The 72,089-nt window shown below is 36.4% G+C and overlaps 4 protein-coding genes across 7 annotated transcripts in view; 2 read left to right on the top strand and 2 right to left on the bottom strand.

Moving 5' to 3' along the window:
* LOC139148402 (zinc finger protein ZFPM2-like) overlaps positions 1-17,064 on the bottom strand; it is a 64,796-nt gene extending 47,732 nt beyond the window's left edge. The window contains exon 1 of the mRNA XM_070719840.1: positions 16,953-17,064. Coding sequence (XP_070575941.1) covers positions 16,953-16,992 — 40 coding nt within the window. The 5' untranslated portion in view covers positions 16,993-17,064. The remainder of the gene's footprint in view (positions 1-16,952) is intronic.
* A 17,642-nt stretch (positions 17,065-34,706) lies between these two features.
* Positions 34,707-42,925, top strand: LOC139148398 (zinc finger protein 425-like). Its single transcript, XM_070719834.1, has 3 exons — positions 34,707-34,842; positions 37,437-37,509; positions 38,006-42,925. Exons 2-3 carry the CDS (start codon positions 37,467-37,469, stop codon positions 40,741-40,743), a joined length of 2,781 nt encoding a protein of 926 aa, XP_070575935.1. The 5' UTR covers positions 34,707-34,842; positions 37,437-37,466; the 3' UTR covers positions 40,744-42,925.
* Positions 42,926-44,578: 1,653 nt separating this feature from the next.
* Positions 44,579-54,324, bottom strand: LOC139148400 (protein BANP-like). 4 transcript variants are annotated; one of them, XM_070719836.1, is made up of 10 exons: positions 54,185-54,324; positions 52,705-52,798; positions 52,220-52,308; positions 51,236-51,429; positions 50,398-50,498; positions 49,848-49,949; positions 49,448-49,523; positions 48,784-48,947; positions 48,160-48,359; positions 44,579-47,618 (listed from the first exon to the last, which is right to left on the bottom strand). In XM_070719836.1, exons 2-10 carry the CDS (start codon positions 52,775-52,777, stop codon positions 47,295-47,297), a joined length of 1,323 nt encoding a protein of 440 aa, XP_070575937.1. In that variant the 5' UTR covers positions 52,778-52,798; positions 54,185-54,324; the 3' UTR covers positions 44,579-47,294. The 4 variants fall into 4 exon arrangements, with proteins under 4 accessions (XP_070575937.1, XP_070575940.1, XP_070575938.1 ...); XM_070719839.1 differs by having other exon boundaries at positions 44,579-47,612; XM_070719837.1 differs by having other exon boundaries at positions 52,705-52,795; positions 54,185-54,306.
* A 32-nt stretch (positions 54,325-54,356) lies between these two features.
* Positions 54,357-71,412, top strand: LOC139148399 (protein O-glucosyltransferase 2-like). Its single transcript, XM_070719835.1, has 10 exons — positions 54,357-55,116; positions 56,502-56,704; positions 60,559-60,764; positions 61,828-61,905; positions 62,658-62,830; positions 62,986-63,223; positions 63,619-63,828; positions 66,103-66,192; positions 66,838-66,942; positions 68,558-71,412. Exons 1-10 carry the CDS (start codon positions 54,920-54,922, stop codon positions 68,573-68,575), a joined length of 1,518 nt encoding a protein of 505 aa, XP_070575936.1. The 5' UTR covers positions 54,357-54,919; the 3' UTR covers positions 68,576-71,412.
* The last annotated feature ends 677 nt before the right edge of the window (positions 71,413-72,089 follow it).

Below are 72,089 nucleotides of genomic sequence, written 5' to 3'. Positions count from 1 at the left end.
TATACTTATCACATCTTTCAAATCAAAACTGATATTTTCGTATACTAAAAAACCTCATTAAATCTGTTTTCAAAACGAAAGAAAAATTTTAGACGCCATAAATTTTACCAGTTTGATAAAACTTTCCAAATGTTTGAGCTCAAGTTAGTACTAATACATGCACCAGACACTCAATGCTTGTCAGATGCGTGTGTCAAACTTTATTTGAAGATGGCAAAATCACAAAACTTTTTTACTAGTTGATGCAATGTTAGGCTACAAGTAGTCCCATCCTTGTCACCATAACCAATGACCGTTTTCTTTTTTCTTTTTTTTCCCAGAATTACAACTTCAATGGGTTGTTTCTGCTGGAGAAGTAATAAAGTAATATTCCTTGTGGAAATGGCACCACTTTGATCCTTGGCAACTCTGTTATTCCCTCACATCATTAGAGATCACTCAGTTCACCTGGGGCTAATTTGCAGAGACTTCAAGGGAAGCTCCTGCCCTCTAAACTGTTTATTGGCACCAGCTCTACCCTTGCAGATTCCCCAGTACCCTCTGTCTTGGGACTGGCTTATCTTTTGGTTCAGAGTGCGCTTTGAATAACACAGACATGACAGACCTCTGGGAATGGAATTTTAGGATCGGGAACCGACATCTACTCCCACTACCACACTTCTGAAGTGGAGTGCCAGCCAAGCAAGGGAGTTTATCTGTCATTCTATGTGCATTCACTTGAAACAATATTGACTTTTGTCACAACCTCATCCTGAATGGTTCCAGGTCTAATGGCACCACTGCTAAGACTACCTTGCAAGCCAGTTGCCGATCATATCATTTCGATCCAGTCTTTCCCTTGTGGAACATCTATCTCTGCCAGGCTCTTGCTGAAATGCCTATCAGTTGCACTGGGACGTGAAATTTATCTTTTTGACTTGACTGCACAGTTGAGTCACCTTTACATTGAGTAGAGGCGTAGGTCAGTCTACCTGAGGGGACTGATGATATGCTATGATTTATATTGTAGCATTGATTACATCTTTATTGCAGTATTGCTATTTTATTCAAAAGTCTATGAGATAGCAGGGACCACACTGGGATCACCAGATAACATTATAATTTACTGGCAGATGCTGCCCTTTAGAGATAGTACGAATGAGAAGGGTCACTTGAAAGTGATTTGCTGCATTTTGTGATACTGCTCTATGCTTGACTCACTTTATTACTATATTAATTACAGAACATCTTAAGTACCCCTAGCTGATGTCATAGAAAGGATGGGAAGATAATTAAGTATTCACTAGTACAGTGACATTTTCTTTTCAACCTTCCATGTGCATAAGTAACCGCAACTGATAAATTAAATGTAATATCATTATTTAAATAAACAAATAATTTTGCAGCCTCGGTACAGATATTGCTCCTTTGTTCTGAATAAAAATTGGGTGATGCCTGGTAAGTATTCCTGGCAATTTGTATGACATGAGTGTATAACATTCACAATGATATATTTTCATTTCATTGTGCCTGGTGGCTTACAGTGATCTTCTTCAGCAGTCATACGCCAAGGCAAGGCATAAAACATAAAAGATTGCCTGCTCATGAACAACACTTTGTGTCTCCTGTAAGTGAATTAAATTACAATTGGTGAATCACACATAGGAATTTCATCATTTAATTTGATGAAATATCTGCCTGACACCAAGCTGGCACAGAAGTGTGCAAGTATACATTTTACACACAGCATCTTGTTTAGGGATTAGCTCAGTTCAGTATTTTTGTTTAACATTCTCAGGTAACATCAGACCAGAAAAAAAAGTATGTGTGTTTCTGTGAACATGCCTTTAGGAAATAGGGTAGGTTAGGGTTTTTTTAATTTTTAATTTTTAATTGGGTACAACCCATTAAAAACGGGCAAAATAAGACGTGTCAATTTTAAATGCAAAAAATTTTATGGGTCCAAAAATAGGGTAGCAAACATATTGTCTTATTTAGCTAAACATATCATGAAAAGAAATTTTTTAGTCATTTGTTCCGACTCTATCAACTGAAACATTGGAGACAATCCAGCACTGCATCTTCATCTCTATATCCAAAGCCTTGTAAAGTAATTACCAATACTCTGTCTTCACAGCTCCAATGATGAAAAGGTGGTACCATGGAGTTACGAAGATGAAGGAATTTATCAAACATCTGAATATTCATGTGATATGTTCAAAAGATGGGATCTATCTACAAGTAATATATAATTATTGCATACTGATGGTGAAGGATTTCTTCAAAAATATTGTTAAAAATGTATTAAACAGAGCAGCATTCATTTATCGATTTAAACAATTAAATTTAAACAATATGAAGTCAATAATATTGAGACTACTAATGTAACAATAGCTGTCCATTAACAAAATCACTTCATTGTCAGGGCCGCATGACTGAAAGTATTTGTAAAAAAGGTGATTTTCTTTGACTTGTCTGTGTTATAATGACAATGAATAAAGGGCTCTGTGACGACAGTAAATTTTTACTCATAGGCTTTACCTGAGAAAAGCCATATAAAACTGCCAGGCCCATTAATTTTTTGTTTTCCTTTCGCCCTTGCACGTAAATGAATGTTCATGATCTGCAAGTCACCTTTCACTCCTTCAATATTAGACACACACAAATCAGTCTGAGTGTTCTTGTAGCATACTGCTTTCTTTGGAAATTGATTGATAATATCGTACTGATAATTTTTGTGTACTAAATTTATTATCATGTAGTCAGCCTTATGAGCTTCAATTCAGAATGACTTTGATATGTCAGTGCTGTTCTTTGAATTGTGTGAAGATACCAAAACTACCTGCAAACGAACTGACACATAAACTGCTCTTCATGGGGTTTGCTGGGGCAGCAGTGGTCTTTCTCGGAATCATATTCCATTCCATTTTACATAGTTGTGGTTGATATAGTACTTGGTTTGATACACTTTATCTGAGTATCAAGTCACCTGACTCTGTCATTGAAAGCTCTGTGAATTTACAAGGTTGACCTTTCTTGGAGAAAGAAAATCTGTTTTCACTTTGAAGAAATGTGATATTGTCAACCAACAGGACTTTATCATAATGTGAGATTGATTCCATATCTGTTATATTATCTGCCACAGAAAAATAAAGAACTGGTGTAATTTGGTAACTGGGAAAGTGTTGATATCCTCATTTTACCTTTTGAACTGTCTGGGACTGCCTCATCTTGTTAAATACAGAGCCTGTAGTTGCAAATGAAGTTAAAATGAAACTGATCCTTCAGATAGCACAAACATTTGAATGGTGATTACACTGCAGATCACTGACTATACTGTTTGAACTGAAGTACAGCAGACAAGTTGGCCGTAAATTGCACTGTCTGTGTACTTGGATTAAAAGTCTTGGCTGATGGGAATCAAGCCAAGCTACATCTTTGAAAGTACCACATCAAGTTTAATGACTAACTTCAAACTTATCATTCTCTGACACACGTACTACTTCTCAATGGATATGATTTCTTCAATTCAAAGATGTAGTCAATGAATGCAACATTGCACAGTATTATTTGAAAAAAAAAGGCACATCAACCATCGAATTAGCTATTGGAAAGAAATGGAACTGCCTGATTGGAAACAGAGTAAAAAATGTCTTTACTTTATCAAACAGTAACAGCAAAATGATGTGCTTCTAGGCTATGCACTTTGAATTGAAAGATTTCAGTGTAGTGTTAATCAAATAGAAGAGTCAACCGACATAGATGATTGATAGTATAATTCAGAAATTATGTTTATATTGATATGGTATAGAGATAACAAAATTTTGACTCCAGATCAAATTAAATTTAGTTAATAGTCCATAAAGATAAATCATATTATATGTCAAACCTTAAAAATCAGTTAAATATTATCAAATTAGAAATGGTTCAATAAATATCACCTAAATTACCCTATATATTTGGGATAAGATGAATTTTCTACAAAAACTGCAATAAAAATTTTTGTAGAGATCAAGTGATCAAATTGAAGCACATGTACATGTAACATCGTCAAAATGTTCAAATCAAGTCACTAAATAATGGCTTTCTTCCGAGAATACACTAATGTTATTTGAGTCCAAACTAATGTTGAATGCATGTGCTATAATGTTGACTGACTTGACAAAATACAACCTCATCCACCCGCCTACCTCCTTCAAGTGACAAAGGTACTTGAACATGTGTACTCACATAACAGAGTGAAAACACTCTACTCTTTTCTATCTGAGTCAAACTCAGGCTGAGAAGTGACACAAGCTGACCAACAGTCTCTAATTTACTTTCATTATGAGTGACACATTGACAAAAATTCTACTCTAGTTTTGTGCATCTGTTCATGATCAAGATTAAGAAGTGTTTTTTTCCTCATACCATTGTGTGTGTGTGAAATGGTATGTTATGGAAAATTCTGGAAAACATCAAAATACATATCATAGTGTTACTTTCAACACTTTTAGCCAACCATATGTTCAAATAATGGTGATTTTCATACCATGCCATCAGGTCTATTCCAGCGCCAACTTCATCATGTGTGCTCTCACATTTGAATGTACTTGTCCCCTCCAAATTACAAGAATTATTTATTGGACAACTTATTTATAATGACATCTTATAATTATTAATTAGCAAAAACAGTGTGGGATCAATTGATTACCACCAAAAAAACTAATAAGTCACATAAGTGAATAGATACATGTATATGAAGCAATAGCATTAAAGTATATTTGCTCAAAGTAGGTACAACCTAATAATATCTGTACTTCAAATGCCAAGGCTGGGGGAAAGAAATAGCAGAAACTAATGAATGGAGTATCAGCAATTTACATATAAATGAAGGACAAAGAGAATTAAATAACAGGTGTACAGTCTATGATATTCCTATTTTCTTGCAATGTGAATGATGTGTTGGAGTGAAATGTGACAGAAATGGTTAGAGACCCTGGTAACCATGATAATTTATGGTTTCCACTATCAAAAAATCACACTGAAATTTCATGTATGATATTCACATCTCGTAGTGTAGTAATACGTTGTGACAGATATAAATTAGAATCATATCTACTTACACAGCACTCTATCGTACCCAAGTGAAGGCACCACTGGTAGATCTAATTAATTTATTTATCATTTACAGTCTCTCCATTTTATCATCACAAACTGGCTGACTGCTATGATAATTTATAGTATTCATTTTATTTTATTGACTGGAGTTACAAACATCTGTTAAAATGTCAGAAGAAATCACATGTACCTTGGCTTAATTTTACAAAATGACCTCATCCTGGGTTATAAAATATTTATTAAAAGTTGCACTGTTTGACTAAGACTGCAAATTTAAATAACAGTAGCTGATTTCATATTAATCCATTAAAAGGAAACCAAATTTCTTGTCCAATGAATTCTTCACCTGATCAATTAGACCCGTACCACTAAAATCTCAGAATAAGATATCATATATTTATCCCTGAATGTGTCAGACATTTCCAGATGTACAGACGAGATAGTGGTACTGAATTTATGCTATGCTGAAAGGATAACATTTTACCTTGAGATGTTGGCAGTTGACCATGACTGTTTGATAATCCCTTCCATGGAATGGATAAAAATATTTTACAGCACCATAGATGATACAATCATAGTATAAGAAGACTTCAAGTGTCCAAAAGCAACTTTGAGACTGAGAATACCAATGGAAGAATATCAGAATATTTCTTAATATCGAAATATTTCTTTGAAATAACCAACTTACTCTACATTTGACTGAATCATGAAATCTGCTTTATTCATTGAAATATGAAGCGTGAGATCACTTACTGTACAGGTATTTGTATTAAGGCTATGAAAATACTATCAAAATGTTAAAGATAACTGCCCTAAAAATATGGTTTCCAAAACCGCTTTTCTCAACGGGAATTCACAGCGGTGAATAGTAATTAGTGGTGAAAGCCAGTACACATATCAGTTTTCCTGACGGGTGTTGGTACTTGAAAACCGTGTCTCTGTTCTCAGAGATGCTAATTTTGGAACAGTTGGGTTTTCTTTGAACATCTTTACTCTTTCCCTTTGTTTGTAGCATGCGAGTAGAATGCTAAATTGATCACTATACTTTTACTGATTTCTTGAGCAAAGGTGGAGGCCTTTTGAAAGTTTGCTCAATGTACAGCCATTTCAACAAGAAAATCTTAAACACAACTTTCATCAGTTGATAGATATACAGGTTACCTATATTCGTTTCATACGCATAGAAAAGCCAGTGGTTTTGCTAAAGGTTTAGCAACATACTGGTAAATGGTTTGCTATTGACATTTCTGCATGCTCTCTCTCTCTCTCTCTCTCTCTCTCTCTCTCTCTCTCTCTCTTTCTCTCTCTGAAATGGCATTGAAATAACGCAGGGGGTGCTCTTGAAAAGAACTGAGAAAGCCCTAGTACAAGCAGTTACATGCCATCCATTAAAGAGGCACTCCCACTTGGAAACATTTTTAAAACACATTTTTTTAATGCCAGCGGTCGATATTTGACTTGGCGACTGCCCGCGGATCGCGAGATATCAATTAAAACATGTCATTTCCTGAGCGTATTTTTCACATCCCGAAGTTTTACGATCGTTTCTGATTATGACCCGAAATCCCCCCAAAGGTTTGTTGTTGTACTGATTGACGATATTCTACGGAGTCCATAGTAAGTTCGAACGACGCAATTTTACCTCCCACTGTGAAGACTTTATATACAGCATTATGCCTTCACTTCAGGTAAGTTTTTTTTAAAACTTCTCCGTAGTTTTTGTCGTTTTCATTATTCTCAGTCAGTTCTATTATATTTTTTACCAATACCACATAGATATCAGTTTTTAAGTGTAAAATATTAGCAGCCTCTGATGACTACATTTTGTTGTCTGCCACACAGTTTTGCGTGGTTCGATACATAGCGGCGGCCGCTATGTATCAACCGCACATATCAGTGCTAGTCACCTATGCGAATTCTGGTGCAATCAGCAAACTTTGTTTTCCGTTTTTTCTCCAAGTCAGTAAGACTCGGCTTTCCCCCACGGGACATGACCAATTACCGACGCGAGTGGTTCTGTGGCGTACAGCAGCGTTAGCGTAGACTCGTACTCCATAGCTTAGTTGACAATGGCCCCAGTGCCGAACGTTTGATGTTCAGAAGTTGAATTTAGGTGGGCCACCAGAATTCAAACTTTTACCTTTTTGAGGATATGTTGTTATCGGTATCTCGTGATCCGCGCGCAGTTGCCACGTAACATATCAACCGTTGGCATTAAAAAAATGTGTTTTGAGAATGTTACCAAGTGGGAATGCCACTTTAACAAACACACACTAAAATCACACAGTTTTAACTAGATGCTCAACAGCAGATACATTTCCATCTGGAATCTTTTTTTCTAGATTTAAGTAAATAAGATTATTTTGAAAATTCACATACAGATTTTGCCGGAGCAGGCTAGCATGTGTAAATTATGGGTGCCTCTGTGAGAAAATGCTGTGGCAATCTTTAAATCAGCTGGGTAAAATTGGAGAGTCTGTTCACCTACGTCAGGATTGCTGCTTAATAGCTTGCAGAAAATACACTCAAGATATACATCAGCCTTGGTCATTTTGCAGCATAAATATTTACAGTTACCTACAGAAATCACAGGCATATTTTGCTTTGCATTGTGCTCCAGCCTGAGACCTTGGCTACGTAAACAGATTAGATGGGGAGAGAGTGAAAGTTAGATAGTCGCTTCTAGGATATGAGCACTTATGAGTCTCCTTGATGCTTATCTTCAGAGCGCAAAAATGCTGAGATAATCTAAATCTCACATTCCACTTTAAATGCCATGGCTTACACAAACTTTTACAACTTCTGCAGATCAAAGTTATCGGGAGGCAAGTTGTCTGATTTCAACTTTAAAGTGACTACTCTGTCATTGACGGAGTGCCGGTATACAGCACAGGATTTTTCCTGGAATAAAACTATCTCAGACGGTATTACAAATAAGATTTTCCTAATGTGTTGAGACAACAGAAGAAGATTGTAGTAAGAAACTGCTTGCTACCTTGAGTATTGAAAGAATGGTATTGCAAGGGTACAGAAAGCTAAAAGTGCTAAGATTAGTTCTTGATGAGTGTTTTCATCTATGAAATGCTCTTTCCCTTGTATCTATGGCTACAGCAATATCATTGGACAAGAGGCTGTGGTTTTGCAATTTTTTCCAGTATACTGACATCAATAGCGTTTAGAATTACATTAAAGTAGTGTTGCAAGAAACGCACATTCTCCAAAGCAATATTCTTGTCAAAAATGATATGACAGATGAAATGAAAACCCAAACAAAATGCCTATTTCACTGCACAGTATTACAAGAATGAAACGATACAATTTCATGCAATGTAACTTAGCCAGAGTGGTCATATTCTTTTGAATGTGAAATACTAGCAAAAAACAAAACTTACAATTGCTTGTCATGCTCAACAATAAACCCTATTTCAAGAATTGCTGAAAATTCGGTAAGTTTGTGCAAAAAAGTGATATTGGACAAAAACACATATAACATGCAGCTTGCCCTTAATTTATACTGTATCTAGGAAATATTCTATTATTCTATGGAATAAATATTGTCATAAAAAAAACACTTCAAAGCAACAGTATTTGGTTACAGACATTTACTTACTGAGTAAACAGTTCATTCATAAAATAATCTTTCACAACACATATTTTTCTTACCACTTTTCGACATCTCCATTTTCTAGTGTTAACCATTCTCTGAGGCCTACATAGGCTTTAAAAATATCCAATGCTATTGATTTGTGCAAAAAAGTAGCATTTAAAGTTGTCAAAAAAGTTTTCTCATGAACATCATTGCACAACATGAAAATCACATTAGAACTGACATCTTTGCAATGCAAATCTTAGGTGTATATTCTTTTCAAATACTGCTAAAATGTTGATATCATGATTTTGAAAACTTCTGTAATCATAAACTTACATCAATGTGGGTGTTCAGTGCTTTGTGTAGGTGTGAATCATACTCTAAAAGGAGATGTGATAAAATATAGCACAAGATCACTTGAAATATCAGTAATATCAGTATTTGTAATAACATAACTTTCAATTTCTTTGTAAATATGATTGATACGCAATGGACTAGTTGCTGCTAAATATTATTCCTTCACATTCTAATGATCAGCTTCAGTCTGAAGAAACTACATCACAACATGTAAAATCCATTAGAAAAGTTAGTATTAACCATGGACGGAGTGAGTTGTATATGCACTGATGACGGGAACACGCAACAGTAAATTTGGTGATTTGTTGTTCTCGGATAAAATGCCCTAGCTCACAGTCACTGTGCACCTCAATATGGACAAGGAAGCGACAGATAATCTGGCTTATTTAAAGAATCAAAGCAATTTATCATTTGCCTTTTCACTGAGGAAAACAGATACCGGTATCTTTTGATTGATCTGGCTGAGCAGTGTGCTGTCTTTTTCAATTAAACTACACTGCATCATGTCACTGCTACACTTGATACAGCCATCAAAATTTCAAACCGGCTAAAATTACAGGTATGCATTTAGTTTTGATTCTCCTCTGAATTAACCATTGTTTGCTGCTCTTTTAGCAATCTGGCTGAGAGTCAGCATTATCTAAGTAAAGTCATTTTCTGAATAAAGCACCCTGTGTTCTGGACCACTTCCCTGCCACATGTTCTCCATTGGCCTTGTTTCTTAAACTATAACAAATGAGGCTAGTGCTGCACTGTACTCTCCCCCAAAAAACGCCTCAGAAACCAGACACCACACTATCTTTAATTGATCAACAGGAGTTTGGAATGACTATCTGACCCTTGTAAAGCTCTACTGAGTGCTTTGTTAGGCCGTAGCTAAATTTTCTCACACAGAGAGAGTGTCTCAGAGAAAAATGCAGACAGGGGCAATGATCCTATCAACATGAGACTACATAAGCAGAAAGCATGGCAAAACTTTATCACAGAAGGGTCTGTACACCATTGAAATGAGAAATATAATATTCCCCCCCAAGCAACTCTATTATGGCCTGTTTGATAAAGACACAGATAACAGTGCACAGATTATCATATTGATTTGCTGAAAAATTCATTACATCCAAAACTGTTTTCTTCAATGCACCAGGACAGATGTCATTCTTGAGATAAATGAAAGAGAGTTTAATTGCAGAACTCACACACTGCCTGTGACAATTAGGGATAACCTCCCTGATGCATTAGCAATTGAAGTGTGTGACCAGTGACTGATAAGAAGGCAGTGGATAGGTTTGAATTAATAGCAAGCAGATGAATAGATAGAATTCAGACAGTACACATCAGAGACTAGGCGACACTTATCTTTGCTTTTTATCAATGAGTGTTAAAGCATTGACAAAACAAGGAGAGGAAAAACTCCATTCATCTGACCCTATCAGGATTTCAATACCTGATCTGCCTATTGATTCCTGCATCGCCCTGAGAGCACGACCCCCATTTATCATTATTTTTTCATAAAATCTGGCTCTCTGATTATCTAGAAAAACACACAGGCAGACTGGAATTCTAATTGACTGCCTGAGCAGAGAGATATGCTATCTCTGTAATTATCAGCCACTATTATCATCTTTATCACATTTGCAATCAGTTCAAGCAAATGGAAAGACTTTGGCTAAATGTAGCACAACTTAGAAAGAGGCCAAAGATAGGTACTCAGCCCTGAAATGCAAGACATTGAGGGAGGTGATAAAAGTGAGTCTACCTTTTACGCATCCAGTTTAGACAGTGGAGAAGTTTTGACAGTATAAGTGTCTCTATGAACACTTTCTCTTGTCACAAATGAACTGATTGCAATTTTATAAGAGAACAATTAATATTGGCTCATAAAAACAATGAACTATTTGTGATGTAAACAATGAACTATTTGTGATGTAAACACCACAGATACACAACTGAGAGATAAGCATCTATATACAATATTATTCTCAAACAACAACACACGTTTATGAACATGACTGAATCAATAATACTTCAACTTTGACATCACAGATCAACTTCATAGCATAAATTACACACTGTCTACTGTAACATTTAACATAGTAAATCTGAGGAGGATTTTTTCCACCGGGAAGAAATGTTTTCTATCTTTTAACAAAATTGTATTACACGTACATCATGAAAAATGTAGGTTACCTGGGGTTTTTACTGCATTCAATTAAAAGTTAAAACAAAACTGAATTGTATATAATCCATACCTGGTGACCTTAAAAGGCAGCCTTTTGTGGACCTGTTACGCTGGTCTAAATGATATCATGTTTACGAAATAAAAAAAGGTGGCTCTTGAGGGGAATTATTAGATCTAGTCACTCGGGAAATGATAATGATGGTTCAGTGATAAGACTTAGTAAGTGGAATAGCAATCTCAGCTTGGGGACTAATGACTCATGACTTTGAAATTAAAAGTCCTTGTAAAACCATTACAGAATCAACTGTACTTAATAATTAAATGCCATAAAGCTAACACATCCAATGCGACAGTACTGTCACAATAACAGCATTGTCTACAATGTATCTGACTTAACTAGGTATACATAGCACATGGGCTGTATGCATGACCAGTAAAGTGTATGTTATAACATACCCTGCGGCAGTTTGGTCAATAACACAAATTACCAATTTTGCAAGTACTTTAACCACCCCAGGCAGTGTTACAAATGGTAGTCAGAAAATTATCACTGTCAGTTTCAATCACGAGGGACGACATAGTCAAATGACAGATTAAACTTGATTGGGATCAGGTGGCAAAAAATTTCAATAAGAATATCACAGCAAACACTTGCAAGTGATAATAAAACAAAATTTTTCAGTGCAGGGAAAATAATCTTTAAATCTGTACTTTGACCTGAAGGTAATTGTTTTATTAATTATGGACTTTATGATGAAATTAAGGGAGCTTGAACCAGAAAGCGTTCTTTCACAAACAGAAAAGTTCAAAATTTCCCTTTGATTATAATGTGATACAAGTTGAGTCCATCACTGAACATTTTTGTTCCACACCACCTTTGGCTAGAGTCTACATAGGGGTTTTACTTTACATATCATTTTGATCACAGACTTCTACATATTTTATTAGCCACACACAAAAAAAGTAAATTTAGCTTTTCCTGTTGGACATCAAAGAAATTTTTACACTGTAAATAACCAGGCAATCAAAGAATGCATAATGTAGCTGTCACATGAATAAACATTTTATTTGATGTGTACACAGCCTTGAGGTACCTTAATGCTAAGAGTTAGAACTCATGGCTACAAAGACTGTGCACATAAAATAAACTATTATGATGGTACTTCATGTTGGGGAGACTCCTTGTGTATAGTTGTGACTGCTCTTATGTACAAATAATCCATTGACTTAACCACATATGGTTCAAAATTACTGACATAAGTTATACCATAAAAAAATTGCTTTCCTTTGATTGGTTGGTGATGTTTGAGATACATGACAAAAGCTTGATGATAGGTAATTAGACTAAATGGAGGCATTTGTGAAATCAAAGTTCTGCACAACACCGTCTTCTAACATTAAACATATGGCGTTTTGCTGACTCAAATTGTTCAAACATAGCTTAAAAGTGAACCAGCTGAGGAAGATTGGCCATACTATGTTACAGTTGAACAACATTGACTTATGAAAGAATTTTTTTAAAAGTGGCCAGTTTGGGAATTCTCAATCTCTGCTAGCACAGTGGCAGTAAATGTGCTGCCCTAATAGCTATCACAAACCAACGAAACCTTTCTTGGAGGTCATCTATGCATTGTAGATTTTCAGGAGAAAGGTAAAATGAGACTGAATCCACATGCCCTTTATTTCTTTCAGACTGATTAGGATTCCAAGACAGCAGGTTGTCTAACTTGTGTGCATAAGATTAGAAAAACAAAACAACAGATACTTGACCTAACAACAATAGGTTTATTTTCTTTATTGATCTTGTAAAATGTATTAACAAGAAATATACATGTGCTTTGTACTAGGTATATTTACTGTGTAAATTGTTCAGTAAAAGCTAACATTTCATGGACGACAAAGTTCTCTAGGTTTGTGAGTTCGCCTGTGGCAATTTCCTACCAGTGAACATGTAATATGTACCCTGCAGGATTTAAGAACAACACTCCTTCATTTTCAACGGCTGTAACTGTTCTCTGTTATGCAACTTGTGCCATGAGCATTCTGAGGTTTGAACTCCAACAGAGAAAGGTCAGCCATGGACATTTGAAACTACTTAGGCAGTTTCTCAAAAGTGCATCATTTTTTGCCCCGTTCCTCCGGCAATAATCAGAATTTTGTTACACACATAAACAGGAGCTAATTCACATGCCAAGTACACCATGCCACCAATTTTGTTCAATTGAATACTGAACTGGGGAAGTATATGGACTAAATTCTACCCAGGCTTTTGTTAAATATTAAAATTTCAGTCCCAAGTATTCAGTCAATGTTATCAATAAGTATGCAAAGAAGGTTCCCAAAATAAATGACATCCTATGGAGATGAATAATTAAGAATAAATCATATGTCCCCCAGAGTTTAAAAAAAAGTCTAAAGACGGTCACTTCTTTCCGTAAATAGTTATTTTATGATGCTCTGAGAAAAACCTAGTTCCTTAAGGAATGTAAGCATACATTCAGTTGGTTTGAGAATTTGGTGCAATAACTTTGAATGGAATCAGTGAATTAAATGTTCCCTGCTACCGGTATATGATTTCAAACTACAGAAACTGTACTATTTTTGGATCAAAGAAACATTGCAGTTACAGCTTTCTCTTTACCATTTCTCTTATTTTACAAGCAAGGTATCTAAACACTGCATTTCCTATGGAATTGTTGCGCTTTTCTAGGTTTTTCTATAATTCACATAAAGCCAACAGTTTTATTTACAACTGATCAATATCAATATCATAACATTTCCATTTGATGAAAATTCAACATGTTTGGTTGACATGTTATTTACTAAATTAACTTTGCATCATACTTTGTTTATATATAAATTTCAATAAGGGGGTTTCACACTTGTGTTATTGACTGAGCAATTCAATAATCATAAACATTCCTAAAATTCTTAATCAATACTGTAAATTGAAATGAACACTGAATATTTTTAAACCATATAACATAAAGAGGCCATCAACATTACATAATACTGAACTGCCAGCAATATATATTCAAGCACTCTGTTTCTTTATGAAGTATTTTTCTCTCCACTAAAAATATGCATCAAATTTTCTGTTACTTCTACAAAGACAACGTATTCATTGTAATTTTAGTTCACATTTCCTCCAGTATTTTCTGTCTTCAGAACAGTGGCTCTTGGCTTTTCATTGATGAGAAATGCAAAAATATTCTATAGCATTCAATGACAGAAATTGTTCTTTTAAAATTTTTATCTTTTTCAATGAAAATTACATACTTGAAAGGTATTAATGATATCTTTGCAACATGTCATTTTTTAAAGCTTGACAATCTGCAACAAATCACTTTTAAAAAGATTTTACACAAATAATACTTCTTGACTAGTCTAGTAATACATTTTGGCTATTTCAAGGCAAGTGGCCAGTTTCTGTGAAGAGTGATTGATAGATTAATATTTACTCTTGATAAAAGCCAGTATTGCCATCTGATTTCACTGTGAAGACTACAAATAAGCAGTGTACATGATTGAATAAAAGTGGGCTTACCAGTATAAGGATGGTTATGATTGTAATGACTGTTTATGAAAAGTTGTAATAGACAATTCATGTCAAGAACTTTGTCCTGATAAATCTCAGCCATAGTACTCAAAGGAGGAGTTATAAACACTGCGGATTGTACATGATGATAGGACTGAAAGCATCAATTATGACAAGCTTTTCAAGTGGTCTACTTGTCAAAAAAGTTACAGTGAGATACAATCTACAGATCATCTCAACATTTAGAAAGATAAACAAAAACATGTTTCCCTTTTGTGAGCACTTTTTTTATTTTTTTACACTTGGTGAACAAGTGAACAATCACTTAATCTAACTTGCTTTGAAAAAGGTGATCAAGAAGCATTGCAATTATGACAATAAACTATTTAGCGTGAACTTTTTGCTCACAGAAGAAAAGCAATATACCACTGTATGTAAGTTAAGAATCCTGATCATTTTAATTTTTCAAATTTATGTACAGCATTGTTGGAAATCACAAAGTGGAATATATAATTCAAATGATGAAAGACACAAATCCCTAAAATGTAAGGAGTGAACACAATTTTCAACTTTTATAATCAAAAACCTATGATTGAGAAGACTGCAATGCAGCAGGACAGTAAAATATCCCTATGACTTACTGCTGAATAGTCTATACTCCAGAACTATCTATTGTGGTACTTTTTGGCAGTGAAAAAGTTTCATCCCAAAACCTCACTGACAAAGCTTATTTACCTATGCCAATCAAAAACATTGCATCCTCTAATATCACTGCAATGTTGAAAATAAGTTTTAAAATATGTTGTTCTTTTATAAAAATGTTTTCATAGACAAGTATAGAACACACCTTCATCTAATACTGGCACATAAAGAGGTAGATACATGAGACTACAATTTTTGAAAGCAGCCAAGACTCAGTTCGGGGTGGTAAAGATAACCATTCTTTGCCTCCAGCTAGGTTTCACGGTTCCAGGCGCTTTCCGCTGCCGCCCAGTTTGTGAAACCTACTCGTAACCACTGGCATGAAATTCGCGCCGTAGAAACCGATTGAACACATGATCACTTTTTATTCCGAGAGAATTCTGAAGGAGAAGTTACGTTTTTGTGTCTTCTCTTGTCAAACCATAGATGACATTTTTTGTCAAAACAGGAGGGTGTTTTCCATTTATAACAGTACACTGTGCAGCACTAGTGCCGCTGATCTGGTCCATGTGGCTTGCGAGTGAAATGACGAACGTTCAGAAAAGTGATAGCTTGTGAGATTTTTTGTTTTTTATCTTATTATTCCCTGAAGTTACGTGGCGATTGGATAAGAAATAAAAGTTGACTAGGTCCCAGAAGTTTTCATTGGCATGATAGGATCTATTCTGACTTGGTGAAGCAAGTTGACTTTTACGGGATGACACATCACCCCTTTCTTTCAATGTTTATTGAACCGTGGAAATTACACGATCCGGAGATCACAGCTCAGTTTCCACAGTCAAAATAACATATATTTATCTACTATCACTTTCATGTGATTTTTTATGCTTCTTGTTGTGGATGAGAGTTGGATTGGTTATTGCAAGTCCCTCCTATAGGCCTCTTAAAATCCATATGATAACACTTCGCCCTCCTTATCGCCAAATGGATCTATTTGTGTTATCAATTCTGAAAATCTGAGGACGCCCCGTGACACGCTATGCATCTGAAATTATCAGTAAACTGACGTTTCTGTTCTTATCTGTTGCTCGGTCCACTGGTCTCCATGCCTATTTTTGGTCGCGATACCCCATTTCTTCCGAATTTTAAACTCTCGACTCGATCAAGTGAAAGTTGACTTCCATCTTGTTTGTTTGAAGAGTTCGCCTGTCTATGATATCGGGTGAGAGCAACCAGAAAAATCGTCCTTCACTCGCTTATACGCCGTTTGGAAATCTGACACGACACACTGACCTCGTGCCCAAGTTGTAAACGAAGCAAATCGGTTTATACGACACGAAAAATTCGCATTTAATGGAGCGAGCGCACTCGCCTTTCCCGCCAAGCAATCAAATAGCAGTCGAATTTGTGAATATACACACACAGTACACAGCACAAATTTAACGTAAACGAACACAACGTCAACCACAATCGCCGACTCTGGCTGCGCCGTAACAAGTTTACCTTAAACACAAAAAAATATATTCAAGCTTTCAAGGAACACCAGCCATAAAGTTGAAAATACTTACGTTTTAGCGGTTTCGGATTTAACTGTTTTCGACGTGACATTTCGGCCGTTCACTGGACATGCATCCGTACTCGTGCGCTGTCAGCTAAGGTTGGCAGACGATAACAAAGCTGATGCGCATTAAAGGTGCGCAAGTTGCAAGGGCGGAGCTAGCTCGCCTCGTTCTGAGGTCTCTGAAACTTTTCTCTCAAAGTTTAAGGTAAGCGAACAACCACGTTGTCTGGGGATTTAAACAACTTCTCGAAAGATTCCCACGTGTTCATGATATTTATACAGATACTGAAGTGGTTTCAGTTGTTTTGTGCATCACTTAGACATCGGCAAACCAGGAATTATGGAAAAGTGTGACACAAATTCAAGACCCCATCGAATGCAAATTTTAGATCGGAGACTGAGACATCATTTTATAACATGTCATACACACGCATATTTAAGTAATCGGCATTACCCGAATTAAAGGACGATGTAAGGAATCTCATTAAGCTGGAATTTTAACTGTCTGTACTGTGAAGCTTGTAAGACACCGGCGTTTATAGTTGGAAAGATCAAGCCATGACGTAACTAAGTACGCCGGCAACACTTTAAAAGGCTTTGCAGGCAGCGATGAACTCCGAAAACGGCCCTACTCGGAAACTACGACGATTCTATTTGAATAGTGAGCATCATCATCAACAAATATGGTGATACCATAATTCCATTTTTCTGTGGAGCATAATAAAGCAATCGGGGATCTGGATTAATGACCCGTTTCGAGTTTCGAGACTATATCTATTAATTGCATATTTATAACAAAAGTCTTTTATAATTGTATCTGTCATCGTGAAGTCAGTTTATCATGTTATTTGCTTTTCTTCATAAACCTGCTTTGAATTATCTCGAGTTCATCACTTAGTGATCATTATTCAGATGCGACATGACAATATTAATTTGAACCATCCTGAACCACTCATAGAAAGTGGTGGCGCCATGTATGGGTAAGCGTACCAAAGCTAGCATGTGACACTAGTCATGATTGGTCCAAGCTGGACAGATTTGTGAGTGATGCAATTTAATGAATCACTTAATTAAGTCATAGTTAGACATACTGTCACCCATAATTTGAGTGAGGGAAGTCTCATATTTGTCCACCTTATTTCTATATCTGCCACAGAATTTTTTAAAAGATCTCTACTTTTCGAATATCCTTGTCTCACTAGTTTAGATGTTAGCTAGAAGGGAGGGCGCAGACTGAAATGATTTGTCCGTAATGTTATTAAGCTGTTTGAATTCCTTTCAAAAAATCTTCAGACATTTGAGCGAAAGAAATAGGACAGGCGTAGTCAGCCTAGAGGGGAAGAGTCTGGGCAATTGTAAGTCTTCCAAGGTCAAAGCAGAAGAGCTTAGAAAAGCTACGCTAGATATAGTAATGGTCCTACGTAACTGATGAAAGAGTGAGTTCAGTCTAATGTTAAATCACAATCTTTCAGATGATATAGCTTCAGCGGACCATACAACGACCATGATGAGAGGCAGGGGCTAGCTTCTAATTGGAATTGTGGACCAAACTGGAACCCATCCGTTTATTTTCGCGCAAAGTCGTAAGAATATCATTCATAGCTAATAAATTAAAATTTCGTGTGCGGAAGTGTTAAACGCGTTCGGTATATTCGATAAACAGTTTCCATGGTGACAGTAAATGTTTCATGGAAAGAAAGTAGGTTTTCTGTATGTCCGGACCGAACCGGACGTACAAATAGCCTGTTTTATTATGTTCTGCGGCTTTGCAACAGATATTCATGATGAGGATGAAGTAAACTTTTTTGCGACAGACAAGTATTTGTCTGTATTCTCCCTTTGTAGACATCTTCAACCTGATGAAGTCCTACTTTTGGACGAACCGTTGTATCAAAATTACCAACAGAATAAACAGAAAATATACAACCAATCAGTAGACGTGTGTAAATTTATTCATACGTTATTACCAAACCACGCTACGAACAACACTGGGAGCTATCTGTACATCTCAAGTATACTTATATATATATATATATATATATATATATATATATATATATATATATATATATATATATATATATATATATATATATATATATATATATACCTTTGATCGTCGATACTGGTGACGATGAAGCATAATAGTTATTATCTACCGTGGTTCGGTGTGTGCAAAATGTCACTAAGATTACAAGGATCCATTATAATCTGATATTCGCATTAATATAATCATCTCTGCTGGGCTTTTTGTCCGGCTCCTGATTGACAGGTACACATCAGAATCAAATCGTTCTACAAAGGGCCATTGATAATTAGTATCGTATGTCGCTATGGATTAAAAAAATTGTAATCCCTTCCCCTTGTGTTTCAGATTAAGGAAATTTGAGAGGGAATCAACCGACCCTATAGGGAAAGCGGGTACCCGAATTGAGACGGAATTTTTGCCTTCAACTATTACAAACTCCCGCACCAATAAAATTGTATCTTAAGGTGTTACCGGACAGTTATCCGATATCATTGCAACGTGAAGATAAACACATGCACGGGATATGCAAAGTGCTTCTTATACGGTAAAGTGATTTGCACTCGACTTGCGATATCAAGATCAGGTTGTCATATTACTCTATATCAAAAATACAACAAGCAGCGACATTCTTTTTGCTTCTTGGATTCATGACAGCGCCCTACGGTACCAAGTTTAAATGAATAACAAAATAAATAAATAAATATGCAAATTAATATGAATCGCCTGAACATGATAAATTGACCAACTGTCGAATTTTACCATTCAAGGACTTGATAAATGAGTTATTGTGTAAAATATGTGTACGTGTATGTGTGTTAATTAACGAATGGATGTTAAAGGCATTACCGTTGGCATAAGTGAACGGCAGGTGATATGGTCGCCGCATGGTTCAAATATATAACGCATACATTCATACATACATCTGGACACATACATCATTTTGCTCTGGGAAATACGAGGAAATAATGTTAATGTTGATCTGGTATGCAATATCTAGACAACGGTGGAGAACTTCCTTGAAGATGCAACGCATGTATTTTGAGAAGACGAATTTGCTGATTTCTGGACTTGCGCAGTAATAAACGTATCTCTGGAGATGAACGATAAGGACCTAGTCCGTAATCATTACTTAATCTAGTATGGCGTAGCGATAAGTATCAACGTCAGGGTTGCTGTGATGCTTTTAATCCATGATACCATCAGACTAAATTACTTGACTATGTGCGCGAAAATATGCGAAATCCCAGCAAAATGAACCCCAACACTTGATTCAAACACAAAATGTCAAACAAATTCTATGAGATACAATACAAATGCGACCGAAAAATCACTTTCCTGGCTGATTGCATAAATAATACTCCGCCATGGTGAACTTTGTACTAAAAACATCCCGAAAGGCCACACATAAGTTTATCGAGTGGAATCGATCTAGGACAATTCCTATCTGCTATCTCGGCTTCTAGCTAGCCTAATGACTAAGATGCCGTGCGTGCCCGGATCGGGAGTTCTGATGCAAACTTGATATCGTTCTGACAGCTGCCTATTTTCAATTTCCCCACATTCTACGTCACAGAGAATGTTAAACCATTCCGGGGAACCAGTTTCCGTGTTTGGGAGGCAAGGGGTGTTGTTCCGACCGTTGTAAATACCGTGATAAAAAAGAAGATTTCGCCCATAATTTAAAGATGGATAGAAGGTTCACAAACGGACGGCGTCCAGCATCGCCACTTTACACTGCCCTCTGACTTATCCTACATCAGTTGTTTTGTGGCTCTAAATAGCATGTATTTACGTCTTACCAACTCACACTCTCACATGTATTCTGAATGTGTTCTGTAAGGGTTAAAGCTGACAGACATAATCTTAGTCCGGTTCATGCTTTAACGACGTTCAACTCCCCTGATCTGTGAATGTTTGTCCTTGTTTCAACACAAACTGTTAACTGGCGAAAGCGACTCATACCGTACAGGTTTTAGCCGAACGATCTGGTGGAACGGATAAATTCGATGATGTGCCCTCTGTATCAGTACGTTACACTGGTCCAGAGACAACCAGGTAAGCATGATGGTGACACAATGCTTCAAATAGAGAAGGTAATTTCTCGGTGAGCGATATCAGAACGAACACGAGATAAATATGGTTTACAGAGTGCCTTCCTAATCAATTGTAAATACAGCATTGATGTGACTTCTTATGGCATGGTCCAATGATGGATTGTCTTGCTGAAAACTTTTCCGATCTAAGGCAATAATCTATTCAGGAAGCTTTTAACCTGCGATAATTTTACCTTCCCTAATCTACATTGTTTTGTTTGTTTTTAATTATTTTTACCTAAGATATCAACACAATCTTCTGAACAGCGGCAGTATGTGTTGAATATGGCTACAAGACTTGAAGTCTGCCCTCGGCTGTGAAATTTCTGGTTTCGAAAACGTTAATGACTCTCTCACGGGTATAAGCCCCATAGTTATTGAAATAAAAATAACATGAAGGAAAAACAACATTTCGAAACAGTTGATTGCCTTTTAGTTTAATATCTCATTATGTTTTATCTAAAATTTAACATGTACATTTTCTCTCACGGCACAAATTATACATGACAGTGTGAAACCTAAGATACAGAAATGTCTCAACGCATGCGTATATGATGCCGCTAGGTCATCCTGTGGGAACCATGTCAAATCCACATGGGTTTTATCAACCTGGGCAGGGTTGGTTTTTTCAAAAAACATACAACGTTCAGGAGAGTTTACACATTTTTCAAGACAATATAGACATTTTTTGTTGTGTAGAAATATTCTTACATAAACACGATCTTAGCATATTTTGGAATCGATCGTAAAGAATGTAAGTCTACACAAGCCTCATTGGGACGTACACATAGTCCTACGAACATTTAACCTGAAGAGTTAAGCCATTTGCAGATTTCATATTGGATTAATACGTTCTTGGGTAAACAAATTGACCATTTAATAAGTGGCTTTTGTAGATTTTGTATTTATAAGTTACCAAAATGTTTGAAATATTAGTGATATTGATATACAGATGTCTTCGGACAGCAAATGCTTCTGTTATTTTTTATTTAACAGGCCGAGGGCAAGAGGGCATAACTCTAAAGATAAGGAATGCCCAGTTTGAAGTGTTTTGTGACTATTATGTGAGGGAAAATACACTAATTATCTGATGTTAAAAGTCACCTATCAAAGTCTCAAGTCATGCTGAACGCAATGCCCGGAGGGCGCTGTGAGTGCAAATCCCTAAATGTGTTAGGTGACTCGTGAAGTCGTTTGTGTAAATGTGGTGAGTAATATCGTGTATTTTTTCAGATGCCCATACTTCCCCTGATAACGTTAAAAACACGACTTTCCTGGATTAGAGCGACACCTTTTGGCATTATTCTGGTAAAATGGGTCTTCATCTAAATAGTAGATATTTTGTCGATCTTGATGATTGAAATACTGTAAAAAAAGCCGTATTAATTATTTATAATTAGTCGTAATGGCAGTCCATTTTCAGAACTGATGGTGTAAATCTTATTGATGTAGTAAAGCAAATCAGTGGTTGAGGTCGGCAGGAATTTGATATGTTGTCTACAGTCATTTCATTGAATTTGACAGACGTGCCAACAGGAATTGACAATCATTTCAAGTGAGTGTGATTTTCAAACCATTAAATGTGATTTTTCGTGAAATGGTAATTGAAAGAAGTAATACTATTGTACACATCTTATTCATTACAGCTTGTATATCTATTAATCCGTCACCATAGTGGAGGATATGAACCGCAGATAGTAAAATTTGGGACATGTATTATTGTAACAATTTCTTCAAGTAAGAGACCGGAATATTAGTCTTACAGTGACAATAACTGTAAATTTAATAATATTTTAATCATTTTTGTTCCATGAAACAGTTCACTTAAAGCACTATCCTTATAATCACAATATAAGCTTATTCTTACGATATGCGGTGTTATTGTCATCGATAAATGAACTTTGGTCGGGACTCACTAAAATTTATATTTATCAACAAATAACATTGGGTATACTACATATACTCGTTTGACAAAGTGGAGAAGAAGAGAAATCACCTTAGAAACAGAAACAGAAAAAAAGCTGAAAACACACTAAAAACGGTATATGGAGCTTTAAAACCTATTTTCACATTGCGGCTAACTCAACACACTGAAAAATTTGTTATGACCTTTGTCCAAATCTTGTTAATTCAAACAGATGAAATTAACAAAGCCTTTGATTAAACATTGTAAAAAATACACAATGTTAGATAAAACATCCAAATTTGGATAAAGTTGATTATCTTTGTGAGTACTCATGATGTTCAGAGACGTATCGGGGATGCTTGGATTGTCTAAAATGATGAATTCACACATCACTTTCTACCTGACTGAAAATCGTGGCATAGTTCAACGGGCAGTCAAGAGAAGGAAATGTGACATTTAAAAGTTCTTTCAACGAGGAAATAGTCGTTCCTTCCGTAGAAGTAGAATGTGTTCTGTACGAGTTAAGGTGTTTAAATTAAATTAATACTGTATTGAGGAAAACGTGCTTGGAATTCATCGGATGGCACTGGACCGCTTCAGCTTTTCCTTCATCCAATTTAAGATGACTTTCCGAGGGGCAACTTTGCCTTCCCCGATAAAATTCATTATTTTCGATAAGAGAGGCGCCTTATCACATTATATAAAAGAAAATTCCATTAAGGGAATCACAACTTGGCCCTGCTTCAGTAATTTGCTTGCTTGATAATATGCTTGTCATGCAAATAAGCACCTTTTCTTCCATCACTTATCTGTACTATTATTACCGTACGAAGCCAACAGACTGGGAAAAACACATCGCCCATGTATCAATTGAACCGTGCACCCTGTATCAGTGCTCTCCTGGAGATACCCATTCGACATTAATCTTAGGGTCATCAAAATTTTAAGAATCTATCATTTTGCGTATTTAAATCCCCTGCATGCGTGATCACGGTCGTCTCGGTTGTGTATCCCGTCGGCGGAATTGACAGATACGCGTCGCTATGATGCGTACGTGACAGTAAGACGTGGCGGAATATCATCATGATGTGCAGAAAAGTCGCGAGCTGACCTGGTTAAAGTCCCGAAGTTGCCATGATCTGAAAATAGCTCTCCTCAACACTGGTGCAAATCATAATAAGTCTCTACTGTTTCAAAATACGCCGTGTATGATGTGTTTTCGAGAAAAAAAATGAGTTTCCGATTATTATCTGTTAGACCTTGATAATTCATGAATTTCCGACACGGCGAATCACAGCGTTGTCGATGACGCCATATTTACATCTCACTGTACAAACCGACTCAGGATTGCCGAACTCGGAAATCGCTTATAAGATAATATAGTGAAAACAACAAAGATTATTTAAATTGGACAAAACTTTCTCTTTGATAATTAATTCGAAAAGCACAACAGCCACAATAAACTAACCAGTCCCAAATCAACATTGCTTAGATTTATTCTATTGGTAAAAATTATTCGTTAATCCAAGCGCGTACCGAATTGTCCTTTCCCCTTGTCCAATATTCGTGCCTTTACAATCCCCGTCTCTTTCTAACCACAGAAAACCCAATAATTCAGATAAATTCACATTAATGAGTTGCCTGTATTATAGTATAATACACGTGAATTCACATGAATCCACATGAATACAGGCTTGCTGAATACAAAAAATGGATTCTTGACTGTATTTATCTGTATATGCACTCTTCAGCTAAAATACAGGCAATAATCCATGTTAATACAGTAAGTATTATTGGGTTTTCATGCAGTGGGCCACCTTCTGCATGTCCATGTCTCTGTCTGACTTCCGTCTGTTGGTCTTCCCGTCTATTGATCTTAATTTCTGTCGTATGTCTCTGTCGTCAGGGTATGTGACATGTGTGTCTGCGTCAGTCTATATGTCCGTCCGTCAGTCCGTCTGTCTGTCTGCAGCTCTTTATCTCTGCCTGTCTCTCTATTATCACACATATACATATATGTACTTCGTACATTACTTTCTACTTCAAGTATATATATATATATATATATATATATATATATATATATATATATATATATATATATATATATATATATATACCTATATATACTTGTAATCGTTAGACTTAAAGTTATCAAAGGCGAAGAGGTGCAGGCATGTCGATGGAAAATACCAAACGTCCTCTTGTGAGATATATGTGGACGTTACGGTCAATGAAATCTGAGAGTGCCGTGGTTTCAGTTTAGTTGTCGGGGAAACAAGGTGAGCGAAGAATAAGATGTTTCACATATAAGTGAACTTTTTTGTTGGGAAGCTGTGGGGTAAATTGTCCCATTTCGGCATAAAAAGTGAAATTGGGTGAGAAGACACTTTCAAGTCTGACGTCAAACATCTGATAGAGACATATACTCCAGGAACTAGAGTGCACGAGATAAGAGGTCTTGGAGATGATGGAAAGAATAAAGTAACTTCAATTTCTCTGTCTACTTAGTGATAACACTTTATCTCGCCAGAACGAAGAATACGAGAAAAAGAACGAGTCAGTAGTCATATATCCTTTTACCCAAGAGCCGCCCGATCTAAAGAGTCACTGAATAATTTATTGGTGAATGCCGAACGAGGCTACTTTGTATCACATGACATATCGTGGTGATATCATTCTGTGAGCAATGCTGCAGCTCACATTGAGACATCATATCACTTTGCTATTCCGCGCTCAGAGATTGCAACTATCTATTCTGTGTGGGCCCTGGCGATAGCCTGGTATTTTGAGTGATACGGCCCGAGGAGAATAGTTAGGCGTAGCTCACACCCAGCGTCTCATTAATTAATTGAGTAATTTGGCTCCGTGAACCCCATGAGATGGGCAAGAATAGCCAAATCACAAATCTATATGGGCGATATATTTCACATAGACTCTGATAACATTGAATGCAGATCTCACTCAAGGGGTATATTATATGTAATCGCTCTTGTAACCTGGCTTGCATTTCAAGCACAGCTCGCCTGATTGCCGTCTCCCTTTTTCCAAGTTTTACAGCAATTTGATGAATATCCCCAAGAGCCGGCGAACTCTTGCATTCATGTAAAAATATGACATTTCCATTATAACGAAATTGTGATAAGAACCTTTCGTGTGTTCTCCCGGTTTTCTTTCGTATTCGAAATGAAAAAGGAATAAAGCGCGTATACGATTTTACCAACTCCTTCGACACAGTGTTGATTCGAAATCCCTTTTCTTATCATTGTTTGTGATGAACACAGTGGACAAAGACAGCGGCTAGAGAATGATATCTTCTGGCTTTATAGCTGGTGAATGGAATTGGGAACTAGTTTACAAGACCCGTGACCTTAAATTTTGTTAAGATTTTGTTATCCTGTAGACCTGAGCGACGATAAAACTGCATGTGAGATAATAGGCATAATTATTTAAGTTACTACCTGATGAACACTGATGAACAATAGAATGGCTAGGTCAGGCCAATATTACCGCCACCACCATCACCATCATCATCATTATCTTCATTGAGAGATTTTTTTTCTCTAACCCACATCAATTTTATTTATACACTGTCAGACACTTCAGCGTCGCCGTAACCTCCATCATCATCATCATCATCATCATCATCATCATCATCAGCATCATCATCAATGTGAACTGGTCATCATCATTATCATCATCATCATAATCAATGTGAACGCCACCATAGTTTCTCAACAATTTTATATCACAATAGAACATCATGGCCTGTCGAAAATATTTACTTATTTCTCATCGAAACCAGTCGTTAATTTCAAAGTCGATATGTATCTCTTAGATTTCTGTAAATATCTACATCGTCACTCTTATGTGTGCTGTCCTAAGAACTCCCATGATGCTCCTGGGTAAGACAGTCCCAAGAAATTAGTAAACAAAACACATTGCCGGGTTTAAAATCGATGACACACGATAGAGACGTTATAAGAGCAAATGGATCGGCACCGATTTTACTTAAGTGCATGATCAGTGGATCAATAACGTCATTCAAAATGTAGCGCTATCTACATCTCGCTACTGAGTTACTAGAAAGAACATGACCTGCAGATACGATCAGAGCTGCAGAACCTTGCGAACTTTCCGAAATCTTGATGTAAACTCTGTGCTTGTGACAGATTGGTTAATTTTTGTGTGCACATGCGTATTAATAGTTATAAACGGACCAAAATGAACGTCTTACTTATTTACTAGTTTTCACTCCTCATTTCGTGATATCTTTCCCCCTTGATTCTAATTTTGAATAATTCCAGGAGCGCAATAAATGTGCTGACAAATTAATTTCATTGCCAAAAATTTAAAAAGTCTGCAGATCCATGTTTCTGCACATACGCTATATCTTCATAGTCATCCTATAGGGCACGTTCCCCGTTACTTTGTTGGGCCATGGTGAACCATTCTAGGAAATAAACAAGCCGGTAAAGTGGCCATCATTTTATTGCCTTATGGATTTGTTTCATTAATTATCCTGTTTTTGTCCCCTCTGACAATTGCTAAATTGACGTCCATAGAACGCTTTACTGACTTTTATAGCATCACGTTCTTGAATACCAAATATGTTTACATTACACCAAAATGCACTGACACAGATGTATAATGAAATATCGGAATATTTTGCTACGCATACCAAAGTTTTGAAATCAATATTATCTTCACGTTGTACAGAAACAGTAGATTTTCTTGTACCTTCTTGGCTGACCGGGAGAATCAGAAAGTATTGCAAGAACACACAGATAGCAACGTCGGAACAGACAGAAGGCATTGCAAAAAAACCGATAGTATTACCATTTAAGCAATGATTACGTTTGAAAAGAGACATTCACTACATTAATTTTGCTTTGAAATTGCCGTCATGTCATTGTCGTGTGTGAGCTGAACAAAAAGTTAGCACTTCCACTGTGAGTATGGCATGGCAAAGGTTAAATAAATAAACAAACGTACAAACGAAATAAATAAATAAATAAATAAATAAATAAATAAATGGGCCCAGAATATCATTTTCCGTTGCTTCACAACTTTTGAAGTGTGCATTTCAGTTGAATGACAGAAACAAGTCTAAAACAAATCAGCTAGGGTAGCTTTAGTCGTTCTCGATTTACATGATAGATGCAGACCATCTCAGTCATCCTGATTTGAGTTAACGGCCCTATCGCGTCGATCAATTATGAAACAATTAACATTGTGAGAATTACATGAACATGACGTCCGACAGTCTATAGTCTATTGGTTTTCTGTATGTATTTGAATCCCACCTATTACTCTGAAATAAGTTAAACGTCAAAAAATATAACATATACAGACGGAAATTGGCTACAACCAATCAATGGGATTATCGAAAATGAAATATACCAAATTGAATCCAATGTTTTGTTTCTTCAAGTGTTGAAGTTGTGCCGTTGATCGCAGGTGGTAAGGCGATAAATTTCGTCAAGATTCTTCTGACGATGACGTTCAACATTCAAACTAATAATTATCTTATAAACTGAGTTCACAGAGATAGAGAATGCACTGATTGTTTACTTGTTCGACCTGTACCATTGTATTTCTCCCTGGGTCTTGAATGATTTTTTCGTCATCCGGGTATTTTTAGGCGATTATTACTGGAGGAAACATGTTACCAGCAAAGTAAAAATACTGTTACAATGTAACTGAGCGTTTACAATATTTCAAATTAATAAAGCCATTCTTGTAGATCATTAAAACTGGTGTAATTTTGTATGTATGTATGTAAGTATGTATGTATGTATGTATGTATGTATGTATGTATGTATGTATGTATGTATGTATGTATGTATGTATGTATGTATGTATGTATGTATGTATGTATGTATGTATGTATGTATGTATGTACGTATGTTTTTGTATGTATGTATGTATGTATGTATGTATGTATTATTTATCTATTTATTATTTATTACTCAAGACGTGCGAATCTTTCGATATTGTTGCAATAATCTTCAAATGGCGTACAATAGTTACTTCTGATTGTCCTCAATTAGAATTTAACGTGTGAAAGTGCCATGATTTCCGAGGTTTTACATCTTTACTTTGTCTTAGGCCTATGTCTGACAAAACACATCAAACAAACTTTTGACAAATATGAAACTATACAACTCTTGTATGATGCAGATATGCCAGCTCGATCAGTTCGGAACCGTTGTACACCGTCTGCTGGCTTAACCATACGCTGCACGCAGGCACAGAGTAACATATACAGAGTAGCAACACTTGCATGCCTTTTGTTCCATGGTCGTCTCGGTAGACTATTGGCTTTTCATATTAAAATGAGCTCCAAAGGTGTTAAACTTTTTGGAGGCTTTGTTTGTGGTTGATGATTACACGAGATTATGCGAAAAATACGACGAGATGGCATCGTACTGCCAGTCGCGTAGCAACCGTAGTTACTTTGTGAGCTCTCAGGCCAGAAACACTGCTTCACGCCAATCAAAACATAACACGGCAGCAGTTTCATAAACATGTCCTTCCTTGACGCACGTGTAAAAGAGGGTAAGACCGACCGTAAACCATTGAGTAAAACCAGACAGTATCGATAAAAGACTTTCAAATTTGGTTCAAACACACTCATTATATATTCATAAAATATGAGAGGAATTTTTAAAACGGTAAAACTCGTTTTCCTGAAGCTCAAAACACTCCCGTTTTCGCTAGCACGTCAATTCTGCTCAGCACCACTTGACAACAACAACACAAACTTTGCCGAACATACTTTCGCTTAACAATTGGCGAAAATCCGAAAACTACCGAAGGATTCATGGTCGGCACTCTTCGGAAAAGAGAGGCGAGAGCAACCTGAGGCGAGGCGAACATGGATGGGTTACGTAACCGCTTCACGCCTTAAACAATAGCCGTTGCCACTCTATCTATCTTTCTCTATGACGCAGGTTATCCGAGTTCACCAAAAGCTGAACAACAATGTCGTCAAAGAAGCCGGCTATGATTTCAAGCTCTTATTTCCTTGATATGTTCGGTCGATTGTAGATTTATAAATGCAATTTTCATTCGTTTGATGCTAAAATGAAGCAACTGTTTGTCATTGGTTTCGGGTAGACCGTCATCAATTTGCAAGTTGGTTTGAACAGGGCAGTGGGGATAACCTCATTTACAATTTGATTTGAAATGTCGTCGCATAGGTTACGAACTGATACAAGTGATACATGAAAGTGTATAAAATCTCAATTTCCATATTGGAAACATCGTTTCATTTATCAATGAAGTCATATATCTCGCTAAGATATTTGAGCTAAAACAATGCCGTATAATGACTATCAACGAACACATATTCGAATAGCTTAATAAGTAAAAATAAACACAGCATGACACATCGGTTCATGTGCCGATATAAATTATTGTGGTCTCGTGAGCAAATTTGTTCCATTCCGCGCATCAATAATTTATTTCAAAGGTAAGGTGACATGGCTCCGACCTAATATATACATGAACTGTATAACTGTTAGGAGATAGACTCTCTCACCAATACGCGAGAGTGGAAGCTGGATCTACGACAACAATGTCTTTTTTCTCTTCCGTTCATATTTATTGTGGCTGTTTTTGTCGGACCGTCTATCAAATACCGTTGTAGTCGTTGTCGTAACATCCAGACAACGCCCTTGTTTTATAGCTGTCACAGGAATAAGCTTACACACTCTGAAGCTGCTGATGAAGCGTGTAGTACTGGGAAAAAAATTGCCGAGACAGCATTCAAACTTAGGCTGCATTCACAAATACTGTGGGAGAGGGGGTGGGATAATTGCGATTGAAATCTTAATGCATTTTAGATTCTCAATTCCCCTAAAAACCCTTAAAATCCACCCCCTTTGTGTGATAACAAATTCAAATCCCCTACTATTATACCGCCAAACAGTTATTAAACCAACACTGTCAAGCTAAAATTTTGATATCTGTATTTTTGCTCTTTTAATCAATTGCAATATCTTGTTTTACACCCGGTCACAGGATTTTCACATTTTTATCAAAAGGCTGACAGGCCCGGGAAATGACGATGGGCGATGTTTGCAGTGACCGAAGGTTGCTGCGGTGGAGGACCTAAGGTAATCGGCAGTTGGAGAGATCGAGAGTGGGATGCGCCCCTCCCTCTCGATAGAGGGTTCTAACCGCCCTATAATTTCTCAGCTCCCTCCCCCATTATTTGTGAATGCTGCCTTGTGCCTTTTCATTAAATTCGGGAGACCTTTAATGACGACACGCTGACTCTACAAGTGCGTGCATCCACAGCTAATATGTTAAACGTATGCTGGTTTAAAGATTATGGCACGATGTATCCTACAACTTGTTCGCAATGAAAAAGTTGGCGATTTCTGATTTCGTTCTCGTATCGTTACCTATATGATGTAAACATATGAATTATTCCAGTATTGTCTTTATACCCGCTTACTGAAAGATTATCTTTGATGGATCAGGGGTTTCCAACAACGTTTTTATACCAGTAGGCCTATCCATACTCATCGTGAGGAAGCATAAATAACATTTACGGACTTCTATAGAGAACTGAAACAGAACTATGGCGTGCCTCATGCGAGAAGTCTGCCGCCATCGAAATCGTATGGCTAAAGTAAAAAGATCGGCCATTTAATTTCACCCCTGTTTTGAAGACGGCGTACAGTCCTATGCATTTCCATGAATTCCAGTGGTTGCATAAATGTTTCCCTCAAGAATTCTCTATATATGACCCAGTGGTATCCTATTCGATTTGAAATTCTTATCATGATTTCACCTCCAGTAAGATGTTTTATCTAAAAGAATACAATATATCTCTAAATCACCGGAATGAAAAAAGCGGCAAAATAGCGTCTTTTTAGGTTGAAGGCTCAAATGTCAGCCGGGAAAAAGAACGTAGGCAATGATGATGGAGGGGCTGTACAAATATTGCAGGGGGTAGGAAGAGGGGTTTAGGTTTGAAACCATTTCATTGTACACAGGAACTATGATGCCGAGGTAGTACCATTGATCTCTCTCTCTCTCTCTCTCTCTCTCTCTCTCTCTCTCTCTCTCTCTCTCTCTCTCTCACACACACACACACACATGTATTGAAGTTCAAGCGATTAGGAAAATGTGTATAAATACTAATATTCATCATGATACACGATTACTATCGCAGTCGTATGTACATATCATCAGCACAACATTTGACAGCCTATGTGGAAAATAAAGAACTCGGATTGCTATAAATTATGTCTCTCACCACACCGTTACAGCTGCAACCTCCGCAAACCAGGTTGCCTACACTATTTTAGAGCGAAGCCCTTGCAGCAAGTCTTAGAGCACAATGGCGGTTCCCAAAGCGACCGCAACCAAGTTTTGACGGCATTTATATTAAGTATGTTGCGTCATCCTAGGGTAAAAATAATTAAAAGGGACAATAGCTCACACTTTAGATAATATTTACGTTATTTTGTTCAACATAATTTATCCCTTCCCCAAAGTCAGTGTTCTCCCCATGAATTTCTGATAGTATAGCGGCGAATTTGTATAACAGTATAATTAATTATTATGTCAATGGGTTTCTATTTTTTTACCAAAATTATAGAAATAAAGGGCGCCGCGCTGACCATTAACGTTTATTTATCGGCAAGGGCGAGAGGAAAGCCAAAGTAAAGCCTCGCCCGTTAATTTGGCTTTCCTCGAGCCCGCGCCCATAAATAAACGTTAATGGTCAGAGCGGAGTCTGTTATTTCCATGATATTATCAGCGAACCGAAGAAAACCGTCAAAATTTGCGAAAATGTCCGAAAGGAACGACAAGTGCATGGGCCCAAGAACTGAGTAATACGCGACAAAATGTCACGCGCGCTGTAAAAAAAATGCCAAATCCGGAGATATTTTCAGAAAAAAAAAAAAATCTCAACTTGGCCCAAGTGCTCCATTTTATTTTGTGATTGATTCTTATTTACGTTTGAGTAGTAAAGTTACGATACTTTGAGTTGTAATATTAATTATTCATGTCCACGGGCGTGTAAACAGGCCATTGCTGCGTATTTGTGGTCAGTCACGTGGTTCAGCTCGACCAATCAAAATGCAACAGCCAGGGCATGGTAATATGGTAAAGCGTAATGGCCACTATGCTGCATGCTGTGGGGGAACACTGAAAGTACTAGCCTTGCTAAGATAATTCTGTGCATTACGCATTAAGATAATATGCGCCTCAAAAGTGAAGGACAGACACTTTTGCTTTAACTTTCCTCGTTCACTGTCGTTGAAACTCAACCATTTCCTTGCCAAATTAAGAATAAAAACGAGGAGTCACCGTGCAAAGTTTGGTACTAGTCTGAGAAAAACAAATTGCCTAACAATAAGTAACATTTGCCGATATTTTAAGTTCAAAATGTCCGCCATCTCTGTGTTAACTCTATGGGGAAAAACAAAGTTTTTGATTTTTTGATAAAAATTAAGCCGGTCAATTTTTTCTTAATCCAAATGCTCTTACATGAGCATCAAAAGGTGATCAGAAAATATTTTGTAAAAAGTTGAGAGTTCGAATATCTACCAACGAAGCGCATTCTACCTTAATGAAGTAGTCTGCAGTTCAGAAAAAAAATTGGCAATTGGGGTCTTCGGAACTGTGCTCAAAGGTCGCATGGGTCCCATACGACCAATGTGAATACTCAGTGTATCGAAAGAACGATAGCGACCGATAAAAGTTGAAGATAAAAATGACACCAATGCCCCTAAAATCCTCACACTGTATACATTGTTGTATTATGCATTTCATGACTAATATTTTCTGTCGGGCCAGAAAAGAGACAAAACTGTTCAGCTGATATCTGACATCCCCAACCTACTCGCGCTTGTTGACTGCTGTCGAATTTTTGTGGAGGGACCGTGATTTTATGAAGGAAGGGCGTGTTGATTGGTGTATGTATAGTATATTTACAATACGTCACTGCGTCCGACGTCCCTCAACGGTGCTCCGTCACACGCATAAGCTCCAGACATGACTGGATATGACTGAGCTAGACAACCCACGGTCCTCCATCATGATCTGTAGAGGGATCGTGGCTAAACTTACGCCCCATACAGCCCATAGGCGTTTGTGAACTGGGTAGTTTTACTGTAATAGTGTAGAGTTTATGCTATGAGTTCTGATACGTAGACTATACTCACTATCAAGTTCAAAAAGAAGTGGGTGGAGGGACTGCTAGGGCCCGTCCGAACGTGGGAACGAACGTAGTAGCCTATAAAACTCACAGCCTACTCTACGCCGCGGCTGTTAAAAACCACAGGCGTACGGAATGTTTCCTAGATCGTCGTCGGATGGGAAGTGACGGACACTGCATGCACCGTGAGGCCGAAGGCCGAACCTCGGTACTGTACCGAGGTTCGGCCTTCGGCCTCACGGTGCATGCAGTGTCCGTCACTTCCCATCCGACGACGATCTAGGAAACATTCCGTACGCCTGTGTTAAAAACTACCCAGTTCACATAACGCCCGTGTTACGCCCTAAACTTGCCACAGCAGGCACAACGCTCTTGTGGAATACGTTCCTGGGGAAGTCAAGTTCAATCTACCGTTTGTTTTGTTGAATTTATCGGCAAATCATTTATTTGGAAATTTCCATTTCATTAGAACAGCCACAGTCCGGACTGTGGAACAGCATAGTGCAGCGAATTAATTATATGCAAGCAGCGCCGCCGCGCCGCGTCGCGCCTGCTAAACTCATACCCGGGGAACGCACTCCTCACCATAAAGGTGACGTCATTGTCACCTTTTCGTACCGTGTGCAGCTTGAGTTCCGTGTGCAGAGGGTGCGACTTCGTACAGCACATATGCGACGAAATCAGGTAAGAAATGTATATTTTATGCAGTTTTTTACGAATTATCACTCGATTGTTACACAGTCTGACTGCTATATCACACACAATGGAGCTTAAACAATAAGTTTGAGTCTAATATTCAAAATAAGCGGCTCCGAAACTGCGAAATTAGCGGAAACGGCTGTACAGGGAAAGTGTGTGACTCCATGTTGTATGTGGTCCCCCGTTTACGTCGCCAAGGGGGAACCTTTCCACGGTACGCGGGCGGCTATGGTGGTTTCGGAAAAGGGATGAACGGCATCGCATCAGCCTTTCTGGTCGGCAACCCCCGTATGAAAGACGAGGTGCTGGGAAAAGGAGCTTTCTGGTGTTGAGTCGTCCCCCGATAATCCTTGATTGCCTCTACTTGCGGATAAGAAGAATGTTGTAGAGATGAAGTGACGTCCCACTCAGTGAATGATAAGCTTGTAAAATCAATACCAGATATCCTTGCGAATATCGTGAAATACACTCTCATACTGAAATCATACCTCCGGGTCCTGATTAATACCGTAATATGATTGCTGGGATAAGCTTCTAAATAAATACACAAAAATAAAACAGTCTTCTGTCTAGTCTATAACCACGGTCCCTCTGTCACCTGTGACAGAGGGACCGTGGAGGGAGCTCCACAATTTGTGGAGGGACAGTGGTCTAACCATGGAACAATGGAGGTCGAATCTCGCTTCTACCTCCATGGTCTTGCATAACCTGTGGGTGTGGTGTGTGCCCATACATAATGCATAATACATCTTTGTTGACAACAATGTTTCTGTTTTTGAACAGTTGGTAGCTGCCCAGAAATCGGTTATCTTGTGCATTGATTAAATAATCCTTTGCACAAGTCTTAACATGACAGGCTGAGCATAGGTAGTGCCAGTAGCTTGTTGCAACCTCCAAAAGTATAGCAATATTTAGAGTGAAAGCTGTTTCCAGTTTGACAAATGAAAAGGCTGCGTTGCTTCATTAACAAAGCAGTGTGGCCTTTAACGAGTCACCCATAATCTAGCTGTGGGTCCATAGCTGTGGTGCTTTATGGCTTGGTGGAGGCGTTAAAACTTGTGAAAGTCAAAATCAGCACCTGAAAGGCAGGAATCCAATCTGAAAACACCACAGCTATATGGACCACAGCTGTCCATAATCAAACACTGTTGTTCTCAGTAAATTTCCACGTAAAGTTACCATGTATCTGACATCAAAATGGAGATCTTGTTTCAGCTTGTCTCAGTAGCCTAGACCCTATTCCTTCACTTTGGCCTCCATACCTCCAACCACAGTGTGGTCAGAGGCACAGAGGCAAAAGTGAAGAAATTATAGGCTATAGTCTCAGATGCAGTCAACTAGAGCAGTCTAACTGATCACAGAGTTCTGACTATACGTGATGTTGCTATAAATAACTTTCAACACCCACCCATATGTGTGATACTATGAAGCTTCAACATCCGGCAGTACTATTACCCATAATTCACTTGATTTGCACCCGTGACCTTCAGATACAAATTCAAGTCTGATGAATCTCATCAGCTCTGCTAAATGCAGTGCATGTACCAGTTTCATTTTGTCTGAAAATATACTGGTAGATTTGTTGGTATCATGAAAGTTCAAGCCAATTTTGTTGACAGCTGATGATAAGCTGAATGCAAATAAGCTAACCAATCATAGCAATTTTGTATGTAAAGAACTTCAAACGTTTTGATGGTATAAGGAAATGTCAATGTTACCACTGGTACTACGAGTACTCTTCAAACCACAGAAACAGTGAAAATATAGTGTAAAAAGTCAATGTTTTACAGTTTTTGGAATAGTGTTTGAGTTGTTACTGTATGAGTTTGCCATCAAATCTTTGAGGCATATTTATACTTGTGACCTCAAAAACTGTGAAGCCATGAATGAAAATTTGTATAAATCAGAAATTGTTCTATCTATGTTTCTGAGAAAATGGCCATGATGTTTTTCAAACCAAAAAAGACTTGGAATTCATTCAGACATATATGGAAAAGATTGTCATATTCATCAAAAGGCTGTAATTAGGAGTTGGTTTGGATGAATTTTTTTGGCATTTGTCCCATGTTACAAAGAGAGCCTGGACACTTTCAAAATTTTTGTAGATTTGCCAAAATATGACAGCAATTTGAATGATTGTTGATGCAAAGAATGTTCATAGAGGAAACATACCTTTAATATATGAATTGTGTAGCTAATATAATGTGTAATACAAACTTACCAAAATTCATGCCTATAAAGTACATAGGAGTACTTATTTATTAATAATGGGTTCAATCATAATTGAAATAAGTATAAAATTTTGTTATCAGACGGATAGTCATGTCGATCAGTGGAAAGGTGCCGTAATGGTATGATTATCATGTCAGTGACTGAAAACAAAATCATTGATGCAGTGTTTGAGCCAAATGAAAATCACAGTCCTTGGCATGGTGATTAAACTAATAATTGTGACCCGATTACTAACCCTTCAATATCATTGCCACACACTCAACTAATCAACACTAATAATTACTGAATTTGTAACCTACAACGTGAAAAGCCATGAATTTTTCAACACATATTTTGATTTCTTTCAGGCTGTGATCAACTAATAAGATTTATTCAGAATGATGGAAGAGTCCAGACAAAATGAAGAATATGAGTCATCAGGTGAGCAGTGTTATTATGGCTTTTAATAGCTCCCTTTTCTCGATAATTATGGAGGGAAACTTAAAGTAACTAAAGTAACTGCTCTACATTTCTCATTCAGTTTTGTTGTTTTGACCTTTGACATTTTTCAATAGTTTTCTTAAAATGTGTGAAATAAAATATCGTAGGTTTTGAGCCCACTTTAGCTTTTTACTCAGTTGGCATATTTTAGGAAAGCACGTACAATCTGAAGTACACAAGACCAAAGAAAAACACAATGATGGTTACGTCAGTGATTTGTCAACAATCGTCATTGGATTGTTCATTCAGTAACCACTAGGCGGCACATGACATGACAATACACAACCAGGCTTTACAGACTTTTCATATTAAACTTCAATCACAGTTATCTTGCATCTTTTGTAAAATCTTGACAGGAAATGCTGCATAATACATGTAAATTGATATGAATATGCTTGTTTATCGATATTTGAAATTTTTTGAAACTCTCCCATAGATGAAGATGTCTTTGAATGTGGGCGATGTAAGGCCAAGTTCACATCAATGGAGCTCTTCATGGATCACAAAAAGAGCAAAATCTGTCACCGCTCCAAGAAAACAAACGACACAAAGCAAGAAGTCAAGTCTGCATCTGATGTGAAACATGTTCCATCACCGTTGTCTAATCTGCAGAAAATAGCACAGGTCCCAGCATCAGGAAGTGAGTTGCTGTCTCACAGTGATGATGTTGTGATGACACAAAATGAAGAAAGTGGTAAGGCATCTGCAGGGGATTCTGAGAGTTTAAAAGATATTTCCAACAACGTCATTGAAAATCTACTCCAGAACAAAGCTGTAGTGCAGTCCACAGCCAAAGACACATTCGTTCAATCTTTAGCCTTGCAGTCTCCTTCGTCACAAGTACAAGCTGATCAGCAGGCATTGAAACCTCACAGCTCTGGCCAAGATAGTACAGAGAGTAACTCAGATCTTGTAGATATCATCAGACAGGCTAGCATAGCCAGTGGTATTGAAATTGCCGATCAGTTTCAAGATCAGCATGTATCTCATACAGATCAGAAGGTCACAGCTCATCCCATCGAATGCACATTCTGTTATGAGAAGACTAGTACCATTGATGAGCTGTGTTCACATTATCAAGACATCCACAATATCTCTAGCAGGAAGGCAGTAATGTTTGCAAAAGAAAAGCAAAGGGAAATAACTAAAAGTAAATTAGCCACCAGGCGAGCTAGGCTTGTTGCTAGAGAGCAACCAAAAGCAGGTAGCTACCATTGCAGATTATGCAACATGTCATTCAAGACATCTGCAAAGTTGACAAAGCACAGAAAAACAAAGAAACATCTAGACAGGAAAGAACAACAGCAGGCTACGAGAAGTCGCAAGCGAGAATATCAATCTGTCGGAGACGATGAAGAGCACTCGGAGGATCAAGGCCTCCTGAAGTGTGCCAGCTGTGACTATGAAGCATCTGAAATGAGTGACTTGAGGGATCATCTCACCAGCCATAAAAAAGTGAAAGGAAAATTTCACTGCACTGATTGTGACCTGTATTTCTCAACCAGAACAGACTTGAGTGATCACACTGTCGCTGAGCATGGCAAAGAGCTTCGCAGATCATGCACCAATCGTAAAGTGCCTTGCAGTGATTGTGGACAGCTGGTGCAGCACAGAAGTTTGGCAAAACACAAGCAGCTACACAGCCAATCAGATGCAGACTTGACATGTCCTCTGTGTAAGCACGAGGCATCAAAGACAAGTGATTATGAAGTGCATATTGACAATCACAAGGTATGGGTGTCAGCAGTGAGTGATTCAGCTCCAAACAGTACCAGCATGGCAGTCACAACTGATAGTAATCCTATAGCTAGTATTATAAGCCAGCTGCAGCAGGCACCGAATGAAGACGTCATAGTGACAGGAAACCAGTCCAGCACCATAGATCTCTCCAGTCTGGGACTAGAGCACATCAGAACCATGCAGGCAGCAGAGTCGCTTGCTCAGATGTGTCCTGAGGCTCAGAACGGTATAGTGGCAAACATCACAGATACACAGATTAACCAGCAACTTGATACAGCAACTGAGTTGTCCAACAGTCAGTTCAACCAGGCTAGCAGCAATGAAGCAGCTTGCTCTCCAACAGGAGCAGAGAATAATGAGAATGCCAACAACACACAGGCTGTTGGCTCTGAAGTCAAACACACCAAGGGTGGTCAACTGAAGTGCAAAGAATGTGATACATTCTATGCACGAGATGAGCTGCCAAAACACATGTGGGCAAAGCACAAGATGACAAAGAAATTTCAGTGTCGCGATGGCACCTGTAAGATGACTTCAGATGTCCTCAAAGAGTTCAGTCAGCATGTTGTTACTAACCATGCCAACGCCATGTTCAGTTGCAGCTGCAGAAGATGTCTGAAGAAAGGCAAAGTTGATCCTCACCACAAAGCTGCTCTGAAGAAAGAGAAGATGAGAGTGTACTACCAGCAGATGGGTTTCAAGTGCATGAAATGCTGGGTGAAATTTCCAAGTCAGGCTGGACTTGACAGGCACTTAGCCAAGGAGTCCCACAACTATCCATGCCCAGAGTGCGACAAAATTCACGTCAGCAAGCGACAGTTGAGAATCCACATGATCACACATCAAACTGAGCGGCAGTACCTGTGCGAGAAATGCGGCCAGGATTTCAAGACACCTCGTGATTTGCAGAGACACAGTATATCACACAGCAATATCAAGCCATTTCTATGTACAGACTGTGGGAAAGGTTTTGGTTTCCGCAATAAGCTGCATCGACATATTCTGACCGTTCACACAGCTGTCAAGCCATATAATTGCCCAGAACCTGGGTGCAATAAGGCCTTTGCACGCAAGGACAAGCTAACAGACCATCAGCGAACCCATCTCACTTACGAGCCTTTCAAGTGTGAATTCTGCCAGAGGGGTTTCTTCCGGAAAGACAACTTAAAGGACCACTTGGTCCTCCACACTGGAGAATTCAGATTCAGATGTGACATCTGCAGCAAGGGTTTCATGAGACCAAAGCTCTTGGAAAAACACAAGAAAACTGATCATTGTAATGAAATGCAGCAACAAGCTGAAGTAGCAACCACAACAACAACAACAGCAGCTATTGTTGAACCAGGGTATCAGATTTGCACTATTGATGGCCAGTCTTTTTCACTGAAAGAGGTCAACTCCCAAGTTCAAATTCAAGTAAAGATTACACCGTAATTAATAGAGAAATTTTTAGCGGAGTCTGCTTTCTAAAAGTTCCTTGAAGAAAATTTTTCAGTTTAAGTATATAATGATAATGCGTGAAAGTCACTGTAACTAAACATAAAAGTATTTTTTAATATTACTTATTACTTTTTCTTCAATTGCTTGATGAATCTTGTTTTCTGTGAAGATGTGTTAAATCAATTTTGGGAAGTCTGCTTAATTATTATACATTAGAAAATATTTTTTTGTGGATAAACAAAGAAAGAGAAATAGAATGTATTCTCACTGTAGCATTTGCATTACCATTTCATTATATTATTTTTATCAGCTTCATTACAATACAAATTGATGAATTCCATATAATATTTTAAGGGAAACAAAGGTTTAACGCCACATATGTAGTCAGTGGGAATAAAATCTGATACAAGAGCCATGGATCAAGGAGGCCTCATCTGCCTGATTTATATTTAAAATATTTAGTGGCATATAAATTTCCTGTCACTTGGTGGTGCTCTTCAATTGTCTCTGACTTACCTCCGTACAGAGCACTCACCTTTACTCAGACTGCTGTCTGTTCCCAGGGTGCTCTCATTGAGGCGTATCCCGGTAATGTTAGAGAATAATGTAGCGTGAGGTGAACTTTCACATCATTTACTATTCAGTAGTCAAGCAAGGAACTCTTTGGCAGCACCAAAACAGGCAAAAGAAATGAAGGCCATTGGTGGACTTCAATGAAACTTTGGATTCTGTTGTTGTACTTGGCATCCATTGTTATTCACCAACACACTGGAGGACACATTAGTTTTGTTTAAAGGTATGATGAAACAATAAAATAGTTGTCTTTGAATGAAATGTTTGCCATATTGTTACATTGATCATTAGTAAAGAATGTCATATCAAGTCTGAAACAGTCAGAAATCTAGAAGAGGCAAGAATCAAAAGAGGGCACTTTTTGAGAAAGATATGAGAGGATGTATTTTCTTTGTGTGTACACAAGAGATACCACTAGCTGTACTGTGATATATTCTGAGAATACACTCTTTTAAAGTCTTTATGTTTCAGAAAGTGTAAATCATGTTAAAATGTATGGTATGGACATAACAGAATCCATAGGTCACATGATCATTGGCTCATGTGGACATGTTTCAGAACAGCCTTCTGACATATATTTATCACAGAATTTAGATTTCTAAGAGAAACCAGAGGTCAAACTTGCTTACATGCAACTGCCTTTTGTCAAAAACTGTCAAGATGTAATTTGTAAAAAATTAGGATAGAATTAATCACTTTAGATGAAAATCCTTGCATGACACAGGTAAACCCTGGGGTTACTTTTTTAAAAGCTCTTTTGATAGGTGGAGGAACTGTTAGCCATAAAATGCCCTGCATTGTCTGCAAACACTTGTGCTTTCAATAGATGAAATGTTCAAGCCATTGTTTCCCAAATGTGTTTTAAGTCATCGGCAAACATTAGCAAAATTTGTGACATGTGATTTTCCTGAGTGGTGTAGCCGTGACAGCCCGCAAGATAATGGGTTAATGACACTGAAAATCACTCTGATAGTCAGAGAGTACACAATGTAAGATTGTATCTGTGAGATGGCTTTATGACAACAAAATCTGAGTTCTGATTCTGTCAAAATGATGGATTTACTGAAATAAGTACACCTTTATCATGGTATTTGTATCATGAAATATCACTTTCCAATGAATTACCAGGATACCACAAAATGTGCCTTACTTTGAAATTTTACACAGCCCAGGGTGAACATATATCATATATACATTGGTCTGTGCAAACAAATGTCAGAATTATCAGTTCCATTTGTTTGCCAAAGCCTGCCCAACGTTGACTGTGTGTGTGTTGGGGAACATGCCACAAGATACTAATGTTACACTACTAATCTTGTTTCTAGACTGATGGAGCATACTTAAGTTAATAACATTTGGGGCATTTTTAAGTAGTCAATATGAGACCTATATTTCTCATCATTTTTGTCAATATTCAATAGTTATGATTATGTACTGTTAGCAATTAATTTTTTATAAACTTGATAATGCGGCTCAACATATCACCTATATCTAACATACAAGACTGGAAAACACAAGTCCCTTCCACTCAGTTGAAGACTCCTGTGATAATTTGTTATATCTCCACAAGTACACAATAAAGACCTAAGACAAGTCAGATACACATCATTAGTAGGTGTTTTGTTGTAAATTTTGACTGTGGTGCTCAAAAGTGGCAAGTGTGAAAACTATTTGTGTTTTGAGTTTCATAACTCATGATTTACACTAGCCCCAGTTGCTTGGCTTAACTCTACAGCAGTTACTTGCTGGCCTAGTGTGGTCTATCGCGTTCAATCAAAGATCGATACAACAGCCTACCACTAATGCAACAGCCTGCTGAAGTTTATTCCTTCAATTTACTCCGATGCCCACAGACTTGGGTTAAGTCTATTCATGACTGTGTCAGAACGGAATGATAGGATTGTCTCTGTACAAGAGTACCATTTGAAACTATTGAAAAAATCTGTGCATCTCAAATTTGTGACTCTACGCCTCTCCACAGCTTAAGGTAATATGCACCTCGAAAGTGAAACTCCACACAGAGATTGAAGCGCAGTGGGGCAGCAGCGCGGCGTGGATAATTCGAACCAAGCTAGAGGGTCTCCGAGTCGTTGACCGCGCGCGCCCCCACCAATCTCTGCTGCAGGCAAATTTAAATATTCCAAACTCGGATTTCTTTCAGTCCTGTGTGTGCCTAAATGGCTAAATAAACGTGGCGGAAATAGTAAACGGATAGGAGCAATCCAGCTAGAGATCGCACTTTCCGCACACTGGTAAAAATAATACATTAATACACTAATAAAAATAATAAATAATCTGCTAAAACTTTGGCAATCGCATCTGCAAAGCTGACAGCCGTTGGGGCATACATTTTGAATCATCAATTTACATCCCTGTAACCTAGAGCAAGGTCTATGTTTTGCAAGTGTTCACGGAATCGAGGATCGATATTGAAACTAGTGTACTATTCATTTATCTAATTTTTTTGGTTCGAAGTATTATATATAAAAAAGACAGAAAATGTATATCATGGAAAACGCGCAATACCCAAAAAGTTGGTGAAAACCGTCGCCTGTGGCAGAGATTAGTGTGGCTACTGCTGAGACTCCCCAGCTAGGTTATAATTTTCCACGGCGCTACAATCTCTGTACGGAGATTGCTCGAAAGTAAAAAACTTAAACATTTGCTAAAAATTTCCTCTGTGAAACTTTCAACCATTCTCTCACCAAAGCAAGAATAAAATCAGGGGTCATCGTGCAAACTTTGGTACTAGAGAGACAAATAACTTGAGATTTCTCGATATTTGAAATTCAAAATGGTTGCCATCTCTGTGTTAACTCTATGTGAAAAAACAAAATTTTCGATTTTCGAAAAACTAAGACTGTGAAAACTTTTCTTTCACCAAGAGCTTCAAAATGAGCCCCCAGAAGTGATAGGTCAGAAGGAAACTGATAAAATTTGAATGTCCGAATTTCTGTCCCCAAGGCGCGTCCTACCCTAACCCTTGCAGCACTTGTAGGTCATGGAATAGATCATTCTGATAGGATGGATGGGCAAAAACAGCTGAAGTTCATGGGCAGGTAGTGTTAGCACAGCCTTGCTGTAGCTTTCCAGAATTGTTCAAGATCACTTGACATATTTGTTCAGCCATGCTGAACTGATGATTCAGTACAGAGAAGCGTTTACCAAAATAAACTATGTGCCGGTATCATTGATGTTTTCTGGCCCAGATTATTTGGCAAGAATACCATGAAAATATACATGCTACATGACTGCACATTTTTTAAGTAATTTTATTCGTTAACTTAATTGAATATTAAAACAGGGTGTGAAACCCCACATAAATACACTGGAATTTGACAGCATATTAATAGGTATTATAGGTGTGCAAAAACACAATAGGTCAAACCTGGAAATCGAGTGGACCACGGTACAAACAAACTCACAAGCACAAATGTGCATAGGTGTACGTGTATTTCCATTTGCGTTTGTACATGTGGGTTGGTTTGTACCACTCTGACATTATCTTTTGGGCGTAATAAGTCCGTACAGCACAGTGCATCCATTTTATTCCAGAGTAGAACCATTTGGAGAGGAATTGTTGATTCTGTACAGACTACTTTTGATATACTCGGAGTACATGTGTACAGCTTGCTCAAATATGAAATTCATTCTTTGTTTCAAAAAGTGTGCAATTTGAGATGGTAGTATTGTGCATAAGTTGACAATAAAATACAGGAAACAAAAGACGAAGACAGAAGTTGGAATGAATTTTGTGAAATCATAGCAAATCCAATGATAAAACAGCAATACTGTACAATGTTGTATATCTAGCTGTTTCCAAAGCATAAACAGAACCATATGTACTAGTAGCTGCCTATATTGAGCTAATGGCTAAATATACAAGACTGCTTATTTTCATGGCATATGGTCTAAAGCCCACCAAATCCAGAATGATTGTGTACCCCACCATATTCTGCACTACCACATTTCTTTTTAGTTACATATTTTGCCATACCAAAACGTTACATCCAACTATTAAGGAAATGTTTACATAAAATTCTTGGTACAATACATGACATGGACCTGAGCATGATATCCTGGTCACACAACAGAACAGGCATCATTATTGCCATGTTTATTTAAATAGTACACATTTGAACACATTTGAAATTTGAAATCAAAAATATTTACAAACAATGTAGCCTGAAACTACATTCAAATTTCACATTTGTGCCAAAACCCAATATCCAAATGACATTTTAATCCATAAAAGACCTTTTTGATGGCTTTTAAGCCAATAAGAATATCTTATAGATATAAAACATTTTTAACAACAATTCAGTCAAACAACTTTACTGTAATCGTTAGCAGAATAGGTTATATAATGTGCATATGATTGGTACTTGCATTTGACAGGCTGAAACTTGTACTTATTGTGATTAGTGCAGAGGAGATATCAAAGTGGAATTTTATGGTCTAGTACAGCTTTATTGAAAACCTGATGGCATACATTTTCACCAACCAGCTGCCTGATATTTCTTTCACATGCTATGGCTACATTAGTGCTTAAGGGGATTATCTGAGATCATTACTCCTGTCCTGTACATTGAGTCTCTGTCTAGCTCAGACAACTACTTCTGTACATTGAGTCAACCAAGTTAGCAATTTGAGCAGCAATATTCTTACAGGAATCATACACTCAAAGTTAACTTATAAGGACTTTTTGAGGTCAAAATTACCATTTTCGAGGCATCCTTTCAGATACATGTACATCTCATTTTCTATACATCATTTTACATATTTTTACAATATCATGATCAATCATTTTGTGATATTGGAAAATCATGGAGGCTTTTCATCAAATTTTCAAGGACTTTCAAGAACTCTATTCCATTTTTTAGGACTTCTCAGAGATTATCAAGAGGGCTTTAAAATTAAAGGACTTTCAAGGATATGGACCCTGGCTTATTACTTTCGGTAATGAGCTACTGTTTAATGAATGATGTTGACTTGTTAGCAAAATAGTGAGGGTGCAATGTTTTTATGCCGTTACTTTGGTATAAAAATATTTTTTGTCAACTGAAAATGCACATGACTTGTTTCCATGTCTAAAATACCACCTACGTTGACCAACACTGGATGGATAATGTGTATCTAAAACAAAGCACTGACATTCAAACATAAATGGAACACCACAATAAATACAAGTTTAAGGGAAACCATTAGCTAAGCCTTTGTTTGGTATGTTGACATAATAGCACTGATCACAAATGACGTCATTTTTTCTCTCATTAATATGCATAAATAAATATTTGTCTGTATTTTCCGCATGAACGACGAAAATAGAACCTGCTACTGTTACAATGGCTACTAAAAGTAACACTAATTCATATGAATTTATGGCTCAGACTACAAGCTGCAACAACAGCCAGGTATGCAACAACAAATTTGTCAGAATTTAAGGCAGCATTGTCCGATGTCGCGCATGTGCTGCTATATTTAGTAACAGACCTTAAATCGCGATCAACGCTATTAACATCTGTGCATCACACTTCGGAACTAGAAAACTTGGCGCACACCATATCATGTATACAAAATTCTGGCAGTGAAGTTTGCATTATTATCAACCCACAGAATTCTTATTGCATGTTCTCGATAAATATACATTTTTTCTATTTTGTGTTTATTTTTACTAGTACTTAATTGATGGAAAGAGTGCTGGGTAAAAACATGTAAGAAAATTTAACCAACACTGCCCTACATTGTTGAACAGACTACTAGAATGACATAAGATAAATTCATCAAAACTGAACATTATGAACAACATCTTTCTATTCAATTTGATTATCTTACAATATTTGTAACTGCCTTTACAATTTACATGCTTCACTAACGAATTAAGTTGCAGGCCCAAAAAGATAGTCTTCAGTGAAAATTATCAAAAACTCCTGACGAGTCCAGTAAATTCAGTCTCTGACAGTGACTGTTTATCACTGTGATTCCTGAAGCTGTACTGCTGGATGTTGAATGTGGATTTCACCACCTTGAATCTGTTGAACTTCATGGACTTGTACGTCTGGATTGACAGCTATCTGGATCTCTCCCTGAGGTATGGCCACTGCTTCACCCTGTTGTATCTGTATGGTGTCCCCTTGCTGTATGTGGATGGCATCTCCACTCTGTGTCACTTGAACCGTCACCTGTTCTGGAATAGTCTGTTGTACCACAGACTCATCACCTTGTACATGCTGGATGTGGATCTGTTGATGCATTTGTTGCATCTGTTCAACAGCTGCTTGCGTAACTGCCTGCTCCTGGTCAAAAGATACAACCCCTCTCAGTCTTTCGTTGTTTGTTTTAATTAGCACATATTTTTTTCAAGGGATCAATTCTCAATTTGAGAAATACTGGTGATAGGTAGACCAAGTATGCAATCCAACAGTGGACTTTCTCTGACAATATATTACGACAACCCTAGTTTGATGGCTATTCATGCATCAAAGTCCTCTCTCTCTACAGTATCAAGTTTTGATCCCTTTTCAGTTCATAGCCACAAGGCACTCCATCACCAAAGACACAGATGTACTAGTGGTCTTGTTCAAAAATAAATGTTCCCCTTGTGTAACACATGAATTGTTTTTTGCTACCACTCATTGCCAAATATCCCTGTAAAATGCACATATTATCTCTAACTTTGTTTTTTGTCAGCTGAGGTAAGCATTCAGCTCTTCAGAAAATTCTCTCAAGGTGAGAGTATCTATTGGGAAAGGCAAACACAATAGAAATCAACAAAGATTATCAAACAATCCAAAGAAAGTAAAATTTGGCTTTTTGGGGAAATTTGACAAATCCTACCTGCATTTCTTCACCTTCTTCTGAATGTATCTGGTGGGCATATATTGTTGTGGCAGTGGGGGATTTCCTTGAAAATGCCTTAACACTGAGAGACTGACCCTTCTGCTTTCTACGGAATGCTGTCCGACATTTAGAGTCCACATTTTGTTTGATTCTGTGCCAGTCGGTCTCTGAGATACCAAACTTGTGGATTAAATGACCTACAGGATACAGGTACATGCATATTGGACATCATAAGGAAGAACCCACAATCAAGAAACCGAGCACTAAGAAAGTATGATTGATTCAAAACTATAAGAGCTGCTGCTTGGACAAAAAAATTGAGACTTGAGTTTTCAACTAACATCTCAAAATGTCAACAGCATAGAGTTGTACTCTTTGATATTGTCCTTAATGCAACGATGTAGGATATACTCGTACATAAATCACAGTATTTTGTGAATAACCTTATATTAATATTCCTATTGAGCAGAATCAAGAATATTCACTGTAGACAACAATTTACGACAGTGTTGATGTTTTATTTAGTTTGGTGCAGAAAAGACACTTGAACCACAATGGATACTTTACTTGGTAAGTGTTCCTTGTGACATTGAATTCTGAAATAAACAGAGAAAAACTCACATCTTATGCCATATATCATGAGTGGGTCTAGTTGCTTCTTGCCATGTTTACCCATTCCTGAAATGTTAGAACAGGCCTGTGTTTCTCTGTCAAACAGGTAGTCTAGTAAAGTTAGTGCCATCTTTTCTGCAGTCCGACATGTAGAATGGATGTGTAGCATATCACTGAAAAATGATCAAAAGATGTGGAGAGTTAGGAAAATAACACTGAATTGCAGATTTTTTCATAGTTGTTATATTTATGTGGTGCCATACATGTCAAATCAAATTTATAAGGTGGCATTCGTCCATTTTTATGGTTGAAATGATGCCCATCTATCATTTTTAATTATCTAAGCACAGCATAACAGATGTGTAGTGTTGAATGTTTTGATAAGGAATTTTGACAACACATGAAATATAACAGCCAACCCACTACCAGAATGATTCTCAGTATCATTTCATCAAAAACTATGAGACTCATGGTGTAGAGCCGTCTTCCTTTCACCTGGTTGACATTTTTTCCTGAAAAGGTGACCTTGCCAGTTTTCAAAATCCAATTTTAATACTTGTATCGCAATTTGAAATTCTCCTTCACTAGCCTTCTCCACTAAAGTAGGATGAAATTATTCCTGACTCATGTTACCAGAGTGGAACACAACATCAGACTACAGCAGTTACTTTACCTTGGGGTAACATGTGTTCTCACTCTCATTTCTATGTTATTTTCATCACCAAGCCATGTACCTTGTGGATAATCCTCTGTTGAAATTGAAAAATACCATTACATTTTGTTAACATATGTTGTAACATGAACATTCAGAATGATTTGGCACACACTGTCTTGCCTCTTTTCCTGTGCTCTCAGCTACTCTGATGGTACCATGAATGTGACTATACGACATAAATCAAATAATCAACAAATTGTGATAAAGCTTTTATTCAAACTTGTTCAAAACACATACCTAACTTGCATTTCAAATACTGCAGTGCACAATGGCTCCTGTGTCAATTGTGATTACAAAGGTCTTGTTCTTGATACTCATTTATTGACAAACAAATCATAACAATAGTTTGAGTACTTACCTTCAGAATTGAGAGTAATTAGGGTGACATTGGATCCCAAATTTGGCGCTGGTGAGCTTTCATTACTTGCATTTGATATCTGACTGCCAGCACTTTCATCCACTAGAAATACAGAATCATTGCCATACATAAGTAATACTTTTGTTAAGTGTGAAGACATTGTCAGTGTTTCTGATTTTGTTTTCTTTCAGTGTTTGTTTGATAACTTTACACAACATCACTTGAGAATACTTCAATTATGTAACAAGCACTGTATTATCACAATAAATGTGATACTGTTATAGCAAAGATTGATTGTGATATCTGTAACTGATGAATTGTTAGGATATAACTTGTAAAGCTACTGGGACATGTATGGACAATGTTCTTCTTGCTAATTACCTTCCATATCACATAATGTGTTGGTTGTCAAGTAGGAGAAGTCCTCGTCAATGATATACTTTTCAAATGTTCATCTAGAGTGATTTCAAACGTTGTCATAGATGTTTTGGTGTTGGAGGTCAACACGTGAGTCTTGGCGGATACTTTATTTATATCATTACATTCTTACCTTGGGATTCTGTTTGTGCATCTTGTCCATGTTGATTCTGTGGCAATCCAATGATTATTGTACTCTGTCTGCGTGGTGTGTAGTTCTGATTAGAATTCCCACTAAAAGATCGATGTTCACAGAAAATACACAGAAATCACTGAACAATGTAATGTCAGATAATCAGCTTCACCTACACTGAAATTTAAATGATTCCTGCAACGGCCTTAAATTTCCTTGCTTTTGATGCTCATGAACAAACACACATGAATTGCAAAGAGTGTATGACAATAAATACTTTTATCCACCAGACAATATAACATATTTTACACCTCACCTATAGTACTGATCTCATGATTGGCTAAAAGTCTGCCATGTGACATTCAAAAACAAGTGATATGGTTCGATTTGCTATTGCCCTCGACTCTTGCCCGCTATGCGCTTCCCGTTCGAACACAAGTTTGAAGCGTGAACATGCATTGTAGTGTACAGGTGCTGCGGCAGGAACTCTTGCACGAGATGTATAAAATTGCGCGTCATTTCAACCTGTCGTTCGATGTGCGCAGTACAAACACTGGATTTTGGGATATCAAATGTTCGGTGTAATAAAATTAATAACACATGAAGATTGGGCAATATCACGCGCTTTGAGGCATACCCTCGGGCTGGTGATCCTGACTGAAATATTGATGATATCCTCCTCCTGCGGCTCGGGCATCATCAATATTCACCATCCTCATTTAAGTAATATTGCAGATTCTTGATTTAATACCAGCTCCTCTAAATAGTACATGAAAATATCTACACACACACAACAGTCTTGGGTCAGAGAGTAAAGTATAGTGAACAAAATTCTTACCTCCGGGATGATCTAGATTGTTGTGGAGTATTTGGTTCACCCCCTCCACCTTGGTCAGGCACTTTAGGATAAGAATCACTCATATTGTCCAGTTTCTCCTCCAAGTACTTGCATCTGAGGTTGATGGTTTCAAGTTTGCTCTCTATCCCGTCTAACCTCAAGCAGATTGCCTTGTTCACATTGAACAATATTTGCTGTTGGGAATCAATTTGGAATACTGTAACATTTCTTTCAGCATTCAGCACTGGTGTAGAGACAATGTTACTGAAATCCTTTGACTCAGTAAAATGACAGCAAACACTACATTAATCAATAACTAGAATGAATATGATTGAATGAATGTGATTGTAGCTGACAGATCAAGTCTTCTTTGCCTTAAACCTTACATCTAAAGGGAGGTATGGCTGACAACTACATATTTGAACCACGCATGTTGTATATATACTGTTATGATAACAGTAGGCACAATAATATGTGAACATTATGGACAATTTCTAGTGACACATACTCTATAGATGCAAGAAAGGCCTGCAGGAACAAGTCCAGGCATATCATGAATATTCATATTTTCATTGTGTTTCACCTGTCGAATCATAAATTGGATTTGGAATATACTGCAGGAAGACCAAGGTCCTTCTCTTTATTCTCCAAAGAGACCTTATGAGAAGAACAACTCAGTATCATGGATTAGATAATGATATTTTTAAAATAAAAATCTGGTCTGATATCTTCTCACTATTGAGAAACAACAGCAAACTATAAATACTTTATTGTGAAAAGTTTGATGATAAAAGAATATTTATGAATGAACTGTTCAATCCTAAGTTGAGAAGCAAAGAATTTTGAAAGTATGACCTCTTACATGTGAGTATTGGGTGGTGGCATTATTATGACAAAAGACATTTCAAAACCAAGCATGCCATCTTGCTCTCTGTCAAAAAACCTAACAAACTATAGCGGTAAAGAACTTGTGATAGAACTTACTTTTATGCAAGAAGCATCGGACATAGTTTCATCAGGAGTAAGCTTACGTCTTTTTGCTTCAGGTTCTTCAATTAACTGTTCCTGTTCATCTGTAAACAAAATTGACAAATAAAAAGAGTAATGAAAAGCTGGTGAAGCTAAATACTAACAGAATCTGACCATGTCTAGGGCAGTTTCTACTTCCAAAGCAACAGACTTTTTGCTTTCAGTATTATTCAAATCTTAAATTTATAGCATAGAAACGGTGACAGAGGCTCTAACAGTTGCTGAGAATAAAGAAGTTAAATATATCTAAACACAGAAGAACAGGTTTTTAGGTGCTGAGATATCCTGTCATTTCATTATATTTTCACTACACTTTCATGATTTTAATATTCACATTGTTTGTTTGTGCAGCTATTGTTTCCTTCTTACAGGAATACTATTCAAGCAAAATTCACACTTCAAATTTAGAGGTAAACTACATTTCAGTGTACTTGACTCACCTTGATTATTTGTGATTTGACTGACAGCCATTTGCAAGGCATCTGTATCACTCATATTATGCTCTTCTGTCATCTTGTTTCACAACTTAGCCTTCTGAAAAACAAAAATACATCTATCCTTCTTACAAAAGGCAAAACACAATCCTAATATTCCATGAAATGGGCAGTAAGAAGAGACAGCACCTTAACTTAGTTTAAAATGTTACATCTGATTTCATTCTTTCAAACAATGAGTGGTTATTTAAGCAGACCATTAGAATATATCTCAGTGGTAAACATGGAAAGGGTGGTTGTCACCTTGCAGTAAATTTGGAGATTTTACCTTCCCTATAGTATAATAACTTGTTAACTTTGAAATGCTGCTGATTAATTACATATTGGATGCAGTGTTTGAAAACGATTACTTTTGCTTTGGCACTCTACAAATCTAAAGCGGCAGGTTTTTTATCGGCTTTTAAAAAATATTCTCTGAGCAAATTGACAAACTGTGCACAAATTTCAAAGGAGAACAAATGACTAAAACAACTAAAACAAGTAGTCAATATCAACAACCACAAATGCAAGAACCAGGGATTGAAGACTGCCCCTTGAAGCTTACAATGTGAGAATGAGGTTAGGCATATGGCTTGAAGTCTGAAGCAACTGTTGACCAGAAAACGTACTGTCTGAAACCTAATGATAGAATTTTTGACTATTTTTGTGCATCCATGCCTAAATATACACATATTTTGAAGAGTGATCAATATTTCTGTGACAATTTGGCAAGCGTTAACAAATTTCATTTGGTGGTCAGAAATGAAAGACCAGTGGATTTTGAACTCAAGTCAAGAAGTGTATAAGTGTCTTACCCGTTTCGTAAATATAATATGAAATATCACTAGAAAGGTGAAGGTAGTAAGCATGTATGTATCGTAGTAAGACTCCCATCTCGGAAATGTTTGACAAAGTCTATATTCATCAATGTTTCATGACAGAAAAGCGTTTTCTGACGGGTACTCTCTCATTAATTTTGTTCTTCAAGGTGATAGGAAGAAACCTCCATGTTCGAGATCAGTGTTCCTTCTAAATAAAAAGTCAAAAACCTGGAGCAGTGTAAACAGGACAATATGAACGTTTTGTAGCCAACCCTACGCTGCCTAGCCAACAACAAATGAACTCGTCAACGATTACATCGGTCTTTTTCATATATTTTCATTTTCCATTCTTCCTTATAAATATGGGATTTGTGTTTCCTCAAAGTTATTAACAGCCATTCGATTGGTGTCAGTGACAGTGATCACACAGCAACATTGTGCACATACGAACAGAATACATGGAATACCGAGCAGGCGAAACAAGTAGTCACCCGCCAAAAAAACGACATAATATGTCGAACAAAATGCCCTGAACGGCGCTACCTCTGCGCATACTATATTTACGAACTTTTACGGTGTAAATTTCATGTTTCGATTCTTGGTGTGACAGATATGCATAGTATTACCTGTTCACTGGACTTTCGTGGGTTAGCAGGCGAACTTTTCAAGACAAACTTTTCGAAGTCACGGAAAATTTCGCCAAGCACCGCGATAATGGCGTCTTCGTCTCGCGAGAAATGACGTGACTGCGCATGCCCCAGATGCGCGATTCTACATGCGCAGCTTTTGAACCAAACTCCCTCTCCTCTAGCCAAGGAGAATAAAGCTGAAAGAAACGGCGAAAAACAAAACGATATAGCAATCTTATACCGTCTACAAAAAAAACATCTCATATAGTAATAAGTACCAATCTAGGTAGAACACATTTAAAGATGTTATCTTTCTTCTTGACGTGTTTTTCCCCCGGGAAAGTGAGGGGTGAGTGCATTGGAAATAAGTGCGACGGTCACAGCTTATGCAAATATGACTCGACGCAAGCTACTGTGTGTGAAGCCCACTGACAGGCAAATAGGAGTGGAGCGAGTGGCCACAGTATACTACGTACGTAGTAAAGGAGCTCCGATCTCAACCCTGGCACTTATGTCAAACGCGATCGCCAAGCTTGGTGCAGGGTGGTAGCTAAACCAGACATACGCTTTGCAAGATATCACACAACTCTTTCGTGAATGGTGCTGTGTCACACCAAGTCAGCTTCCGGGATCTTTATTTATCCAGTGTCGCCGCTCGGTCTTATTCTTACTTTGCTGTTGATTCTGTTGGAACAACTTCGTTGACTACTCAACTTCCGGTTCTTTGCAAAGATGTTGTTGGCGTTGCTCGTCACTGCAGCCCTATGCTGTCTAGAAAGTCATGCTATTACAGACCCTGTCACCGGCATCGAAAGAGAAAGAATAGTTTGTCCGGATAAGTCATTGGTTTATGGGCCTGGTTTGGAGCCAAACTTTCGTGTCCCAGCAAGATTTTTTTTCATACAAGCAATTGATACAGAAGGAAAAAGGTATAGTTGAAAGATGAAGATTATATAAATATTCAATTTTCCAGTAAATATGTTTTTTCAGATTCGTTGTCTTTCTTCATCAGGAACAAATATAAGAAGAAAAGGTAAAAATCAAAAGGATAAAAAAAATGATTAAACTACTTAAGTTGGTACTTCCAATTTCATGACTTTGCTATTCTCAGTACTATTAAATTTGATGAGCTATACTCTGGGTTTGAACATTATTATTTGATGTTTTTTTTTGAAAACACACTTCAAAAAGCGTATAACATTGCACAATAATGTTGTACCATATACCATGTATATGTGTGAGTACATGTATGTGTATCTTTGTAAGGATTGCAAATTCAAGCCATAATTACAATATGCTAACTTCAGAAATCATTTAATGATGACAAATGAACATCCATTCTTTTTATTAATATACATCATTAATATCATTCAGAATATTCCCATAAAAACTGACTCCATTGTCAGGCTTTTTTGTTTCACAGTTTAATACTAAGATGTATTTACATATCATGCCATGCAGATGTCTGATGCAGTCATGCTTGTTTCAGTGCCACTTTAAAATATCTTTTTGTTGTTAATCCAATATACCATATTTTATCCTGAGAAATATGATATTGCTGACATAACACACTTCAGTACTTGGAAAATTAACATTTTGCAAAAGAGAAAAAAAGCAAAGTATTTTTAAACTTTTAAATAGAAAATGAGTAAGTAAATGTATAAATTAATCAATATTGGATAGATTAGAATAGTTAATATTACTGTCACTAAAGAAAAAGTTTGAGTTACAACGCAGTTATCTTCAACAATGAAATCCTGATCATTTTTTTGTGTATTTTGTTGTGGTATAGATAAGTATTAACGAAACCAATTGCTGTTCTAGCATTTTGAGTTGTAGCAATCATGAATGGTTTAAATACATAATTCCTTTATGGCCATATTAATGACGGAAGAAAGAACAGGCATTCCTAAATGTAACATTTGACCAATTATAAACCAACTTAATGTGATTGTAGCTGATACAGGTAGCTGTCAGGTGACCCTTGTAGGTTTAATTATCAACCGTTGTTTTGGTCACACCCTGAAACAAATATAACAAAGGTAAGATCTTGAAATTCCTGCATTTCTTTAGCAACGAAATTCTGAAAATAGTATCACAGTTGGTAAAATTTAAAAAAAAAATGATATTTTTAATCCTTTATATCTCATTGTCCCTACAATACCTTTGCCCATTTATTTGGGGACCTTCATAAAATAGTTTTGCTTGAAATGTCACAAACAAAAGAAATCACCTAGGCATACCATTGATCACCCAAACATTTCCTGCTCATTGTCATTATTTATCCATTTTGGTACTTTCATTTCTTTTGCAGTTTTTCATACTCTCCAGGACCAAATGCCTTTGAAGTCACTATTCAACCCAGAAACAAACGAGGCCGAATTTGGACCCAGTTGCTGGACAGAAACGATGGCACATTTATTGTACGCTTTAGAATGTATGCAAGCTATGACAATCTGGAGATATCAGTAAAGAGTGGAAGGCGACATGTGGCAGATTCACCGTACGTCATAAAAGGTGAACAATAATACTTTTGAAGTGCATCAGTAATTTTATGCACCTATCAATGTTTTCCACCATGGAGGGCAGTGCGATCCAAACAGGAATTTACATTTTTTCCCAAGCCATGTCAAATTCTCTACACACAGACTAAAAAAATATGTCAAATACTGAAGGGCTGGGGAAAAGAGGGTACATGAAGATAATTTAGGATTTGATATCAGTCCAAATTGTAGACACTGTGAATATTGTGGTGATCATTCCCCTGTCCCGTGACATGATTTGTGATCAATTTCTCCTGTTGCCTCACAATTTCCTCCCCCCCTCCCCCATGGAATACATTGATACGTGCATAAATAGGAATGGAATATGTTCATTTTATTTCTATAAATAAATAATTAAAGCACACAGAAAATATTGGAGTAGGATGTGAAGTCAGAACCTATTCTCTCTGGTTTGCAAAGGTTTGTTATCTGTTCAAATTTTAGTTTTCAGTCTGCTTACTTGATGTTCATCAGAAGATTTGGTATCTCTTGTTAGACCGTCAAATATGTCATCAGCCTTTACTTTCTTTGTCCTAAATTTTTCCACAAGAAGTTATAGTATCAACAATGAGGCTTTGATAAATTGCTGCGTTGGATGCACATTTATGACCATGCTATCTCTAAAATATTACATCAGGAATTAAAACTGATTGAAAGGGACTTACAGAAAATATGACATATGGTGTTGTCCTACAATTTATTAGTTGTATTTTGTCATTCTAAAATTCAATTTAAATGGATAATGGCCTGGTGGCTCCATACATATTAAATATTGTGTAATGTTTTGTATATATAGAAAGACCGTATTTGTGTTTCCTCCATTGAATGATGTCTAGAGAACAGTGTGTGTGTGTGTGTGAGAGAGTGTGCGTGAAAATGGAAACATTGAATAGGACAATCTTCAGCAATATACAAGTCACAACTCTGAACAAAAAAGCATGTTTCCAAATGTATGCTTTGCCAGCTGTCATGTGTACGTCAGTTATTATTGAACATATATGATATGGAAAGATGATGAAATGTATGGGTTTGCCCTTAATTTGAAATTACCAAAACTCATACAACATTTTGTTACATCAATAGAAGTATTCTTCCCTTTCAAAGTGACATTCATCTATACAGTGGCATACTTGATATAACTTATACTGGACTTGGTATAATGTAAAATACTTCATAACATTAGGCCAATTTTGCTGACCTTTGAAAATGAGGCCTTGAGGATATGTGTTCATATATTTTAACAGCAATCAATGAACAATGATGGACTTATCCGATTTGGCAACAGATGTCAACAGAAATCAGTTATTTTAGCATACCATGATACCTCACAAAGCTTCCGAATTTTTACAGATAGTAGTTTAGGAGTTTATAGTTACATGACAGTAAATTTGATTATGAGCGCCGGCATGTAAGGCAGATTTGGATGATTATTATTATAGTAGCCACTCTAATAAGTTTTACTTTTTATAGTGATTGTAGTAGTTTTATACGTATACAGAACATGCAGTTAAGGATTTTTATGTAATTTGTTGTGTAAAGATTCATAGATGTACACTGTTTGCAGTTAGTCAATCCTGAACTGGACAGGGTTCCACATTAAAAAAATGAATGATGATGGAGCAAACAATTAAATGGTACCAAATTGCCATGCATGAAAATGCTAAATAAACTGTTATTACTGTGCTAGTATATAACTGGTTTTACATATGTATAGATGGACTCATAGATTGCCCTATAGCAGTTACTCTATAGCAACTAGTCTTCCATGCAGAGTCATTTTGCTCACACTTCATTTGAAGAGCTTGCAAGTGAATAAAAAATTTTAATGTTTTTCAATAGGCTAACGTTTTACAGGGCCAGTATTTGTAGGAATTAGGTACGCGTACACAATTACCACAAAATGCTGATAAAACATTAGTTATTAGGTGGGGTATAGAGTTGACATATTTTGTGTAAAAGGATAAAGTCTTTGAAGATATACCAGGACCAGAGTGCCCTGTTAGCAAATCTTACTCATAAAGGATTCTTTTTAAGCCAAGAAATTGTACATATTACATATACATGTGTTGGTATAGGGCTGATTCTGAGAAATCAGGAAATCCCTGAATTGACTCCAAGAGTTCAGAAGTTAAAACAGAGGGCATGCTCACCCTGCTTTAGACTGCTTATCATTCTTCTGCTGTTGTGTGTATAACATGTGGGCAAGAATTACAAGAGAAAAACCAGCTGCTGATGTTTCAGTGGAAACTATCCAGCTGTATGTTAGTGGTTTTCTTTGTTCTGGTGTAATGTTATCTGTGCGTTTTCAGTGTACAAACTACAAGCAGGCTGATAGTTTAAACACTGATTCTCATAAACACATCTGTCAATCAACTCTCATAAACAGCAGACATAGTTATGCATGCAAGTTGTTTTGATGCCATCAGACCATACCATGGCAATGTATACTTCTCATAAAGCAGAGTATCAAAGTGGTTTTACTTCTATATTTCACCATAAATGCTTAACTGTATTCTCTGTATGTCTTCAATGTCACACATACAGTGACATTTTGATTATTGCATGGGGTAAGTAAGCAACAAACTTTGTGAAAGTAAGCCAACAAAATCAATATGAAAACATGACATCAACCATGTTGATTTCACAACATAACTTTGGTTTGAAATTTCAAAATTATTGAACACAAATTCTGTTTCCCGACAATACAAATAACATTAACAGTAGTACATGTATACATTATGGTGTGAACAGAATGCTTAAAAAATGGCAAATTTTGCAGGAATTTTACAAACTTTATTGAAACCATCAACAAATGAGATTTGTTCGAAAAAGGGAGTTGTGAAATGAAGACATGTTTTGAATGGGTATGTTTTTCCAGTCTAAAACTGCCTTGATTTTGTGTCTTAAGCCCAGGAAGTGTCCTCTCTCTGTCTAAATTAACCAGCCCAGTCACGTTTTATTCTAGCCCCCCTTAACCTACTCTTCACTGATTGAATGTTAATCAGATTTTGATGTTTTTAAAAGAGATATCTGTACAATAATGGAGGTACAGAGATATCTCTTAGTTTTATAATACACAAATTTATCAGAAAATGCACATTTCATATCAGTACATTATTACAGTCTGGTATGTACTAATTAGTGTTACTTCGTGAAGGTCAGGCAGTGTGTAGGCAAAGTTGTAGAAACAGTTTCTGAAATTTTGAAATGCAGAATTGCGTTTTGAAAGCATACAGAATATTGTTATTGTTTGCAGGAAGAAAGTTTGTTTAAATGATCTTCCCGGATTTTATTGACTGATATGCAGAATATTTTCTAGTAAAATCAAAGATTGTAACACGCACTATGAATGAACTGTTGTCAGCCTACATGTCACAAAGGAAATTTCCATATCAACCCAATACATAGAATGACTGTGCTACCAAAGTTGATCATTCCAAGCTTTCAAAATGTGCAAGAAAACCTGTAAACAGTGATCATCAACTCCACTATTTTCTTTAAGTTTCATTTTCACTTCATAAAGTACTTACAGTTAATTATATCAATGTTTGATAATTAAAAAATGACAAGTCTTTACACTTGCAAGAAGGTCATGAACAAAGAAATTTACTAATGATCTGTGATACTAATCATTTATAGTGTTAAAATTTGGTTGAGAAAGGATTCTGTACACGTCTTTGGAATGTCAATCAATGCAAGTTCACAGACTTTATAGAGTGTGTTACGAAGTTGATTTCATACTTGTGAATTGATATTTGTCATACCATAGAAACACACAAACATCTAGCACTGACAACATCCACTATTTCTTTGTTTTAATTCTTACAGGACATATTTACCATGAGACCTGCTATTGCCCTACAGAAGATGATGATGCCTGGTTACAAGACATGAAGTGTGATACTTCTCTTCCTCCTCAAGCTGAGAGAGATCTATCCATATTTCCAAGTGTTGATCTAGACAGGCTGGCCGAGGAAGCCCCATCTAGATTCAACAGACATAGTTTGTGTCATTACACCATTATTGACAACAAGGTAACAATAATGGTACTGGTACTTTGTTTTGACAAGTTTATTTGTTTTGCAATGTCTCATTTGTGTTTATGACATCTCCAAAATATATGCACAAGCACAAAACAGCCTACCAACATTAAGATATAAATGTAATTACAGTGTTTCAAAAATAATGATTCATACTCTGGCTTGTTACAGGCATTTGTTTTAACAGATAATGTTTTTCATCAAATAGAAGTTGTGAAATAGTTTGATTTGTAAGTGTATCACGAAACGAGCATTTTCAATAAAAGTCAAGAGATAATCATGAACTTTAAACCCACTGGGAGGGAAAGGATTATGTTGAAACTTAAACATAAGTGAAAATGTTGCTATTCTTGGTTTGATACAAATAAACAATATACAGTAATGACAGAAATAATGAAATGGTGTGCGCAAACAAAGATATACTCTATAATATTAAGCAATAATGTACATGTACCCCCTCCTGGCCCATAGTGGACAAAAGTAAACTTTGCACGACATAATGTACAGGTGAAGCCAAGGATGTTGTGGAGTGTAAAGTTGCTTAAGTCCATTATAAGCTGGGAGGGCGTCATTATTGCTAAATTATAGTTTTGGCAATGCCAGTGAATATGTAGATGTACCAAACATCTCAAGTTGCAATTTTGGATAATTTGATATATACCGCTAATAATCTGGCTTGATAACATCACAAAATTCACTGGTATTGACAAAGCTATAATATAATTTGTGATAAAGATAGCATCCTGTGAAAGAAATGATGAATTACAAGAGAAAAAAAGTAAAATTGCTCAAACAACTAATAAAAAGAGGATAATTTCAAATTCATGGAGCATTTGGTGGTTTCAAGAACTCACATTGATCAATCCCATGACCCTTAAACGTTGGCTGATGTTTAACAATATTCACTTGACTACTGTATCAACAGGATTGGCAGCATTGCAAATTCACAGCCAGTATTTGTCTATCTTGGCAAAACTACTGCTGGCCCTTTGACTAGAATGATTGAATTTACATGTCAATTAATTAGATGATATTAAAAATATCACTTCTCTTACAGATTTACAGAAAAACTCACGGTGAGCATGTTGGCTTCAAGATGTTCATGGATTCCATACTGCTGTCTATCACAAGAAAGGTTTGTATAAGTCATCTCAGTGTGCTTACTTCAATAAAATGTTGAGTCATGTTTCATGTTCAATTTTCAGAATTCATTTGATTAAATGATACTAACAATGTACTCACATGATCATAAAGGTAAACAGCAGTATTTATCAAATTTGCTTTCTTTTGTAGTATTAAAGGTTCTGTCAATTTTCAAGTATTGGAAAATATTCTGTGTCCAATTGAAAATGGATTAGTTTCTAGGGGATGTCAATCATTTTTAATCATTTTTGTCAGAAACATCACCTGAATGTGTGACTAGTATTTGTGTAGATGCTAACTTGTGTACAGTACACATGGTGTTTTGCAGGTGACCCTCTCAAATCAGTAGAATGTTAAAAATCCAATACTAGGAAAAATACATTTTAACTTACAATGTCTATTCAGGACACTTGAAACTGTTGACTATAAATTGACCACATTTGTGACCCCTCTGTAACCTAAATGTCACAGCCGTTTGTGTCACAGCTGTTTGGTCACTATGTAGTCTGTTAGTACAGTGGCATTCAATTTTCATAATTATGTTGACTAAAATGATAAATACAAAATTGATTTTAATTTTTAATCAGTGTCAATAACAATTGCAATTGAGTTCATCGTATGAACAGCATGGTTCACTTTATAGTTTCTGAAACCTAAACTAATAGACTTCATGTGTGATGAAAATGCCAAGATGTAATGTTATAGCTGATTGTTGTAAAATGTTCTTTTCAATACAATTTCCAGGTCAGATTACCAGATATGGAGTTTTTTGTCAATCTTGGTGATTGGCCGCTGGAGAAAAGAAAACCAGAGGATTCCCCACTGCCAATATTGTCATGGTGTGGCTCTAGGGACACAAGGGATATCGTCATGCCAACATATGACCTGACAGAATCAGCACTGGAAACAATGGGCAGGTTGGTATTTTAAAATATTTCTCTCAAAAAAATTAATAATATCTTGAAAATCAAGAGTGGTTACTGCGTATAGATCGCAGTACTTTGATTTAAGACAAGTCATAGTACATAAGGCCCATCAATTCTGATAGATACATTCATTTCTTTACTTTCAGAGTAACACTGGACATGCTTTCAGTGCAAGGAAACACTGATGTTGCATGGGAAAACAAGACAGATAAGGGTTTCTGGAGAGGTCGAGATAGTCGTCGGGAACGACTTAACTTGGTCAAGTTATCAAGAGAGCATCCTAACCTGATTGATGCAGCACTTACTAACTTCTTTTTCTTCAGAGATGAAATGGAAGAATATGGTCCTAAAGTACCTCACATTTCATTCTTTGATTTCTTTAAGGTATGCTAGGCCAATATTGTTCAGTGGCACACAATTATAAGTTTGTATTTTGAAAATATTAACAAAATTGGACATGTTACGATTCTGTTCTTAAAATTGACCCTGCTGAATTGAACAGGTATGTCTACTGATGTTGAGAAAAAGTAATCCTGTTACTTGTCAGTAAATATTATTCATTTGTTAGTTTGTTTGTCTGTTTGTTTGTTTATTTATTTGAACCTTCTTCCCAAAAAACTTGATAAATCAAATTTCTGTGCTATTCCTCACTGTAACTTGGAATCAGTAGGAAAATCTCATTGGTAATAAGATTTACAAATTCACAGATCAGTCTACCACATTGTTCTAAAAATATTAACCAATCACAGACAACCTTATTCCCATGACCTCCATCACAGTTCAAGTACCAGATCAACATGGATGGAACAGTGGCAGCATATAGATTTCCATACCTCATGGCTGGTAATAGTGTGGTTTTCAAGCATGAATCAGAATACTACGAGCATTTCTATCAGGACCTGCAAGAGGGCGTTCACTATGTCCCATTCAAGAAGGATCTGAGTAACATCATTGAGAAAATCGAATGGGCCAAGCAACATGATGATGAGGTATAGAGATTATCAGTGAATCATTTGCTGAGTAGTTTGATATACATTCATGTAGTGTGTGCACAGCATGGGGAGCTGGTTTCTATGACGACCATATATGTTTAAGGTAGAATGTACCGGTGACTAAGGGACAGATATGCGTACTCTCACATTTTCAGAATACTCTGCTGATCTACTCCTTGTTGGGGCTAATTTTGAATCTCTTGGAGTGAATAAAGTTTTCACTGTCTTACTTGTGTGGAAATTGAAAATTAATTTTTTACGTGTAGAGTGAACACAAGAAATGGTGGCCATTTTGAATTACAAATATTGATAAATTTAAGGTAGTATGTTTCCATTGAACCAAAATTTGTTCTGTGATCTCCGATTTTTATTTTTGATTTTGAAAAAGATTGGTTGATAAGTTTCCTTGAGGGAAGTTTCATCAAAAGTGGAAGTATTTAAATGTTGAGGTACATACTACAAAGATGAGATGTGACCATAGTCTTAATCAGTGTGTTAGGGGAAAGGTCTGCTCTAATGTAAGCAGATATTGACATGAAAATGTAATTGTCACTCATAGATGTATGCTATGAGATTTTTGGACAGAGAATTATCTATCGTCTGCAGAAAAGTTACTATGGTGTTTTCCATCAAACATTATGGCACATCAGTTTTCATGAATTTGTGATGTTTCTGGTGTAGGAGACCAGAATAATTCTTGTGCTTGATTTATCATATGGTACTTTTATATAACAAAGTCAGACTGAAAAACACTTTGCATGTTAGCAGAGGGCACCTGCCTATCATTCTTCAAAAGATTTGATGATATTGAGCTGTTTATGACCCAAGTGTGCAGCTACTCATACATACATGCCCTCCACTACCGTCTACTACCAAGTACGGTATTTCAAAGTGTAATTGATCTTATAAATGTATGTATTACGTCATCAAAGTCTGTGTGGTCAACCTGAGCTGATAAATTGTCATGACACTTATACATAACATTGTGCTTCCTCATCAATATATGTCACTGTTACAGCGTAGGATGTTTAAACACATCGTTATGGCTACGACCTTGTGCAGGTCACTGACAGTGAGAATATGATCCGTACCCATCTTCCTATCAGTTCTGCACTGAGGTAATCTCAGTGACCCAGACTCTCCATGTTTTACCATGTTTTGAAATATTGATTTGAATGTTTTATTGCCATTGCTTAAACTTCAATAGCTGTAACTTTTGACATGTTTTTCAGTTTTGCTGCTTTGTCTGTAACATATATTTTCTTGTTCCACTCCTCAAAGTACAATATTTATCGTAGAAATGTCTATTGTTCAACTTATCGATACAAGCTGAATGTTTTTTAATGTCAATGTTATCGTTGACAGTTGAATTATAGTCATGACCATAACTCATATTAACAATAATATCACATATTATACACAATTTATTGCATGGCAAGGTGAATACTTCATAATTATATTGATATTATATTGATATTATTATATTACACACAATGTATTGCATGGCAAGGTGAATACTACATTATTATATTGATATTATATAGATATTATTATATCAACAATAATATCACATATTATACACAATGTATTGCATGGCAAGGTGAATACTTCAGTATTATATTGATATTATATAGATATTATTATATCAACAATAATATCACATATTACACACAATGTATCGCATGGCAAGGTGAATACTTCATTATTATATTGATATTATAGATATTATTATATCAACAATAATATCACATATTACACACAATGTATCGCATGGCAAGGTGAATACTTCATTATTATATTGATATTATATAGATATTATTATATCAACAATAATATCACATATTACACACAATGTATCGCATGGCAAGGTGAATACTTCATTATTATATTGATATTATATAGATATTATCATATTAACAATAATATCACATATTATACACAATATATTGCATGGCAAGGTGAATACTTCATATTTCAATGCATAGTAAGAAGAGTAGGAACAAATGTATTTCTTTTAGTGAACAAAAACTATGAAAATCTTATCAGAAGTTACAGCTATTGGCTCTTAAATGTAAGAATATTGGTTGACACTGTTGAGTTATGTATGTGCCAGGGCATGGCAGTGTAATGGGTTTAAAAGTCAACTCAAAACCTAACCACACCTATACAGTACAGCACAACATTGCTATGCAGATCTGGAGTGTACTGTCATTTAATGTTTACAATTCAATTGTCAGCTTGATCACACTTCTCATTCTAATTTCTTTTCAGGTCCGTCAGATCGCCCAGAATGCCCAGCAGTTTGCCAGGGATAATCTAATGTCAAATGATGTATTTTGCTACTACTTCAAATTACTCAGGGTAAGCTATATTTTCTTTGCAGTCACATGTATGAAATAAACCACGTAACAGCTGTAGCAATACTTGACAGTACAGGTATAGTACGTCATTTCATTTGCCATGCAATAAAAACCCATTGATCTATCTCCCTGAGCAATTCATCATTCACTGACAACTCTGGTATTTGCAGACATTAATTCAGAGCTATTCCACATGAAATTCTATCGTTAATCATTTTAAGTGTTGACTCTCTGGAAAAAAGCAGTATAGAAGGATATTTACGGGCCCTGTCCATATGAATTATTCCTAACCATATGCTTGATACCCAAACTGTGAATATGAAAAAATCTGTGTGTACGGCCAATATTTCAATCAAGTTGCTGATCGCAATTTTAGACATCGGCCACTTTTGATAGACATTCAGACAAATGCTGTTATTTTATAGCCATGTTTATTGCTGCAGAATATGGCCAAATCCTTTGACATGCAATTTTTATGCAATATCATAGGCAGCAAAGAAACAATTTTGCTATTCCTATTTTCTGATAATTCCAAAAATATCTGACTAATATTCTTTTTGGCATATTAACAATAGACTGTGACATCATTTGGAATAAACACTGTCATTGACATATGCCTGTTTTTTATTTGTTTATTTTATCCCAGGAATTTGCTAAAAGACAAAATAGAGAAGCAAAAATTTATGAAGGAATGGAAGAGGTACACCAACCTGAAGACAAAGGAGCTTGCCGATGTCATCATCTATTTCCTGTAAGTAATGATTGTAGTCAAAATTTGGCAAGTTGTGGAAAATGTGAGAAATGACCAAACAACAACAAAAGACCCCAAAGATAATGGTGTTTTGTTTGTAATAGAACCACATTTTTGAACACTTTATGCCTTTTTTAAAACAGCATATTGGCATTTTGTTCAGAAGCATATGGTACAATCATATTTGTTTAGGAACAATCCACGGTTATGCTGAAGTATTGACTTTTTAGATGTACCTGTGTGATGCTACTCCAACACTATTCCAATACACCAATATCGGTTGTTTGTCATTGGAACGCTGTCCAAGCACTGTAAAGATGACATATATGTTAGTTGTGAGCTATATACAAAGTTGTTAATTGTGGAAAACAGTGTGAGAATAAGATATGAATTGTTATCAGTTTTATGGATATGGCTGAAACAACCTGAGAACATATACTAAGTTGTTAGCTGTGATCATACCTCCTGAACAATATACTGGTATGAATAAATATTATAAAATGTCTATCATGAGAAAAGTGTCAAAACTTTTGGATGACATTTTGACAAAGTACATTGTATTATGATGATGCCTACATGAATATTCTAACATTGAACCCATGCTTGTCAATTGGATACTTCTTCCAGTATTTGGCAAAAATGCCAATCTATGTTGCACAATAATAACCAGGCATTTTAGCATTTCCCTGCTGTATATTCTCTGAAATGTTTTAAAGCGGCAGGTTTTGTATCAGCTTTATCTCTGAGCAAACTGACTAACTGTGCACAACTTTCAAAGGAGAACAAAGGACTAAAATCACATAAACAATGTCAACAACCTCTGATGTGAGAGCCAGGGATAAAGGACTGGGCAGAAGTTGTGTAGTCTCACAATCAAGAGGTGAAAACAGGGTGAAGTGTGGGAAGTAGTTTTATCAACCACTTGAGTGGGTGTGTCTGTTTGTCTATTGAATGGATCAGGGCTGTCCAAGTATACACAAGTCAGATCACTGAGATTATCAGATAAGAAATCAAATTACCCTGTGGTTGGCACTTTGCTACAGCAATTTACAAATAACAATTTTAGTTACTGTCACTGACCCCTTTCAGCAATCTGTCTCATCAAGATCTTTACAATATGCCACAAATGTAGACTTTTTGCCCAGAGAGGAAAACATATAGATACAGAATTATAAATATCCATATCTTTACGTAAATGTTTCCATGATTGATGTCAACTTTGTGTTCTCGTTTTGTCCTCTACGCCATACTGAACTTGACAATGATGCATGTGAAAGTAAAATACAACCAAGTATCATTCAGCATTGTCTCTTTAAGAAATGTTTACCTTTCACTCCCACTATTGTAAATATTTCCTTTTCTTTCTCTCAGTAGACCATTTAGCCACCATTTTATATTTCAAAATTTTGTAAATACATATTTTTCTATCACCGTGGACTTGAAATGTTTTCTGTATGTTCTTTTGTAATCTGATCACAGAATTTCAAGTCAATCATAATAAATTCTATTTCAAAGGTAAATTTCAGTTACTAGAATGCATCAGAAGAAGGCTACATAAGACATGAAGCCAGATTAAAAATTAAAAGATAAAAATTTTTGTTCTCTTTTCTTTCAGCCCCATGATGAATTTTAACCATGATGGTTCTCTGTGTGAGATACAAATCAATGGTATATGTACTTATGTCATAGATCAGATCTTCCCTTCACAAAAAGAACAGCTATTCCATGTTATCAGCTTTCAAAAACTGGGACAAAACTATCCATGGATGTGTGTGTTTTCCAAGGAAGAGTCTATGACAAGTAATGGAAGATCTATGCAAGGATTCAAGATTTGTCTGTGTCTAGTATTTTGCCTCTATTGTAACAGTATCTCCTGTGCCAACAAAGACAAAAAATACTCCAAATTGCAAGTTGCAGTCTATTGTCAGTGCATTTCCCATCTCCATGTCTGAACCAATCACAGTTTACAAGATTATTGTGAAATCAAGTCAGTAGTTTGAATTTGAATTGATCCGACTTGTAATGCCACTTCTTAAATCAAAATTGGAACTTGCTACAAAGTGTTCTATAAGACAACCTCATTACTTGACATAAACAAATTTTCCTTCAACAGATTTCCTGTAGAAATTCCATTCAAATTTAGATTTTATGGATCCAACGCCTTGCCGGTGATATTACAACAAAGATCAGTTTACAAGTATCAGTAACTGTCATTTTACACAATGGGACCAAACCTTACATCCTGTATTCTTCATTTCACATAAATGACTTGCTTTCATTAGACACAATGCAGTTTTTCATTCAAACTTTAAAAATATATATTTTAAAAATAATAACCCCTATACTGTGTCATGAATAATTAATTGTCATAATTCTTATTTCTGCATTCAGTGCTTTCAAAAACAGAAGCCAGGTCTTTAACTTTACTCACAAGTATGAAAATTAGTAAAGAAGTTTTCAAGTTTCTTTAATTTACCATTTTCCTAGGCAGCCTTGTTTCATAAGGGGCATTTTATTTTAATGAACTTGAGTTAAAATACTGAAACTGTCAATCAAAGGTAGTTGCTATGTAGTGTAGTAACATTATTAATATGTTAGAAGTGAAGAAATTGAAAATAATATACCTTGATACAAGTATGATATGTCATTGCCAGGAAGGTGCTATTTCCTTCATGATTTGAGAAATGTGTAAGAAAAAAAGATATAAAACTGCAACAGTGTGCTTGCTTCATTTGAAATGCATAAATCTAAACATTTTTTGTTTTACGTTTTTTTTTGTAAACTCAAACAATACCATCAGTCAACATTTAAGGCATAATGTTTTCCAGCCAATACTAACAGTTCATGTATCATATCAGCTTTACATTCTCAATTTCATTGTTCATCTGTTGCACTGAATGTTTTAAAGTTGAATAATGTTTGTATCAGATGCCACAATCAGCAAAATTAGAATTTGCAATGATTCATCTCTATGAAATTTCATCATTTACATTTCAAGAAGCGTATTGTTATGACATAACAACCATGAAAAGAACTTTTGTAGTAGATACTTTGAACTCAGTCTCTGTACTCAGTCTCTAGGGCAAGTCGTTACTGTACATCTGAAAAAATTGATGTTATGTACTGTAGCAAGGTGCCTCTATTGACTGCAGCTTTCCTTGTGAATTCATTGAGTCATTGGGTTACCCATCAAATGATCTGTCATTTAATGAATCATTTAGCCCAAATGATCATTGATTATTTCATTGAGTCGTTGGTGTACCCATCAAATGATCTATCATTTAATGAATCATGTAACTAAATGATCATTGATGAATTCATTGAGTCATTGGTTTGCCCAGCAAATGATCTATCATTTAATGAATCATGTAACTAAATGATCATTGATGAATTCATTGAGTCATTGGTTTACCCAGCAAATGATCTGTCACTTAATGAATCATTTAAGCAAATGATCATTGATTTCATGGGTCATATTGTCAGTCTGTAGACCACATTTTTAGCCAATGTTACATCATCTTAAAGCCTATTCTTTTTATATATTTTACATGTAATTTGTAAACAAGGGTAGAATTTAAAAAAAAACAAACTAGATAGTGATGAAATTTCAACTAATGATACTAGTCACATTTCAAATAGATTTGTTAAACATTTCTTTCTTTAAAAAATTATGCAAGTCAGGTTTTACGATGTTATTGGTCAAAACTCAAAGTGATATGTAGTTAAATGCATTTAAATAACAGACTTGAGAACAGACTTTATAAATCATCAAAAAATTAAAATCAGTGGTCACTTTGAAAACAAATAAAATGTAGGTCTTAGTTTATGAAGTGTAGTGTCAGCTTACATCTAAAGATGTGCTGGATCAAACTTACAGAGCCTATGTTTTGCTTAATTTGTTGACTGCTGCAGGATTGTCAACATGTAGTTTCTATCTGCATGCATAATTAATAAGTTAATGCAGATTTAGCATTTGGCTTAACCTCCACCACGCCACACCAGATAACAAAATATTGCATATCTCCGCCTCCATTAAGTATCATATTCTTTTCCTAAGATTGAAATATTTATACCATTATACCCAGTGGCCAACATAGATCAAGATGAAATATAACAGTTACTGTAGTTAAATATTCATCTATATTTGTACAGATAGAGACTCAGACATGTATTTTCTATATTATAATACCATATTATATAACACTTTAACCTTTGAAATATTTTATACCTCATGCCAAGTTGAAACATGTTTTCATTTTACTGTATGTCCTTATGATAACATGTTTTCAGACATTACAGTATGACTATCAAAATTTAATGATTTCGACAAAAACTTCCATGATAATGATTTAACTGTTCTCTCATAATTGATCATTATTAGATTCTAAATCAGTAGCAATGTAGTTTAATTAATAAACTTCTGCATTTCTCTTTGGTGATTGGAATAAAATTTGGAAAAGTTAAACAACATTCCTGGTAGGCTCCTGTTATCATTTCCAGTACTTTTCTTGCCATGATTCTTTGTTGTCCATGTGCCAAGTTCAATGCCATAGTCTTATATCCTACATATAAGTTCTGATCGTCTTTGGTCAAGCATCCCCAGTGATTCTCAAAATAAGTATTTGTAATTATATTTCATGTCCAAGTATAGCAATCATCAAAGTATTGTGTCATCATGATTATTGTGTTGATCTACTAAAAGAAACACCCTCAGACCAAATAATTTTTAGTGACAACCAGAGTATTAAAAATTCACTGAAGTTGGCAAATGACACATTTGGTAACTTCATCATTCACTATACAGTGTAAGGTAATGTAATTTATGTTTCATAGAAGAGAAACATTAAGATGTGGGATTGAATTACCTGTTTGTGAAATTGGATGGAAAAAGTCATTTTCACAAGTCCAATCAGCTAATCAGTGTAGATACAGCGCTTACAGGCAAGCCTTGCCACTTCGATGGTGGTATGCATGTTTTTTTACACACACTAAACGTTTTCATATCATTAACAGGAAGGAACCTAATGACTGGATTGTTTGTACAGGATAAACAACAGAAAACTGACACCGAAATATATCTGACATGTAAGCCTTGAGACAGATTACTATCACCAGTCTGGGGTGCAAATTAATGTCTTTACGACCAG

This window comes from Ptychodera flava, chromosome 13, assembly GCF_041260155.1.
Source record: "Ptychodera flava strain L36383 chromosome 13, AS_Pfla_20210202, whole genome shotgun sequence".
Classification (NCBI taxonomy): Eukaryota; Metazoa; Hemichordata; class Enteropneusta; family Ptychoderidae; genus Ptychodera; species Ptychodera flava.
Note: the sequence above shows the minus strand (reverse complement) of the source record. Positions and strands in the feature narration are given on the sequence as shown.

What these genes read in the sequence shown, in the direction of transcription:
- LOC139148398 (XM_070719834.1), top strand. Translation starts at nt 37,467, where the DNA reads ATGATGGAAGAGTCCAGACAAAATGAAGAATATGAGTCATCAG. An exon ending in TGAAGAATATGAGTCATCAG is followed by an intron (nt 37,510 to 38,005) that starts GTGAGCAGTGTT and finishes ACTCTCCCATAG; the next exon opens with ATGAAGATGTCTTTGAATGT.
- LOC139148400 (XM_070719836.1), bottom strand. Translation starts at nt 52,777, where the DNA reads ATGACAGAAGAGCATAATATGAGTGATACAGATGCCTTGCAAATGGCT. An exon ending in TCAAATCACAAATAATCAAG is followed by an intron (nt 52,309 to 52,704) that starts GTGAGTCAAGTA and finishes TTTTGTTTACAG; the next exon opens with ATGAACAGGAACAGTTAATT. An exon ending in AAGAAGGTGAAGAAATGCAG is followed by an intron (nt 47,619 to 48,159) that starts GTAGGATTTGTC and finishes TCTTTTGACCAG; the next exon opens with GAGCAGGCAGTTACGCAAGC.
- LOC139148399 (XM_070719835.1), top strand. Translation starts at nt 54,920, where the DNA reads ATGTTGTTGGCGTTGCTCGTCACTGCAGCCCTATGCTGTCTAGAAAGT. An exon ending in TTCACCGTACGTCATAAAAG is followed by an intron (nt 56,705 to 60,558) that starts GTGAACAATAAT and finishes TAATTCTTACAG; the next exon opens with GACATATTTACCATGAGACC. An exon ending in CATTCTTTGATTTCTTTAAG is followed by an intron (nt 63,224 to 63,618) that starts GTATGCTAGGCC and finishes CCTCCATCACAG; the next exon opens with TTCAAGTACCAGATCAACAT.